This window comes from Strix uralensis, chromosome 4, assembly GCF_047716275.1.
Source record: "Strix uralensis isolate ZFMK-TIS-50842 chromosome 4, bStrUra1, whole genome shotgun sequence".
In the NCBI taxonomy this organism is placed as follows: Eukaryota; Metazoa; Chordata; class Aves; order Strigiformes; family Strigidae; genus Strix; species Strix uralensis.
In genome coordinates, this window is record NC_133975.1 from 101,716,435 (window position 1) to 101,788,523 (window position 72,089).

Below are 72,089 nucleotides of genomic sequence, written 5' to 3' on the forward strand. Positions count from 1 at the left end.
AACATTTATCATCAAAATCTATTGAAAGATGTCCACGGCAGAAATTTACTGCAGTCGTATGACTTACAGCCCTGTGCTACCTCCATCAGAGTTATCTGAGATTAGGTCCAGCCTCCACTTACAAAATCCCTGCTTTTAGTCAGTGTTCTCTCTGCGTGATGAGTACCAGAGGCTAGAAGATGTGCCCTGAGATTTCCAAAATATCAATAATCTTTATCCTGGTCACTTGACAAGTACTCTTTCGTTTTTCATTGGTTCCAGAATGCTACTACATTGACAAATATTTATTACATTTTTTAAACACACTACTTCCAAATATTTCAAAATAAAAGGTATCACAGTAAATTAGAAGAGCGGAAACTATGTCTATAACTCATTATAAATAAAGTTTGAAATATGCACTTTTGCTGTATTGTTTTTCATGACCTTCAAAGCTTGTAGTCCTCTTTTCTAAATATTCTTCAGGATTTCAGATGACTAAGGAATATTTTTTTATTTTTGTCAGTAGAGTGGAACCCTTTAGAGTTGTTTTCTTTTGTTTGTTCATTACACTAATAGAAGAACTTCCTTGGTTGTGTTATCAGTACACCTTAAGCAATTAGAATGAAAAGGTTGCAAAAGTTCAAAAAAGAGGACAGCTTCCTTGGATTTAGCACATTTATGATTATAATAGGGACTGAAAGGTTATAAAGGAACTTTTAATTAGATAGAAAATTTACCCTTCAAATCTCTGCCAACATAATTAACTGCATTTCCACAGTATTTGCTATACTGAACACATACAACATACTGATATGCTATATTTTGTACCATATATTGCACAGCTTTAAGTATTAATTTTGTTATGGTTTGAATAAACTTAAATGAAACTTGAAGCAGCAAAATTTGATTTACAGTAAAATACCCATGCAACTTGTATCACAGGGCTCCATCAGACTTCCTTGGAGAAGGGCTGAGTGTCATTGAGAATAATTTGGGCAGTAAGAAAATTGCAGACACAGAGCAAGACAGCAGAGCTTTAGATGTTAAACAAATCTTATGTTTAGCAAATTCACACTCTGTTAAAGATGTATTCTCCGGGATGCAGTTCAGAATGACTCTGATGAAAAAAACATGCATTGTGACATTCAGAAAATGATCACATTGTGCCTTTAAAATTTCCTGCTTCTTGCAGGCTTGTACAGAGGAGATTCAGGCAACTCTGGTTTATTTTTCTCAACAAGAAAATTTCTCAACAAGAAGCTTCTCCTAGATCCTTTCTACATCAAGAAACAACACTGGAGATTTTGTTGGCCCTTCAAATCACTACATTAAAGTGTCTGAACTTTACAGAATCTGATGCAAACTACCAATGTGCCTAGCTATTTTTCTGCAATACTCTTCCATTTCTTTAGAATGGTGAGCCAAATCTACATCTTTACTATGGTATTTTATTTCATCTCTCAAAGGAAAACTGAAACCCAGGGATTTATGAGAGGAAAAAATAATTAGCAGGGAGTATTCTATCTGGGACTACATAGGGGACACATAAAAAGAATGAGATTATTTTCTTCCATAAATCAAAGATTTTAGAGGAATCTATTATACACCCTGTCCTCTCCATTGTCTGCCATTTTTCATCTTTACTCCTGCCCAGATACACTGTTGCCACTCTCCAGATACAGAGCCTATATTTATGGGGATTCTGCAGTGCCAAAATAAAAATATACAAAAATAATGGAACTCATACCTCTAGGAAGAAAAGCAATCAGCCTGAAGGGTATTCCTCACAGACGTTACAGGAACAGTCCTCCCCACAGTGAGAATACAATTTCTGCTGAACATATATGAAGCATAACTCTTGATACTAAAAGCATTTTTTTCTTCAGGAAGAGAGAATTAAAAATCACTGAAACAAAATGGGGTAGTTACAGGATTCAGTTATAAAGATAATCCTCTCTCAACAGAGTCCTGGGTAGTCAGAATAGCAGTTGTAGTGTTTCAGAGCAAATAAGATTTTCAGACTTCTAAAATGGGTGCTTTATTTTTTGTTATCAAGACTTTCTTCTTGTTTTTTGCAGTAGCCTTAGTGTATATTTCAAAGATTTCACAGTTTTGTTGATCAACATCTATTCTGGAAAAACTACAATGGACTGGTTATTGATTTCAAAAATAGTTTATTGTGTAATTTGGGAGGACTCAGAGACTCAGACTCAACAGTCAGAGGCAGCTGGTTGGAACAGGTGTTGCAGAAAATTATAATCCTACTTTGATTAATCCTGTGTTGGTTTTTTTTTACAACCCCTCCAGTTATGCATGACAGGTATCCAAATAATCAAACATATAGAGTCAGTATCATCAGTCTGAGGTATTGTCAGGAGAAACATCAGGAATGATTACAAGCATGTGAGCCAAAAGCATTTGCTTTTCACGGAGAAAGGTTTTCATAAAGTCCTCCTCTACTCATATTTGCTGGAAAATGCAGGGTTGTTTCTAACAGCTCAGGTTTCACTATTCATTTTCAAAACATCTTTCACATGAAGAAAAACTGAAATACAAACTAAAAATTATATTAATCAATGGTGAACATCTTGTAACAGTTGGGTAAGGGAGATTAAAACCTAGTTTAATGCAGCCTTTAAGACTTTATTCTTTCATCAGTGATATAAGCAATAAAACCACTAGTACCAAATGTGTAGTTAAAGCTTGAATGTTCTAATCTTCAGCTATCCCCAGAATCTTAAGGTGACTAGATACACTGAGTACCTCACTTGGTGTCAGTTTGGACAAATTTAAGACATTATAAAGGAACCTGGTTTCAAGAAAACTCAGAGGTCCCACTCAGTGAAATCAGATACCTTTGAAAAACCTCAATGTATCGTCACAAAACCATGTTTGATCTGTGGGCTGCCTGACATTGATGAAGTAGGGGCAGATATTTTTATGACAACTGATAAGCATTATCTAGTGCATAGTCATAGAAACATTTTTAAAACTTGGGGTTTTTCCTCTTAGATTAAGAGGGGCAGAGAAAATTGTGACCCAAAAAACCCAGGACTTTACTTCAGTCCCCACCCTCCAACATTACAACCAAAAACAAATATGAAGATTTAACATCTGTAGACACCAACAAACAAGGTCTGCTACTAAAAACTGTACCAGCAGCACACAGTGGGTACCACAAAAAGAAACAACAAATGTTCATAGTGATTATGTGTCAGTCTTACCTCTGTGCCAGGCAAGATCATAGAGCGGACCTCCTGGAAACTGTGCTAGGGCACATAGAAAATAAGGAGATTGGTGACAACTGATATGGCTTCACTAAGGGCAAATCGTGCCTAACAAATTTGGTGGCCTTCTACGATGAGGTTACAGCATTGGTGGATAAGGGAAGAGCAACCAACAGCATCCACCTGGACTTGTGCAAAGCATTTGACACTGTCCTGCACATGACATCCTTGTCTCTAAACATGGATTTGACAGTTGGGACCACTTGGTGGATAAGGAATTGTCTGGATGGTCACACCAAAAGGGTTGCAGTCAACAGCTCAATGTCCAAGTGGAGAGCAGTGATGAGTGATATTCCTCAGGGGTTGGTATCGGGACTGGTGCTGTTTAACATCTTTGTCAGCGATATGGACAATGAGGTTGAGTGCACCTTCAGCAAGTTTGCCAATGACACCAAGCTGTGTGGTGCAGTCGACATGCTGGAGGGAAGGGATGCCATCCAGAGGGACTTTGACAAGCTTGAGAGATGGGCCCGGGCAAACCTCATGAAGTACAGCAAGACCAAGTGCAAGGTCCTGCACATGGGTCAGGGCAATCCCAAGTACAAATACAGGCTGAGCAATGAATGAATGGAGAGCAGCCCTGCGGAGAAGGACTTGGGGGTATGGATGGATGGAAAACTATGACCCAGCAATGTTCACCTGCAGCCCAGAAATCCAACTGTATCCTGGGCTGCGTCAAAAGAAACGTAACCAGCATGTCAAGGGAGGTGATTCTTCCCCTCTACTCTGCTGTCGTGAGACTTCACCTGGAGTACTGTGTCCAGCTCTGGGGTCCCCAACATAAGAAGGACATGGACCTGCTCGAGCAGGTCCAGACGAGGGCCACAAAGATGATCAGGGGGTGGACCACCTTCCTTATGAGGACAGGCTGAGAGAGTTGGGGTTGTTCACCCTAGAGAAGAGGACGCTCTGGGAAGACCTTATAGTGGCCTTCCAGTACCCAAAGAGGGTCTACAGAATACACAGGGAGGGACTCCTTATCAGGAAGTGTAGTGACTGGATGAGGGGTAATGATTTTAAACGGAAAGAGGGTAGATTTAGGTTAGATATAAGGAAGAAATTATTCACCGTGAGACACTGGAACAGGCTTCTAGAGTTGTGGATGCCCCTTCCCTGGAAGTGTTCAAGGCCAGGTTGGATGGGGCTTTGAGCAACCTGGTCTAGTGGAAGGCATCCCTGCCCATAGCAGGGGGGTTGGAACTAGATGATTTTTAAAGTCCCTTCCAATTCAAACCATTCCATGATTGTATGATGATTCTGTGACTCTCTGTTAAGGGGCACTGAGACACCCATCTGCCAGACTGACAGTGACTCACAAGAGGTATGTTGCCTTCCCAGAGCTAAGGTTTGAGGTGTTGCCAAGAGAGTGCCACAACTTGGCAAGAGCACAGACTACTATACATTGCTACTCTTTCACATGGGCATGAATGACACTGCAAGCTGGAACCTGGGCAGAATCAAGGCAGACTACAAAGTATTGATGCTCAAGTTATCTTTTCTTCCAATTTACCAGTTAGAGATAAGGGTGCAGCCAGAAATAGACATAAAATGCAAATCAACTTCTGGTTTCATGGCTGGTGCCATCATGAGAATTTTGGCTTTTATGGCAATAGGACATTCTTCTACAACTATAGCCTATTAGGAAGGGATGGGATCCACTTGTCAAGAAGAGGCAAGGGAATCTTTGGCAGCAGGCTGGCCAACTTGGTGAGGTGGGCTTTAAACTGAAGGACTTGGAGGGGGTGGGATCCAAAGTGGAAATGCTCACACCATTGCAATCAACTGGGGGATAGGCCAGGCCAACCAGAGCAGCAACAAGTGTTCCTTATCTGCCTTGCAAGATTAGAACCAGAAGACCAACCACCTCAAGTGTATGTATAAATGCACGCAGCCTGAGGAACAGGAGGAACTGTAGCTCCACACCCAGTCAGAAAGTTATGATATCATAGGAAACTGAACATGGTGGGACAACTCACATGACTGGAGAATCGCAATGGATGGCTATAGGTTGTTTTGTAAAGACAGGCAGGGAAGAAGAGGAGGACGAGCTGTGCTCTATGTTAAGGAGAATCTTGCATGTATAGTAGTCAACTACAGTGATTGTGGAAGTCCTATCAAATGCCTCTGGGTCAAGATCAGAGGCACCATCTCCCAGGGGGATTTTAAAGAAAGCATCTGCTATCGACATCCAAACCAAGACAATAAGGCCAAAGAAGCAATATTTGGGTCACTTAAGCAAGCTTCAGGTCAACAGAACCTGGTTCTTATGAGTGACTTCAACTACCCAGGTATTTGTTGGAAGAACAATGCAGCAGTTCACACGTCATCCATCAAGTTCCTGGAATGCATAGGGGACTGCTTCCTCATAAAAATGTTAGATGTGCCAACCAGGAATGAGGCACTGTTGGACTTGCTACTCAAAACCAAGAAAACCTGCATTGTAATATCCCAGTTAGTGATAGCCTTGGCTGCAGTGATCACAATATTGTGGAGTTTGGGATCCTGTTGAGCATGCTGAAGGCTAGTACTAAGATAAAAGTTTTAGATTTCAGAAGAGGAAACTTCAGCTCACTCAGAGCTGAGCTGGGAGGCATTCCATGGGAAGCTTCCATGGAGGATAAAGGAGCTAGTGAGTGCTGAGAGTTTTTCAAGAACTCTCTTCCAGAAGCACAAAAACAGTTCATCCCCTTTAAAGGTAAGGGCAACAGGCAGAGCAAGAGAACCCCTTGGCTTAACTGAGAGTTTCTAAGTCTGTTCAAAACCAAAGGAGAAGCGTACCAGAGATGGAAAAGCAGACTAATACCCATTGAGAACTACAAGGGCATTGCCAGGCCATGCAGAGATTCAGTTAGAAAAGCAAAGACTTGACAGGAATTTAAATTGGCCAGAGATATGAAAAATTACAGGAAAGGGTTCTTCAGGTATGTAAACAACAAGCAGAAACAGAAAGAATATATCGGTCCACTGTTAAACAGGAGAGGCGAATTAAGTCACCAACAATCATGAAAAGGCAGAGGTTCTCAACACTTTACCAGCACTGTCGGGCCCCAAGCCTTAGGAAAAAAAATCCAAGTTGATGCAAACACAGACCCACTGTCAGTGAAGCAAGAGTTGGTATGTAAAATATTACAGGAGCTTAACCCCTACAAATCGATGGTGCCTGACAATATCCACCCAAAGGTGTTAAGAGAGCTGGCTGACATCATTTTGAGGTCGCTCTCCATAATCTTTGAGAAGGCGTGGAGATCAGGAGACATCCCAGAAGACTGGCAGAAGGCTAATGTCACCCCCATCTACAAAATGGCTTAAAGAATCATCCAGGAAATTATAGGCCCATCAGTCTTACTTCAGTCCCTGGGAAAGTTATGGAATGAATACTCCTGGGGGATGTCACAAGTCAAATGAAGCATGTGATTGGGAAAAGACAGCATGGATTCACCAAGGGTAAATCATGCTTGACAAACCTGATCGCCTTCTATGACAAAGTAACCTGCTCAGTTGATGTGGGGTGAGAGTGGACATCATCTACCTGGATTTCTACAAGGCTTTTGTTATGGTTCCCCACAGCCTCCTCCTAGAGAAACTGATACATTATGGTCTAGACAAGTGGTCTGTGCAATGGGTGGGGAACTGGCTGACAGGGCCCACCCAGAGGATCATGGGAAATAGCTCCTTTTCAAACCAGCAGTCTGTCATAAGTGGGGAGCCCAGGGATTGACATTGGGCCCAATGTTGTTTGATATTCTCATAAGTGATTTGGATGATGGGATCAAGCACACCCTGATCAAGTTTGCCAATGACACCAAACTGAGCAGGGAAGTGGACCCTTCAGAAGGGAAAGCCACCCTGCAGGAAGACCTGGATAGGCTGGAAGAGTGGGCTAACAAGAACCTTATGAAGTGCAACAAGCACAAGTGTAAGGTCTTGCACCTGGGAAAACATAATGCAGAAGTGCAGCACAGGCTGGGATCGACCTGGCTGGAGACCAACTCTGTGGAAAGGGACCTGGGGGTCCTGGTGGACAACAAGCTCAATATGAGTGAACATTATGCTGCTGCGGCAAACAAAGCCGACAGGATGCTGGGTTGCATCAACAAGGACATCAACAAGCAGAGATAAAGAAGTCATCATCCCACTCTAATCATCACTTGTCAGGCCACACCTGGAATACTGTGCTCAGTTTTGGTCCCCGCTATACCAAAAAGATGTGGACAGGCTGGAGAGGGTCCAGAGGAGGGCCACAGAGATGATCAAGGGACTGGGAAGCCTGTCATATGAGGAAAGGCTGAGAGAACTGGGTTTGTTCAGCCTTGAGAAGAGAAGGCTTAGGGAGACCTCATCACCATGTTCCAGTATTTGAAGGCTGGCTACAAAGAAGATGGAGACTCCCTTTTTACAAGGAGTTGCATGGAAAAGACAAGGGGTATTGGGTACAAGTTACTCCTGGGGAGATTCCGATTGTACACAAGAGGAAGTTTTTCCACAATGAGAACAATCGGCCACTGGAATAATCTCCCCAGGGAAGTGGTGGATCCCCCAATGCTAGACACTTTTAAGATTGAGCTGGACAGGGTGCTGGGCCATCTTGTCTAGACCACACTTTTGCCAAGAAAGGTTTGACCAGATGATCCTTGAGGTTCCTTCCAAACAGGTATTCCATCATTTTATCATTCTATGATTATCAGATAGTAAAAGTAAAATAAAGATCAGTTTGTTTCATACATGATCTATTTTTATTTTTTAAAGAGCTGTCTATTAAAAATCAGAGAGCAACTAGATTTTTTTACTGAAAAACTGCATTTTCCAACTCGGTGCCAAAAACTGCAATAAAAACTGTGTTCAAAGAGGAAAAAAAATGCTATTTCTATTCCCAGCAAAGGGTGAACACGAAGAACTGTATACTACAAATAAAATTACTAAAGCCAGGAAGCAAAATGCACCTCAATACATTTTACAGTTTTACAGCACTTCACATAAGGTGTCCTGGAGGTTTGTAAATCTACAGCTTGTCCCTGAATTTACCCCATCTATTTTACCTTAGGGTATTCCTTCAGATAAGCAGACACGGCTCAGTGGGATTACAGCCTGGTTTTCAGTGGTTTCAGGCACCTGCAATTCCAACAGAAATCATGAGAATTAAACTGTCTTGATAAGCAAGGAGAGAACAGAAGTTGAATTCCTGTTTAAATCATCTGTCAATAACAGCAACATCAGCAGAAAAGGAACTCACACACCACACCCCCCAATCAGGCAAAAGTTAGATAAAACTATGCATTTATATGAGTGAGGAGCATCAAGCAGTGGGGGTGTTCTCCCTCCTAGTACAAGACACTTATGCAAGATAAGCTTTTTCACAATCAATACTTGACCTGTATCTGTAGATTTGACTCTGATACCTGTGAATACACACTCTTGGCAGCTTTTCATTTTAATTACATTTATTTATTTATTTTAGTGGTTAACAGTTTTTTGGCACCATGAACAGCAGTTATCCAGATGGTCATCTGTTGTAAGGTCACGGAAAATAAACAAAAAGGCTTTTATACATTCTTTTCCTGAAAGCTAAATGGTGCCACTAGTCTTGTATCTCAATATATTTTAAAAAAATACGTAGTTTTAGAATTAAAATTGTAAAATAGGACTAGAAGACTGAGTTACTCCTGGAGAAGATCCATTTATCCAGAAGCAGACAATTCTATCCCTTTTTGCTGCTTGAAAAGCTCTGATCTAATTATATATTATATTTGGGTACTGTATGATACTATAAAACAGTAAAACAAGGGCTTACACACTTTATTCTACTGAACTAATTTGCTCATATTATTAGCATTACAAAATAAATTGATGTTGTACTGATAACATAGTATTCATTCACTCTGGTAGAAAGAAGAAATTTTAAAATTATATTACCTACTTTAACTGCCCAAAATGAAAATGATTAGAATTATTTTCTTTCAATACACAGGTCATTTCTTTAATCATGAAGAAGCAGAGAGTACAGAGGAACTTTGCTAATTACTCTTTATCAAGCTATATTAAGATCTTACAATTATTATCTTCTATATTTGGCCCCATATCCAACAAACTATTGAAGTCGCTCTTTTTGAAGAAATCATTATATAATTATTTTGCATCAGAGAAGTAATTTATGAGATGTGGAGTATTCAATTTGCCAGGACTTTCAGCATTTCGCTGAAGCTAAGTCTTTTCTACTGAAAAATGTGCACTCTCATGAGAGGTAAAGGAAAATAAACAAATACCTTCTTCTCCCTATTTTTCTCAGCTAACAGATGTACTAGGCTGAAAACTGCTTCTACTGTCATAAATATTTATCTTCCTAACATGAGGAAAAAGAACTGTATAGCAGAATAACTAATGTAAAAGTCATTGTCATGTATAATCTACACTTTGCAAACGGCAGGCTGCTTTCATATGCTGGGTGTTGACCTGGAATCAGAGATGAGTTCTATCAAGTACAGGAAATTAAGCGTGTAATTCCATCTCAGCTTAATGTCATCTATATCCAACAAACTGTGATACCACTCTCCTTCACTACTCTCGGCCTATTTGGTTTCTTCCTATCCCATCTGCCAATATTCACATTTTTGAGACTAGGGGGTGAACTCCTTTAGGAAGCTGATCCAGCTCAAAACTAACTGCCAAAAATAAATGAATAGTACCAAAGTAAAGGAAGCTTATTATGTTTTAATGATGAATTACTGCAACATCACCATAAAGCAGTCAATACTTAAATTGGGCAAGTTTTCCTGAGGAATCATAAATAGCAAACCAAAATGTACATGTCCTTCATGTGACTAGAAGCAGAATGACCACTCTTAAGTTCAGCATTTGTGTAAACACACAAATATACTTTGAGTGTACACTTTGACTGTATTTAAAGATACTGCAGATTAAGCATAGAAATTGTGAAATATGTTCACAGCTGTTCTGTTAAACTATTCAAATTAAATAGATTACTGACTATATTATAGTCAAGTTTAAAGTTCTTATGCAGATTTTAAATGTGTCTTCTAAACAATGTTGCTTAGAACTCAGATTAACATTCATTGATGTGTCATGCATTTTATTGAGCAACAGTAAAATTTACTCAGACTGTCTTAATGGAACTGTTTGGCATCAAAAGTCTATTGTAAAATGATTTTCAAATTTCAGCAAAAAAATCTGTTTCACAATCATGTGAAATAACCTGTTTATCTTAAAGATAAGGATTTTATCAATCAGATTTTAGGACTACATTTACTTTAGAATATGATCTACTAATCTATTTTCCCCTGAATACACCGTCTAACTCTAATCTGGGAATCAAGGAGTAGAGCTTCTATTGCTGTTCTTCTTTGGTTTTCAGTATTTTTTTCAGTATTACACCTTTCAATCTAGCTTTCCTGTTTTCCAGAGGTAATAATTTGAACTCAGATTGAAAATATCTTTTTGAAGCATTTCCTTTCACCTATTAAAGCAAATGTAAATTTCTAGAAAATCTGCATCTATGATGGTACGTAGGTTAAATTTCAGGTAAGGGTCCTATGCAGTTTCAAGTCAGGTATGATTGTAAAATGGAAGCATGGAGTAACTAAAAAAGCTGCGCATTTCCTGTTTTAAGATGAACTGTAAATTGCTTTGAAGCTTTATCAGCATGAAAAATGTTTAATTTGTTTGCCTTTAATCTCTGTTTGAGAAATACTGTAAAGAGAAATTAGTATTGACGTTTGCCTTCCCTGAAACAATATGTACTTTTGGATTTATTTATTAAGTCCTTTTATGGAATTTTTTTCATCAATTTAGTAACTAATATTTCTTCAGGACCAAGATAAGGAGACCTCAGGAGCTCTAGTTAAATATTTATGCATGCTAAATTTTTAAACATCTTTTAATGACAGCTTCAGTAAAAAATATGTCAACCACTTTTTCAAATCAGGAACAGAGTCATATATAAATGGACTTAGATGTCTTCTGCTAACAGTACTGGTATATCCAGCAGATGTTATACACACATTTTTTTATACACTTCTCTGATATTCATATATAGTATCCTATATAATTAAAATTATGTTAGTTTCCATTGATGAATGATTAAAAAAATGTACCAAAAAGTTCTATGTGCATACTTATATGTATATGTATTTATTATATATATTTAATTAGACATGCATGACTAAACTAAATAATTCTATGCTGGTAACTCTAACAGTTCCTCAAAGCCATTCTCCCTGGAATTGAAATCAGTTTTTCAGTTAAAGATGTTATGCTATTATCCTCCATGTACAAACATAAGTCATCAAATCATTTATATATATGTTGTAAAAAGGACTGCAGCCTTATTTCAGAGCGAATTAAAAAGCCACACAGCAAGCACAGCAGATAAGTCTAGAAAAATATTAATCTCTGTTCCTTCGTGTGATGTCAGCTGAACTAACTCTTACCATCAACAAACTGGTATGTTTTCTTTTTATTCCAAGGGAGACACGTACACCTGAAGAGTCCATTCCTCCCCAAAACAATGCAGCATTTGTACCACTCATACCGGAGCCTGGACTTTGAGCCTGTGGCTGGAAAGAAACAGTCACACAAGTCACCAAATGCATCACACCAAACTCAGTAGTTTCACTCCATCTTTTGAACTATGTCTATCAAATTTCATGATGGCAAGGGTCTTTGCTTTGTTTCATTTGAAATGAAAAAAAGAGCACATTTTCTTTCAAGCTGGAGACGTTTCAAGCTCTGAAAATGTATAAGCCTTCTGCAAAACACAGTCTCCTTGCTCACTGTGCTTTCCCAGACTTCCCATTTGCTTTGAATACAATAAGAGTGTTCGATTTGCTCTACTGACATCTAGCTACCTCCCTCCCATTTTATACCATAACATGAAAATAGACAGAATCACAGAATGATAGAATCACCTAGGCTGGAAAAGACCTTGAAGATCCTCTAGTCCAAACATTAACCTAACAGACCATTCTCAACTACACCATATCCCTCAGCACTATGTCAACCCGACTTAAACACCTCCAGGGATGGGGACTCCACCACTGCCCTGGGCAGCCCATTCCAATGCCTAACAACACATTCCATAAAGAAATATTTCCTAATATCCAGTCTAAACTTTCCCTGGCACAACCATTACCTCTTGTCTTTTCGCTTGTTACTTGGTTAACAAGACTCATCCCCAGCTCTCTGCAACCTCCTTTCAGGTAGTTGTAGAGGACGATGAGGTCTCCCCTCAGCCTCTTTAGTCTTCTCCAGACTAAACAACTCCAGTTCCCTCAGCCGCTCCTCGTACAACATGTGCTCCAGACCCTTCACCAGCTTCGTTGCCCTTCTTTGGACACACTCGAGTAATTCAATGTCCTTTTTGTAGCAAAGGGCCCAAAACTGAACACAGTAATCGAGGTGCAGCCTCACCAGTGCCAAGTACAGGGGTAAGATCACTTCCCTGTCCCTGCTGGCCACGCTATTGCTGATACAAACCAGGATACCATTGACCTTCTTGGCCACCTGAGCACACTGCTGGCTCATGTTCAGCCAGCTGTCAATCAACATCCCCAGGTCCCTCTCTGACTGGCAGCTCTCCAGCCACTCCTCCCCAAGCCTGTAGTGCTGCTGGGGGTTGTTGTGGCCCAAGTGCAACACCTGGCATTTGCCCTTATTGAAACTCCTACAGTTGGCCTTAGCCCATCGCTCCAGCCTGTCCAGGTCTCTCTTCAGAGCCTCCCTACCCTCGAGCAGATCAACACTCCCACCCAACTTGGTGTCATCTGCAAACTTACTGAGGGTGCACTCGATCCCCTCGTCTAGATCATCAATGAAGATGTTAAACAGGAGTGGCCCCAAAACCGAGCCCTGGGGGACACCACTCGTGACCGGCCGCCAACTGGATTTAACTCCATTCACCACCACTTTTTGGGCCCGGCCATCCAGCCAGTTTTTTACCCAGCGAAGCGTGTGCCCATCCAAGCCACAAGCATCCAGTTTTGCCAGGAGAATGCTGTGGGAAACGGTGTCAAATGCCTTACTAAAATCAAGGTAAACAACATCCACAGCCTTTCCGTCATCCAAAAAACAGGTCACCCTGTCGTAGAAGGAGATCAGGTTTGTCAAGCAGGACCTGCCTTTCATAAATCCATGCTGACTGGGCCTGATCATCTGGTTGTCCCACATGTGTGATGGTACTCAGGATGAGCTGCTCCATCAGCTTCCCTGGCATCGAAGTCACGCTGACAGGCCTGTAGTTTCCCGGATCATCCTTCTGACCCTTCTTATATATGGGCGTCACACTGGCCTATTTCCAATCTGTTGGGACCTCCCCGGTCAGCCAGGACTGCTGGTAAATGATGGAAAGCGGCTTGGTGAGCACCCCAGCCAGCTCCTTCAGCACACTCAGGTGTATCTCATCCAGTCCCATAGACTTGTGTATGTCTATGTGATGCAGTAGGTCACTGACTATCTCCTCCTGGATTGTGGGGGGTCGTTCTCCCAGTCTCTGTCTTCTGGCTGAGGAGGCTGGATTCCCTCAGTACAGCTCGTCTTGTTATTAAAGACTGAGGCAAAGAAGACATTAAGCGCCTTAGTCTTTTCCTCATCACTCATTGCCATGTTTCCTCTTGCGTCTAGCAGGGGACGGAGGCTCTCCCTGGTCTTTCTTTTGCTGTTGACATACTGTGGTGGTTTGACCTTGGCTAAATGCCAGGTACCCACCAAGTCACTCTATCACTTCCCCCCCCCTTCCCCTTTTTTTCTCAACAGGGCAAAGAGGGGAAAGAAAATAAGATAGAAAAAAAAAACAACCCTTGTGGGTAAAACAAAAGCAGTTTTAATATAAGCAAAGCGAAGCAAAGGTCCGCGCGCGGAAGCAAAAAAAAAGAAAACAGATTTATTCTCTGCTTCCCATGAACAGGCGATGTCGGGCCTTCTCAGGAAGCAGGGCTCCAATACGCGTAGTGGTTGCCTCGGAGGATCAAGGGTGACCCCACCCCCTTCCTCCTTTCTCCCAGCTTTATACTGAGCAGACGTCATATGGTCTGGAATATCCCTTTGGTCAGTTCGGGTCAGCTGTCCTGGTTGTGTCCCCTCCCAAGATCTTGCCCACCCCGTCCCACTGTGGGGGGGAAATGTCAGAAAGAGCCTTGGTGCTGTGTAAGCACTACTCAGCAGTAGCCACAACACCAGTGTGCTATCAACACCCTGCCAGCTCCCAACATAAAACACAGCACCATGAGGGCTGCTATAGGGGAAAACCAATTCCAGCTCAGCCAGAGCCAGTACACATACTTATAGAAACATTTCTTGGTATTGTAAGGGAAAGAATGTTGTTTTCGCATAATAAGCCTGATGGGAAGGGCAGGAGCGACTCACCAAAGCAATCAACAAGAGCAATTCACAACCATTGAAATCCCTGGCCTAGGGCTAGAAGGCAAGTGGTCTTTTTGTCAACTGTGATGACCCAGTACTTGGAACTGGCTTTAGATGGATGCAGATACCGAAAGACTTGGGGAACCTGAATTTCAAACTTTTCCATCTTAGTATGCTTGCGTGATGAGCTCATGCATATTAACTTCTCCGCCCTGGAGAAAACCAAGGTTCATTTCCATGAACATGCGATGTATGAACACACACATGAAGGGGCGTATCGGTAGGCGGTTTGGGAAGTCTGTACACCGTGTAGTACTCAGCCAGTGAGGAATCAGGGGAGGGAACTCGCGGTTGGGAGAAAGGGATATAAACCATTGCATGGTGGCTGTTAGGCGCGCCCACTTGATGGGGGCGCCCGGTCTTGCAAGAACATAATAAAGAGTGCTTCACACTGCATCCTGTCTGAGCCGCTGATAATTGGCAACTGAGCATTTCTCACAGTATCTTTGACTGCTGAAGTCAGATTAATATCTAGCTGGGCTTTAGACCTGATTTCCACCCTGCATAGCCTCACATCATCTTTGTAATCATTGTGAGTGTCAAGCCCCTTCTTCCAAAGGCTGCAAACTCTCCTTTTCTCCCTGAGTTGCAGCCAAAGCTCCCTGTTCAGCCAGAGCGGCCTTCTCTGCCAGTGGCTTCTCTTACAGCATCTGGGGACAGCCTCCTCCTGTGCCATTAAGACTTTCTTCTTAAAGAGTCTCCAGCCTTCCTGGACCCCTATATCCTTCAGGACTGTCTCCCAAGGGATTCTGTCAATCAGTTTCCTAAACATGAAAAGGTTTCCAGCTGGTAGCTGAAAATTTGACCAGGAGAGTTTTGGGCGAAGGGCGTTCTTAGTAGTGGAGTTTTCCCTAGGTCTTATACACTCTCTTGCTCTTTCCAAAAGATGGGACTGTAGAATTCAATATCAGGAACAACTTTTTTGACAAGAGATCTTACCCCCTTATGACACAATGTAAACCATGAAGTTCCCTTTAAAAGATGTCATTCTCTGTTTGTAAGGGTTTCTAGTCCCTGACACAACTCTAAAGGCTGCTTGTTATCTCAGCTTTTGTGACAGATTAGGTCAGTTGTGAGACAAAGAATGTGAAGAGAATCTTGTCACTAGGGCAGAAATTTAGATGTGTGCCTCTCAGGAGCACATTGCTCTTTCTTGATTTCTTTTTTTAGATATGAGTAGTAGTAGTTAACATTTTATAGTGTTACATATAGTGCTGATGATTCCTAATACTCAGCTAAATATTTTATACTGGGATAAAAGTGAGGCTGATTTGATAATAGACTAACATATAAGAACAGAACTAGATAAAACAATGTTTTGTTTTATTGTAGCAGTGTACCTAGAGGATGTTAAAACAGATTCACAACAAATTAATTTAAAAATGCAACCACTGCTGGGCTTTTGTAAACACCAGAGGAGTTGCTAAAATTCTCTGCAGTGATACACATCTCATAGAAATGCCAGAGAATGTAGATTATCAATTAAGGGCAAATCACCACTGAAATTGCACCAGTACAGAACCCTAGTAATTCAAGGAGGTCACGCAAATATTTGTCAGGACAGGAAGTTGCTACTTTAAAATGGGCATTCCTCTCATCAGGTATGTTTAATTAGATTCATAGTTTCCCTGAGTTTAAAGCCAGAAGGAACCTTTTTGATCATCTAATCTGACTTAATATACATAGCAGAGATCTTTAAATTTCTCCACTTTAACTTGCACTTCACTAACACAGATCTTCTACAAAGACTGATAGTCTTGAAGTGAAATCCTCAAGAGGTACTGAATTCAGCATTCACTTTGGTAGTTTGTTCCAGGAATTAATCAACTCTCCTCATTTTTAGTTTCAATATGTCTGGCATGATCTATTGAAAATGGTTATGTTTTCTCCTGTTAGACAAGAGGGTCCTTTGGTATTCAGCTTTCTCCCCCACACTTACAGGGTGTAATTGTGTCAACTCCCAAAACTCTTTTCAATAAAGTACATAGACTGATCTCTTTGTATCTCTTGCTGTCAAATATTTTCTCTAATTTTCTGTATTTCTGCTGGTATCCACTTTAAAATGCAAACATCAGTGCTATATAAAGCATTTTACTATAATCTTACTCATCTACAAGGATAAATGTTCCTATCTCTACTCACTAGTCTCTACTCACACCTCCAACATGATATTATTCCTTTTTGTTACAGCTTCATTTTGCGAGCTATTGTTGAATTACCTGCCCACTATGAATCTGAACCCTTTCTGAGCTACTATTTTCCGGGATGCAGTAGATGTGGTTTATATCTCTTATGGTTAGGTATATAACTTTATGTTTGTTTTTTAAAACATCTTTTCTAGTTATTTCAGTCCATCAAATTTTTCATTTTATTTTGTATGCCATGTTTTTTTCATTTCCACATTTGCCATTGTGTCAATATTTAAGTCAGTCAAAGTTGTTATCACTGTGAGTTGTATATACAAACACATCTTTAGGTTGCATCTGGAAAGATCCCAGATGACACATTTTGAGATCAGCTAATTCTTAATCTATTTAACTTTTTTGTTGAACTGATACTGTAATAGCGCTGCTTTCCCTAAGAAAAGTGCTCTTTCTTCATAAGAATGATGAGATGGTATGCAAAATATTTAGAATTATATCTAGAAGAGGTCTTAGGTGCCCACAGCAAAGCATAGAATGAATTAAAAGAACTGCAGTGAAAAATACTTTGCTTATATGGCAACCCATGTGAGCACAGAGGTGCCTACTATTACTTGACTTCAAAGTCATCAACTCCCTATAGTTCCGCTTTGGCACGTGTCTAGTATTGTGTCAGTATGAGCAGCTGAGCATTTCTTATAGCTAAGCCTCCATGAGATCTAGAAATGAGTGTGAATTAATCTCACCGGACTTCAGATATCTGCTGTATAGATGTTTTTATCCAAGTTAGTCATCCTCTGCTTCAAGAGCAAAATAAGAAAGTTTAGAAAACAGTTTATCTAACCTACTTCAGAAGTCTACTCTAGGATGAGATACTCTTTTTTTCTATTCAGTACTGAAGAGTCTGGGATGATTCAGTCATACATAGGCATCTACATTTGGTTATGAGGAAACACCCTCTAGCTGCTACACTGCCTAAAATCCTTGAGAGCTCTGATATCATACCCATATTCTGAGTAAGTTTACCATAGGATGATGAAAATGTTTATTTAAACAAGAACATGTTCTTATATTTACATTTGATATTAGCCCATAATCTAGAGGATTACACCCACAGAAGCAGGCAAAGCTCTTTCCGTCCCATCCTCAGCACGATAGAGGGCATATCTCTCCATATCTAAGAATTTTCCCTCAAAATGTGTTAGCTGGAAAATGTGATTTCCTCCAGACTTAGATTTCTGGGACAATATTTCAGATTTTGATAAACTCGTGTACCTCCTCTCTGTTCCCCAGTCCTTGACAGCCAAGTGACTGGACATATGGATATATCCTCATGTGATACAGGATGGCAATGATACATGATGCCTAGTAAACACAAATCTCCAACTTGAAAGTAACCCGAAAAAGTAATTAGAGCTAAACAAAAGAAAAATTTTGTCAATCAAACAGATAAAAATACACACACAAATCCAATTCACCATAGTTCCAAACTTAATTGTGCAAGCTGTTAAAACACTTGCAAAATATTGGTAAACTAAACTCCATTTTACTTTTTATAGCCTCTGCTTTGCTGTGCACATGCTTGTTAGCTCATTTACATAGTAATGAGTCTCAGAGATGTAAAGCTTTTCATTTTCACTGAATACAACTTACAAGCATTATGCATGCTAAATTGGAAAGAAAAAGACTTTGTAAAAAAAAGAAAAAAGAAAGAAGTTTTATAGCTCTGTGATGTATTGAAACAGAATTTCAATTAAATCTAAAAATTTCTGGGTATTTGTAGGAAAAAGAGGATTGTGTGTTTCCGCTATAGCTAAACCAACCCTTTATTAAAATTGTAGTGTTTCCATATTGTGATTTGTAGAGTCCAAAATTTATTACATTATTGAAAATCTAGAAACACAAGCCTAGCTTCTGTTTAAGGCATGAGTTCTATGGAGAAGATATGCTCATATATGTTGTCCTAGAGAAAACATCCCAAAACATTTTAATCTTCTTTAGGAAGAATTAAGTGATTCCTCTGTGAGAATGAAGGCAGCCAGTAAAGGGTCTTCTCATGTCCTTCTCCAGTGAAACTGTCCTGACTAATGGAATCCACAAGCAAGGCAGAACAGAGTAGCGGAAGAAAATTTTCTTTTGCCTTCCTGTTGAAAGTTCCAGGGCTTTTCCCTTTTATTCTAGGTCTGCTGAGATGATTTATGGCTCAGTCTGACAAGCAATTTTGCAGATGCCAGTAAGAGAGCAATGCCAGAGGAGAAACACATGAGCAAGGGTTTCATCACCTGGTAATGCAGCTAGAAACTCAATGCTGGTTTTACACCCTTATGCAAGTAAATTAAAGGAAACACAAACAACAGTTAGGTAAAGTCAATGAAATTTGGAGTTGTTCTTATAATATTAACACTGTCATTTTTGCAATGGTTGCCTCTGAAACATTGCTTTTTGGGAAGGGTGGTAACTCTATGTGATTGATAAATTATAAAAAATAGTTTATGAGCCAATAAATATCTATGACTGAAGAAAGGAAATGTTCAGTCTTGTATATATTTGTTAGACCAAGTTTACAATTGTGTTGATTGAACATGACTTTAAAGATTTTTTAAATATTGTATATATTATATTTATATATTGCCAATTGCAATATATTTTAATGATGAATTGAATACATAAATATGTATTTTGTGTATATTTGAATATATTTTCCTTGGGGTTCAAACATATTTCTTTTCTCTTTTTTTGTAATGAATTTGTATTTCAAATCAGTGTAAAATAATTTTTTGAATTCTTAACATACTCATCCACTTTTAAAGTAGAAATGTAGAATTACAGGTTGTGTTTCTACATAGATCAAGTACCTTAAACTTATACTTGTAAACCTATTCAGTATAACTATAGGTATGAATTTACATACTTTTCATATATCAAGGCATTGAAATTTATATTTTTTCATTCCCTTATACATGTTTGAGTATTGATTTTTATCAGATTGAAGTTTCAAGCAAGGCAGTTTTAGAAACTTACCAGGTATATGTTTTTATGAATAAGTGTGGATAAAGTTAAGTAGATGCTAAAAACCCTGCCTACATAGTGACTTTTACTGAGTTAGAATCACATTGTGGTGTTGATATGTTACATTTTTATTATGGTCACAGTTCTAAAATTATTTCTAAATTCACATTTGATAAAACTTCACCATAAAAAAAGTCAAAGGGAGTTCTGCAAATGATAACATGATGGCTTTCGTAAGTGAATAAAATAATGAAGGAATATAAAATACTCTAAAAATTAATCATAATTAATTGCTTATTCTATACATGGCCATGTCTATCTTTCTTACCAATGTTGACATTTTCATCTAACTTGACATACAATTTTTCATGCTAGTATTTAATATAAAATTATGCTGTCTAGTAAACCGAAATCATAGCTTCCAAGATTGTGATGGCTTATGTCATGGTAATAAGACATATATTTTAAGTTGAGCAAGCATCTTTGCATGTATAATACATATTTGACTCTATATTATTAGCATTATCAGCATAGAAGTAAGGATACTACCATTTCAATACTCAGAGCAACCATGGTAAACTTTTACATGTTCTGCCATCAGATAGATGACTTCTATTCTCCAAATGCACTGTTGATTCCAACAATAATTTCTGTCACCAAACATCATTGAAGAAATCTGCTCATTTTAACCTTTGGGACAGGCACAACTGAGGTCCTCAGGTAGACACCAGACAGTCCATTCAAATATTTGCTCGTGTTGCCAATCTTTCTGTCAATGCGATATTGAAATGGACATTATAATTTAGCCCAAACAATAAGTATCTTGCAAATTTAATATAAGGTCTAAATTTAAGCAAAGACTTCTACAGAGAAAGTTTGTCTAGAACAAATTCTAACTGAATGAAGTAAGTGTAAAAAGAATTTTAATTGCTGATAGAAATGGTACTATTACCATTACCATGTAGGAAGATAACAATGGATCAATAGTAGTAAAAAACTCCATATGATCATAAAGAAAGTTTGAGACATCTCAGCCCAGAAACCATTTAACTTTATAATCCTATCACAAATAACAGGCATGTTGATTGTGTTATTGGAATGAGAAAGGATGTAAGTACTTAAAACACCTGTGATTTCCATACCCAAGTGAGTCATAATTTATTGTAGCTAAAGAAATGTACATACATTTCTATTAACAGTCTAAGCTCACTAGTAGCTTAGATCATGATGTTAGCCCTCATATGAGCATTTATACACTGTTCTATTAAAGCTAAAGTAATTCCTCCTTATTTCAAATTATTTCAACTCATTTCAACTCTTACACAACAAGTTTAGTCAGACAGTGGCTTGTTTTGCAGATTCCAAAATACAATAAGCATTTCTTTTTTGCCTTTCTTAGTTTCTTTTTTTTTCCCCTTTTCAGGAAAACTATTTAAGTCTTCTAATCCCTTTCAGCAGTAAATACATTGGCAGGAGTCCTCTGAAGTAAAAACAATGTTCAATTTATTCTGCTGAATGTTAAAATATTCAAAGTTAGGTATCTCCAATGGGAGTTCTTATGAGAGATGTACAGGAGAATAACAATTGTTTTAATAAATCTGGGTCATCAGGTAGGTTCAAATCTCTGGTTGAGGCCATGAGACAGCTTAAGGCTATCTCGGTTTAGTACCTATTAGTTCAACTAATGAGTTACTTGTAATGGGCACAGAGAGAGAGGTCTCACATTTTGCCCAAAAATTTATTCTTATTGAAACTAATATTTACATACAAAACTTTGGTTTCAACAAACTAACATATTCTTAATAAAAAGAGGGGTGGGGGTGGTGTGTGAAGGAAACAGACAATTGTCAAACAGAGGTGATCACAATCTGGGCTCCCAATAGAATGACACAGCTTGTTCACTGGATAGAATATTAATCTAGCAGGATTTGCAGCAGTCCTATTGGCAAAGGACCAGTTTTCATATGAAGTTTGTCCTAGGCTGACTACTTCTTTGATTCTAATCAAAAAACAGTATTTCCTCTCATTTATGGTTGGACTTAATGACCTTAAGGGCCTTTTCCAACCTAAATGATTCTATGGTTCTGTGATTTGTTAAAACCTGTGGTTATGCTAAATAATCAGAAACTTGGTAAAAGTAGAAAAATTGTTAGAATACTAGAAACACCATGCAAAAAAATGCATGCATGACAATAACAGAGAGGGAAAATTAATTTCAAAAATATAGGAATGGCAGAAACTTCAGTATTTAATAAGCTAAGTAAATAACAGTATTAACACTGCACAGACTTCCTATGCATAACATATCAGAACTAATTAAGAAGTATTACTAACACTTTATTATTAACTCCCATGCTGTAGGCTAGTAAGGATCAAATATATAGCCAGCAGTAACACTGCCATAATTGGATGGATGTAAAGTTAGTAATAAGTAGTTAGAAGGATGTTATATATGTGTGTATTTTATATGTTTGTATATGTTATACACATAGATGTGTGCACATACACACACACTTATATATGTGTTTATACTTCTTTGTTTTTATTATTGCTGTGTGTATTAGGTTTGCATGGCAAAGTTTTAGTAGTGGCGGGGCGACAGGGGTGGCCTCTGTGAGAAGCTGTTAGAAGCTTCCCCTATGTCCAATATTGCCAATGCCAGCCGGCTCCAAGACAGACCCACGTCTGGCCAAGGCTGAGCCCATCAGCAGTGGTGGTAGCACCTCTGGGATAACATATTTAAGAATGGGAAAAAAAAACTGTGCAAGCTCAGATGAAAAGAGGAGTGAGAATATGTAAGAGCAACAAGTCTGCAGACACCAAAGAGGAGGAGGAGGTGCTCCGGGCACCGGAGCAGAGATTCCCCTGCAGCCCATGGTGAAGATCACCATGAGGCAGGTTGTGCTTCCAGAGCCCATGGAGGTCCATGGTGGAGCAGATGCCCACCTGCAGCCTGGGGAGGACCCCATGCTGGAGCAGGTGGATGCCCAAAGGAAGCAGTAATCCCCTGGGAAGCCCACGCTGGAGCAGGGTCCTGGCAGGACCTGTGGCCTCGTGGAGAGGAGCCCACACTGGAGCAGGTTTGCTGGCAGGACTTGTGACCCCACAGGGGACACGCTCTGGAGCAGTCTGTTCCTGAAGGACTGCAGCCCATGGGAGGGACCCATGCTGGAGCAGTTCATGAAGAACTGCAGCCCATGGGAAGGACTCATGTGTCCCAATCCGATGTCGGGGGAGGTTTTGATATGATCCCAAGAGCGAGATTAAGACACAAATGAGGTCAAATGCCATATACCCAAAATGGGTTTTTATTATTAAAAAAATGAAGAGGGGTAGCGATAGGACAGAATAGGAGGAGAAGACAGAAATAAAGCAAGGATGTGGGATAGGGCTGCAAGAATAGTCACCACCATGGATCCAGCAGCGTCCTGTTGATCCTCAGTCTTCAGTTCTTCAGTGGTGGGTGCACACGGACCTGGTTTCGATGCACACAGGGGTCCATCCCACAGGAGACAGTCCTTCATGAACTTCTCCAACATGATGTGAGAGACTGAAATGTCATATGACTGTCTCAAAGCTTGCTTGTGTCTGTGCAAACCTCCAGGAGAAGCTGCTGTGGCCTGTGGATTGGTCTGGGGAGTGTCGCCCAAGGAAGCGGGAGTGTATTGAAGGATGCACCCCCCCACTTCTTTGCGGTTGCATTGTCCGAACTCTCTAGACAAGCCTCAAAGGGGCAGACATGTGCTGAGCTGGCCCCATCCTGTCACCATTTGTGGCTCTGTTGTGTAGGCCAGACCCCATGCATGAATTGCTCATGAACTGACAAGAGGCAAACGTTCCTGCCCTGAAGCCAGATGCAACAAAACCTGTGGGACCAGAGAAAAAAAACTAAAGGTGGGCAGATATGCTAATCAGCGGATACGATGAACTTAAAAAGGCAGCAGAAGATGTTGCTCAGTGTACATCCACCATCGAAGTCAGATCTGTGTGCACCCACCACTGAAGAACTGAAGACTGAGGATCAACAGGACGCTGCTGGATCCATGGTGGTGACTATTCTTGCAGCCCTATCCCACATCCTTGCTTTATTTCTGTCTTCTCCTATTCTGTCCTATCGCTACCCCTCTTCATTTTTTTAATAAAAAAGACCCATTTTGGGTATATGGCATTTGACCTCATTTATGTCTTAATCTCGCTCTTGGGATCATATCGAAACCTCCCCTGACATTGAATCGCAACAGTCTGTTACAAGGAAACTAAAAGGAACTGTTAAAAGGGTAAACTACTAGAAATACAGGGCCCTAGATTTTATTCATATCTCTTATACTTGTGTCAGCTTAGAAATAAAAATTCCTTCTAAAAAAAACCAGACATATTTTTTAAAAAGCAGAGACTTTTTTTTTTAAACAGGGCTCTGAAAGTTATCCATACCACAGCAGACCAATAAGCATAACACCTGTACCAGTCAAATTAGGAAAAATTGTAATACAGACTAAAGTTAGCAAATATGTGGATAGATATTGATGCAGCAAGGATGAATCCCATAACTTTTGTAGAAAAAGATTTGCTGAAGTACTAAACAAGAATGAATGCCAAATTACTAGATTCATGTTGCTTATTTATACAACCAAAAGACTTATATAAAGGACCTGTTATAAACACTAACCTGCCATGAAATTAATGAAATTCATATGGAAGGTAATTTCATGAATTCATAACTGATTGAAAAGTAGAATACAAAGGTAGAAGTAAGTGGTTAACTTTGACACAAATGAGTCATTGGCTTTGAAGTTAGTTCCACGGAAATCAGTGCTCAAACGTCTATGGCTCAAAATATGCATAAACAAAAGTTAGTAAAATCAAAACTCGGTTATGAAGAGTTGGAGAAGGATCTGACAACACTGAATAACCAGATAACAAAATGACATTAACAGAACTAGAGAATATTAACAGAGTATTTTTTGTGCTCTTATAACTTCCTCTCTTCTCCTTCATTTGTTGTTGTTTTGGAGCTGTAATTTTCTTTCAGGAAAAAGATGGGGTTTTTCAGGCAAAATGTTTTGAATTATGTTTTCAAGGAAAGTGTTGTAGTGGAAAAGGTTTTCCAACAGGCTTAATTCTTTCTCACTTATTCTCTTTATTTCAGGGTGGGTTCATTGTTTTTGTTTTTTTCTTTTTTATCTCTAAGACACTAGTTTTACTTTGCTATGATTTTTTTTTTAATTTTGTTTGTTATACAAATGGAGCCCATGTAAAGCTCCACTTCATTTCTATTTGCTGGAATAAATTGTCTTTCTAGACTGGAAAGATGGTATTTCATTTGTGGTTTTTTTCCCCACAACTGCAGGAGGGCATGCTAGGAAACTCATTTAGCCAACATGGGGAAGCTATGTCCCAGTGCCAGAAGCAAACAAGAGATATGACTCTAGAGTCTATTTACTAAGATATGGAGCTAAAGAGTTAGGGTCCTCGTCTATACTTCCAGGTATTAACTTTTTTTTTTTCATTGACAGTTTAGTTATATTCTCTCTCTCTCTGAGTTCTACATCTAATTCTGTAAAAGAGCAGAAATCCAGTGAGGTTGAAAGACCATGGCATCACCTTTGACCTGTTCATCTGCTTGTCCATCACAGCTCTCAGAAGGAGTGAAATGTATGTATGAATCTCCTTGGTTTGAGGAGGGCACATAATCCTTTTGAGTGCCTAAGGCATTACCTGAAAGCCTATGGAGATTTTTAGCAAAACACAGATACATACTTCCCACATTAGGTAAAACTCAAGGATGGTTATATCTGGACAGAAGATTGCCAGGTTCATAAACCACCTTTATGTACCACCTTAGACATCTAGTGGATCTGACTCAGCTGAATCAAGAGTTGTTATTCTTGTTGTCACCTAAAGAAGAAATTTGAAAGTATATTTGATTGCTATTTCCTCTCTAGTATTTTGTTTTGTAAACAAAACCCTCTGCTGTGTTTCAATTCCTGTCTCTGGTACAACAGCAGTTATTAGTAATTGTAGACCCAGATGTTTATTTGGTGTAAATCAGTACATGGTTTTATAGAAATATGGTGATCTACTCAACCTGAGGTTTTTACCTTCCTTGGTGTATCCCTCGGAGTTATACTAGAAATAAGGAACAGAAAACAGCAGAGAAACAAAAATCTTAGTGCAAGAAAGAAAGAGTAAAAAGGATTTGGCTGAGATGACTCACTAAGAACTTACATCAGTGCATTGATTCAGTCTTTGTAAATTCTGAAGATATAATCAGTGACTATAAAGGATTTGTCTACTTTTAATTTACACAATATATTTATTATCCTTAAGCTTAAGCCATTCAGACAGAGATGTCTTATAGGCTCATAATGGGACTGAGAAGGGAAGATACTAATGTTATTTTCACAATATTTTTTTTAATTAAGATTTTCTACAAATGGCATGTAAACCATTAACGCTTTTCAGCACACAAGACACGAACAGGGTCCTGAACCTGCTGTAACACTTGGAAAGCATTTTAGAAAAGCAGAAAATTTTAATTATTAAAAGGTTATATGGGTGGTTCTGCTCTGTTTGTCCATAACACTCTCAATATGGTGTGATTGTCTCTGCATTCTAACACCCAGCAGCAGTGGCAAACTGTGCTGCTAACACACTAAACCAGGGTGTTTTCCAGCAGTCAGCTAACTGGAAAATTTTAATAAAGTGTAAAGCATGTATTATGGCCCCATATGATTCCAGCTTATGCCAGCACCTCCCTTGCTGCTTCCTGATTTGTTATATTTCTCTTTCCACAGCCATTGGTATTCATAAACTGATCTCATGCATACTGGCATTTTCGTCAGTTTGAATGTCCTTTTACATTAAATGAACACAGTATTTCATGGCTAATCATCTTTCTTTTTATATGCTTTACTGTTAATGTATGTTCTAGTGATTATAGAATGCCCAATCATAATAATAAAGGGCTGAACTACATAGCCTATAATTTATAGAAGCTAGCTTACCATGTGGAAAAAAACATTCAATACTCTGTGCTGTATTATCTGTTACTACGACTGCCCTCACAATAGCTGCTTGGTTGCAGTTCTTTAACTCTGGAAGCTTAAAGTTAAGCATTATCATTCCAATATTCCCTGGTGAAGCAAATGAGTATCCAAATGAAGAATTCTCAAGTCACAGCTAAAGAAGTAGTTACCTTTTCAGGATAAAATACAGTAACAATTTTATGGCACTCAGCAGGAATTTATGTAGGCAAAATGCAGTATAAAGGAGCAAAATAATGGGCCAGAGATTAAATTTATCCCGAACTGAATTTAACACCTTCCTCTGACAGAGATGAGGCTGTACCTGACCACAAATTACGTACTCTTTTATTGTATGATTTTCAACTGACTCAGGGGAAGCTGTTACTTACCATGTTACCATATCTACTTCCAGCTACATCTAGTTGTTACTCAGATTTCTAACCTCAAAGTGAAGTACTGACCCAGTCATGGCCTTCCTAACTTATAAAAGCTGAAGAGGCTACAATATATGGTTGTACTGCAGCAATAGCTTGCCAACTTTACTATTCAACAACTGAGTCAATTTTTTTTCCATATCTTTCCATTTCATTTGAACTAATACATCTTTCTTAGATTAAGTAAATGGCCTGTGTTGTGTCCAACCTTTTCCACACTAGTCCAGAGATTTGTACTTTTAAATATCAGGTGAAACATTTTCAAACTGCTTATACATTGTCTTCAAGAACAGTTTCTTCACCTTTGTTCACATCCTTATATAATTAACTGACCTTGAGAGCCTGGGTATGTCGATCTGCTTAATCAAGAATTGGCAAATATTATAAATGACACAGACACCAAATGTACTAAATCTATCCCATTGACATCTTATTCACCTTCCTATACTGAAGAGCACTGGAGCTTGAAAATAGCTAGCCTTGAAGAAATTGCACAAGTGATAGGAAGCCGATGTTACTACTATTCATTTTGGCATATTGTATAGAACAATAATATTGATTTGCGTACCGTGATTATGAAAAAAGGCTGACTTTTACTCAGAATATACTTGGAATTTGTGACAAGAGAAGAAATTACTTTTCTTTACTCCTGCTGGGGATATGGCGCTGCAACTTTACAGCAAACTTAACATCTTCAAGCCATGATAATTTTGATATATGTTGCATTTCCAAATTCTGGGGAGCTTTCACAACACTTTGTTGACTAAGGCAAGCATTACCGCCATTTTTTAAGAAGTAAGCATGAAAATATATAAGGTACATGGAAACTGGGCAAGACCAAGTCTCATTCAAGTGGCCATTTCACTCGATCTTCCCTGGCCTTATAGTCCTGAAGTACTCTGGATCTACTAAAATCTAATTTAGGTTTAATTCAGTGTATAGTATCACCATATTGAGAAATTTATTTTGAGTAAGAAATTACTCATTAAATATATTGAGTAATTAAGAAATATCTAGTGTAATGTAAACCTTGTTTGTAGTCTAGAAACGTGAGTACCAAGTAACTCATGGTTTATGCTTTTCTGTGTACACACTTATTGGAAGGCAGTCTGAAGAGTCATAGTTTTCACTTACTGCTAACTTCAGTGGAAGCTGAATATGTTTATGCCAATTTTGAATTAAGTTCTCCATCTCCATTTTAAAGCAATTAACATACTTTTGTGCTATTCTGTTAGTTGCAAAATCAAATAAGACTTTCATTCTTTTCCCTTTTCTTAAGCCAGAGACATTCTCCACAAGGGAAACTAAGAGACATTCTGTCTCTTTTGTTTTGCCTTCTTTCTTTCATAGGCTGTTCATTGTCCACTCTAAAATTCTTCTGTTTTTTCTGTGGAAAATGGACATAGTTTTGCTCTGAGAAAGCTGAACTGAATTATACTTCCTCAGTGAAAGGCAGACAATAATTACTTTCTACAAAAAGGCAGAGTAATACCTCCATCACTCTTTACAGACAAAATTTAAAGTAATAGCTATGTTTTCCCTTAATTATTATGATTATGGTGATTTATTGCATATAGCCAAAAAATCTCACTAAATATGTAGAAAAAACTGTTCAACATAGACATTTCACAGTAAGCTTTATCTGGTGAATGTCAAAAACAGTACCTGAGTGGCTAGGTTGGACTGAAGTAGAAGCAGTCACCTTAAAACACAAGATTAGATTCTGACTGATGTCCCATGAGTACCTCAGATTTAATCTTACCACTCTCCATATTCCTAACAGTACATCAGCAAAAACATGTCAGTTTTTGTCAACACAAATTCTTACCTAAGCATCTACAGTCTGGAGTTTCCTCTGTTTATGGTCCTTGTGTGGCTTAACCTGGTAGCTGCTCTCAGAGAAAACCTAATCCGTAGAGTCCCATACAACATGAAGCTGGTGCTGAGGCTTTCTTTTTAAACTTGATGATCGGCATATATAATAACTTAGTGATAAGATGACACACTATGATGAAACTAAATCTCGTCCCACTTTCTATTGCCTAAAAGTATCCAAATATCTCTCCCAATTGACAGGGACTGTAGCTTTAAAGGAACTGAATAGTGGCTGTTGTCTCAGATTAAAAGACTGAAACAAAGGCCATAAATCAGACTTTTCCTGAAGTTCTCATAATCATTATACTAGAGAATCCCATGTACCTTGCCCATTGTTCTTGCATACATGCCTGAACAATTAACAGCTCCAAGTCCTTGCGAGGAATAGTGGAAAGGACCTTTTGTGACCAAGAACATAAAAGAAACCTTCTCTGGAGAAGACATTTGCCCCTGGCATGGAGTGAATTTTAAGGCACTCCCTATCATCAAATATACCCTTACGTGCATGGCTAGTGCTTGGAAAATCACTGAATAATTTGGTTATTTTGTATGCAGTCCTGAAACACCTAAATCTCCACCCCTACCGGGGTCCAGGGAACTTTACAGTAATATCTAGATTTCTACCATGGAGACTAAACCTCTAGAAGTTATAAACCATTTAGCATTGTGATAAATGCAATCCTCTATGTGTTTTAGTCCATGAGGTTTACAAATCCTAGGGACTACATGTATTCTTGAGCACCATCTAGCGGTGTTTTCATGGTTTACAGATACACAGATTTAGAATTCCACTGCCACAGATCTTCATAACACTAAGAAGGATTTAAAACAAGATCATCCCATACGTTGACTAAATTCTTTTCATTTCTGTGGATGTAAGAGCACCGTGGGATTTGATTTTTTTTTTTTTTTTGATTGTGGAAGTAAAGAAGCCCAAGCTATTAAGATATTTTGCTAGTCTGTTTCTGGAATATCTATTTAGTGAAGAGACTTTTTACCTGTTTCTTTGTTTTTAAGAAAAATTAAAAATGGTTTAAAGTTTTCTCCAAGCACAAAAAAAATCCAAAACAAACAAAAACAAGACAGTATAAATGGGTGGGAGACTTTGTACCTGAAACTGGAAGTTAAGAGAGGGAATACCTTGCCCTGAAAAAACATCACTTGAAATCCATAAAATGAGTTTACAACTGGGATACAAAAATTTCTGAACCCATGACCAAAACCAGCATTTTCAACTGATCTATAACTTAGTTTATATACATTTCTAGCTATGGTCACATTTCCAGCTACTTTTCCAGAGAAAAATAGAAGATTTTGAAGAAGTTAATACCTTAACTAAAATTTTGCTTACAGACCCAATGACATAGGATACAGCATCTGCTTTAGAATCATAGAATCTTAGAATGGTTTGGGTTGGAAGGGACCTTAAAGGTCATCTGTATCAAACTCCCCTGTCATGGGCAGGGGACCAGGCTGCTCAAAGCCCCATTCAACCTGACTTTGAACACTTCCAGGGAAGAGGCATCTACAACCTCTCTGAGGCAACCTGTTGCAGTGCCTCACCACCCTCACAGTGAAGAATTTCTTCCTCACATCTAATCTAAATCTACCCTCTCTCAGTTTAAAGCCATAATCGCTTGTCCTATTACTAAATGCACTTGTTAAAAGTCCCCCTCCAGCTTTCATGTAGGCCTCCTTTAGGTACTGGAAGGCTTCTATAATGTCACACTGAAGCCTTCTTTTCTCTAAGCTGAACAAATTATCTCAGCCTGTCCTCATATGGGATGTGCTCCAGCCCCCTGATCATCTCCATGGCCCTCCTCTGGACTCTCTCCAACAGGTCCATGTCCTTTTTATGTTGGGAACCCCAGAGCTGGTCGCAGTACTCCAGGTGGGGTCTCACAAGACAGAGTAGAGGGGGAGAATCATCTCTCTCAACCTGCTGACCATGCTTCTTTTAATGAAGCCTAGGATATGGTTGGCTTATGGTCTGGGCTGCAAGTGCACATTGCCAGGTCATGTTGATCTTCTCTTCAACCAACACTCCCAAGTCCTTCTCCACAGGGCTTCTCTCAATTCATTCTCCACCCAGCCTGTAGTTGTGCATGGGATTTCCCTGACCCATGTGCACTTGGCCTTGAACTTCATGAGGTTTGCCCAAGCCCACCTCTCAAGCTTGTCAAGTTCCCTCTGGATGTCATCTTTTCCCTCCAGCCTGTCAACCATACCATACAACTTGGTGTCATTGGCAAACTTGCTGAGGGTGCACTCAAACCCACTGTCCACATAGCCGATAAAGATGTTAAACGGTGTTGGTCCCAATACCAATCCCAGAGGAACGACACTCATCATTGGTCTTTCTCCCTGGTTTATGGTGGTTCTACAGACATGTTTGTCTACACAATTTTCTTCATTTTATCTGGGGCATGGTTCTTTCCTTGCAATGTACAGCCTGGTTGTAACTTCTCAAAATGGGTTAGATTTTTGGAAACAAAAAAATTATGTGAAAAATAGCTGTAACTCACATAACAAGGAAGGGAAATCAGAGCAAATTTCCCTTCTACACTTTTTTTTCAGGCAAATTATAAGTAGGAATATTTTAGTGGTTTGTGTATGGAGAAAAGTTTAGCCTGTTTATAAATAAGATAGAGCTTGTCTCTGTTTAAAATTGTTTGTGGTGTCCAAGATAACAAATTTGGCATATGTTCTAATAGTAAATCACTCAAAATAGCCTTTTTACAGAACAATACATTGAACAAAAGTAATATTTCTATTTTTCTTTTCCTTATCCTTTTTAATATTCAAGTAACTGTAAATTTACATTTTCTTATAATTTAAAAAAGACAAACCTGGGGAAAATGGTGACTAGGTAAACTATGTAACTACTTTCTTGAATGAAACCAAGCAATTGATTTACTTTTCTTCTTTTTATTTTCCACCAGCTTTCTCCTACCCTTGAATAGTAAATTTTGCATACAAACATAATCAAGCTATGTTTATTTTACTTTTCTTCTTGTAAAATTTATAGGAAAATTTAAAATACTGACAAAACATTAGGGGGGAAAAAACTTTCAAAAATAAAGTAGTTTATTATACAAGATACCAGTTTTCAAGAAACAACATATTCTAAACTCAACTACATAGTACATTTAGTATTTGCTATAGGGTCGCCTTAAAATGGTCTCTAAGAGAAACATCAAATAAAACCTCCAAAGCCTCTTGCCTTTTGCCTTTATTTAGGCTTTCTTTCAGAAGGGAAGCATATAGCTGGGAGTTCTTCAGAACTTGTCATCATGGTAAAATGTTAAATGATGATTTATAGCAAGGATAATAGTTTAATTTTAGTATTCTAATAGTATATCTGGATATAGTAATTTGTACGCATAAATGAATGGGAGTCCTTTCATGATCCTAAAATATACCTTTATAGCTTTATTTTCCCAAGCAGAAAAAGAAGAACCATGATTCCTCTATGGAATACCATATAAAGCTCCCTTGTAGGGGAAAACGTCTGTACAGAACAGTGACACGATGCACTATATTTTGGAGTGAAGGGAAAAAGTTGAAGGAAAAATATGTCTACTATATCTCTAAAATATTTTAAAAAATATTTTCTGCTGTAAAGTTCTTTATTGGAGAGTTATTTCCTTAGAACATACTAATGTGAAGGGAAGATAACAGAAGAGGGATGTTTCCTAGAAATCTATACTACAATGATAATATATAGTACATGAATATATATGATAATAGTACATATACAGTACAATGATAACTGATGTGTCAAAGTTCATCATTTCCCTGCATCTGTTCTGGAGAAACAGCACAAGCTCTTTGGAGTTTTTGGCATCAGTTTTTCTGCAGGTGTTTAGAGGTGTATATGTAGTGGCCACAAATATCAGAATTTTAATTAATTTTGCACATATCTGCATTATTATTACATGTACACGGAAACATCTGCTCCAACTGATGTGCTCTATTACTCGGTTTTGGGGCCACTCCTGTTTAACATCTTTATTGATGATCTAGATGAGGGGATCGAGTGCACCCTCAGTAAGTTTGCAGATGACACCAAGTTGGGTGGGAGTGTTGATCTGCTCGAGGGTAGGGAGGCTCTGCAGAGAGACCTGGACAGGCTGGAGCGATGGGCTAAGGCCAACTGTAGGAGTTTCAATAAGGCCAAATGCCGGGTTCTGCACTTCGGTCACAACAACCCCCAGCAACGCTACAGGCTTGGGGAGGAGTGGCTGGAAAGCTGCCAGTCAGAGAGGGACCTGGGGGTGTTGATTGACAGCCAGCTGAACATGAGCCAGCAGTGTGCCCAGGTGGCCAAGAAGGCCAATGGTATCCTGGCTTGTATCAGAAATAGCGTGGCCAACAGGGTCAGGGAAGTGATCAGGGAAGTGATCTTACCCCTGTACTTGGCACTGGTGAGGCTGCACCTCGATTACTGTGTTCAGTTTTGGGCCCTTCACTACAAAAAGGACATTGAATTACTCGAGTGTGTCCAAAGAAGGGCAACGAAGCTGGTGAAGGGTCTGGAGCACATGTCATACGAGGAGCGGCTGAGGGAACTGGGGTTGTTTAGTCAGGAGAAGACGAGGCTGAGGGAAGACCTCTTCACCCTCTACAGCTACCTGAAAGGAGGTTGCAGAGAGCTGGGGATGAGTCTCTTTAACCAAGTAACAAGTGATAGGACAAGAAGTAATGGCCTCAAATTGTGCCAAGGAAGGTTTAGACTAGATATTAGGAAGCATTTCTTTACAGAACGGGTTGTTAGGTATTGGAATGGGCTGCCCAGGGAGCTGATAGAGTCCCCATCCCTGGAGGTGTTCAAGAGTAGGGTCGACATAGTGCTGAGGTATATGGTGTAGTTGGGAACTGTTAATGTTGGGTTGATGGTTGGACTGATGATCTTCAAGGTCTTTTCCAACCTAGACTATTCTGTGACTATGTAATTTTGGCTCTTTTGGGGGCTAATTCAATACCTGAGAATATCTGTGTTCTCCGTGTGTCAAGGCTTTGCTGTTTGATGGAATATATGAAGCTTCACATTATCTAACATGGCCTTTCATTTTGGCATACCTGAGTTTCAAGAGATCAGATACACAGCTCTTAAGCTGCCTAAGTAGTTAGCAGCTTCTCCAGAGACTGCTATACTGAGTACTTAGCAAGTGGTCTCACTCTACCACTCTAGCTTTATCATCACCGATCTTGTTAGGTTCTCTACTACTCAACAAAAAGAGCAAGACTGTGAGGAAGACGGAGTGGTCTGTTGTTTGTCATGAAATGAGAACTAGCAGTGCACTATTAAATGCTCGGGTAACATATATAAAATGAAACAAAAAAAACTTGTGCTTAATATATGAAGCCTAGAGCTACAGAATATCGTGGAAATCAAAAGAATGTATATGTTCAAAAAGTGATTTGAAAAACTCCGGGAGGTTGTCAAGTATTGGTAGTTATTAAGCCTGATAAGATGAAGAGACCGTGTATTAGTTCGTACTTTTCTTGAAAGGATCACATATTTTAAGGGAAAGAAAAAGTCTTTTCATTTGTCTGATATTGATTCTAACAAGAACTGTTATTAGTGGAAGAAACATTTAGCCATTTGTCTGGTATATAATCCATATGGAACCATTGTTCTTCCCTATTAATGGTTTTGATATTTGAGTACAACAACATCAAAGCAACAGTGATCTGAGTAATTTCTATTGTATAGAAATAACATCTGTCATTATTCACATTCACTTTGGAAAGGAGATTATTTCAGTTAGCCACATTTTAATCCACAAAATAAATGTTAAAAGTAAGCATTAAAAAGCTTATTTAGTTACAGATTGATGCTTTATTTTCTCACTATTAGATCCAACCTTACTGCTAGATAAATTAATTATTCCTTCCTGTTTTTCATGTTTCAGAATAATCTGTTTCAAGAGTTCCTGACAATACATCTTTAGGGTAATTAGCTCTACTCAGACTCCTTGTTACTGTATTTCAACTTCAGAAAAACACAAGGACTGAAATTCTACATATTCCAGTTCTTTGAACAATTGCTACTGACAATTTTTTATACTGCTGATATTATCATTCCTCTGTGCCTGATGTTTCTTAGAAGCCTGGGGTACACTAATTAACTAACAAATAAATGGTGGCACCTTCAGTAAATACCTGTAAAAAGTATCTTTGTGGAAAAGGTGGCTGATTTCTGATTATTTCCTGCAGAAAACAGAGTTTATTAAACCCATTATATTTGTTATAAGATAACTTGTGTTTTTTTAAGGTTGTATCCTTACAGTGAAATTCTTTTTAACTGGAAGATTCCCATTTTTTATTAGAATGCAGGCTGGTTAAAACTGAACTTTCTCCCATACTAAATAACTGGTTTCAGCAACATTAAATGAGCCCTACTACATTTCAGGTTTAGGTGCTTCAAGCTCCCTGCCATACATGCAGAAGTCTAAATTCTGTGCTCTGCATCTTGAATCAGAATGCCCAGCAGGTCCAACAGAGTAACCTGGAAGTTAGAAAGTCATCTGGCTTCTTTACAAAAACAGGAATAGCAGTCTCAGGCAACCACAGCCCCAGGAAACATCATTTCAGTGCAAAAATACTTGTTTCAATGGCGGCTAAACAATGTTTCTTAGCCTGTGTTGCTGTGACATGTTTTTGTCAGTTGATTTTGATTTAGAATGAATTCAGATTTTGACATCAATGTTTTTGAAAATCAGAATTCTCAAGTTCAGGTCAACTCCATTAGCAGTTCTAAAATTACTAACTTCAGCATGTTCAGAAAGTGGAAGAGTAGAAGACAGAAAGGTCACTTCAGGAAAACCTAGGAAAAGCTGACAGACATTGCAGAAAAAAATAAGCATGAACAAGATTTTTGTTTCAGTATTTATTATATTCAGAAAATCAAATCTCTGAAAGGATAAACTACTATAACCTATACTTCTCAACAGATACAAACTGGTAAGGGGGAAAGTCAGTATTGTCTAAATTTGGGGCTAATCCAAAAACTATTACTGAAAGAATAGTTTTATACTAAGTGGACTACTCCTGTATATAATAGCATCAGTATTCTCTGTCGAGTATGTCACAGTCTAGACTGTGAATACAAAATATTTCAGTACTTTTGATCATTGATTGTCTTCTGAAGATGGAAGATCTTGTAGAATTGATGAATGGTATCTGAAGGAGTACCCACTTTGACTACCAATATGGCACTAGAACACGAATTTCTGATTCCTGCAATATGAATATAGAGGTAGACATATATGTTGACCGATATCTATTGACATGAATGTTCCTTTCCTACCATAAGCAGTTCCACTGGCTTTAGTAAGACTCATATGAGTAACCTAACTTAATGCATAAAGCTTAGAAGTCCAAAATAACTACAGACGTAAAAAATTAACCAATAAAATACCTCTGTCTGTTGCTTCTTTTATAACATCTACAAATTCTGAGCTTATTAAACTTAAATGAACCTAAAGGTTTTAGCTGCACTGTTCATTGGTTTTTCTCTGTGTGCCTTTGTGCCACAGCAGGAGAGTTGCATGCCTTTGCAATATTAATATTTCTCAACATCTGGCATCTTCTATATGAGTTCACAGAGTATTTGCAGCAACAGCCTAAGGAAAAAAAACAAAAGTGAAACTCTATTTAAACAAGTTTCCACAAATAAATCTCAACTAGCAGCATTCTCTGCAATATAACCATTTCAATAATGTATCTATTTCTATTGGAGGTGTTTCTAAAAAGTGAATTCAAGTAATTGAACAGATAAACTCCAACAGTGTGGAATGGCCCAGCAGAGAACATACATCCCTGTATAATCTTTATTTTCACTCTCACAACAAGATCACCACATTTACAAATTTTAAACCGGACTCTAAGGAGAGATTTGGAAATTACAGACACAGAGACACATATATACGTAGCCCTTCATACACAGGAAAATATATATACATGTCATTTAATAACACACTGTAAACACATCAGCTCTTACTTATTGGAAGTTACAAATCAATAAAACCAAAGTTCAGATAGTTATCACTGACAAAAAAAAAAAAAAGAAACCAATTCTTATTTCAAATAGATAAGGAATGTAATTCCCTTCTCATTAAGTGTGTGGAAAGGGAGAAAGAAGAAAGGCCTACTTCAGAAATTATTTTGTGCTTAATATTTAAAATTACATGTTTATTGTAAGATTCAAAATGGACCTTTTTACTGTTCTCTGAATATTTGATTCTGGGGCAGGAAACCTGTGCACCCTAAAAGTAATTATAGAGGTACCAAGCAGATGTTTTTCTCCATTCTGTATTTTAATTAGTTCAGTGCTTTGTTTTTACTGCTTTTCATGAAAACTGGTCAATGACACATCAACTGAAAACATTATTCAATTCCCAGTGTCCATTACTTTCAGGATGATTATATTTGGAAACCACCTTGTTTCACTCTATTGGATTATGTCTCTTGAACTAATTTAATTTCCTAATAAAATATGGAATTTTTTTATTATTATGGAAATTAAGGACCTTGGGTATTAACACATATAAACTTAGTAATTTTACTGTTCACCCTAATCGAGATAAAACTTGTTAGATATAAACATATCTTGCACATGTGGCTTTTGCAAAGACGGCAATAATTATTTTTGATGTTGTATGTTTATTGTTTTGACTTTCAGTGGTTTCTTTTGTTTTGTTCTATGCAGTTTTAGCTTGTTTATCTGCCTGGAGTATATTCTTTTATGTAAAACATTAAGCTCCTCTATACAAGGTGAAACCCTAACTTGCAAACAGCTACAAGTGTGCATGTTAGTAAAGTTAAAATGTTATGACATTTATGACAGATCTTTAAATTTCTATTTTCAATCAAAATTAAGCTGAAGACCATTTGTTTAACAAGGGAATTGGGCAGTTAATATTTCTTGCAGGGAGTGAAATGTTTTAAAAAATAAATCCCCAAATTCAGTGTTGTTAAGTAGTTCACTCTCACTTAATTAATCAGGGAAAAAAAAATTTCACTTTCTAAAAGAAGAATTCTGGATTGTAGAGTTAAGTGGGCTCTGCATCTGTCGTGCACTTCCTTCAAATAAATAATACAGTCTGCAGTTTCATTATCTCCCTCACTGTCTCCTATCCAAAGTCCCTTTGATGAGTCATGCTCAGACTACTTATCACCAGAATGCACTTTTAAAACACAGCACATTTCAGGCTTCATTTACTTGATTGTGGAGTAAAGGAGAAGACCAGAGGGAAAATAGGGAAAGTGGTAGTTCATAGTTCTCAAACTTCAGTTTTATGAAACCAAAATCTGGCACCAGAAAAGCCATATTATTCCTCCCAACAGAAGAACATTCTTTACTGCAGAAATTATGCAGTGGTTTACAGACGAAAACATAGCAGTTGTTTTCCAAGACATCACAAATACACGTTTTGTCAACCACAGACACCAAACAACACATCACAATAAATTTTTCAGATCTCCTTCAAGCAATTGAATTCTTTCTTCCATACACATTCTGAACACAATCATCAGCTATCATTATTCCTTTCCTTTTTGAATGCTCTGATTAGCAGAAAAATGGCTAATTTGTCATTTGAATAATCATAAGGCTTTAAAGTGACTTGCGGAAACAGACTCTGCAACTCGGAGAGAGTTACACAGCAGGTATGTTTACTCCAGCACTGGGGTGCAAGGGGATTTCTCCACAAAGCTTGCACCCCAACAGCACATTTTACCAAAAACTTATACAGTGTAGATATACATATTCATTGGATTACATAACACAAATATACATATGCATAAGTAAGGCTGGGTTAGTTCTAGAGGCTGGTGTCAGCAGTTTATTTTCTCTTTGCACCTGCACATTGCCTCCTGGTGGGCGTCTTCGGGGGTCTGTTGGAGGAAGGCTCACAGTCTTTCTCACCTTGTACTTCTCCTCAGAGCATGCACAAATTCTCTTAGCCAATTTCTTGAATAACAAGAGTGGTTCCCACTAGTTTACCACCTCTATCTTATCTAAAAGCACCAGTCTATTAATTTCTACTGCCCATATATGGCTATCTATCCATCAACTTGCTAGAACACATCTGCTTTCCAAGGACAAGAAACATTTGTGCCAAACATAATAATTGTTGGTAAGTTTCCACAGAAAACTGGTTTGTTTTGGTGAATACAGTAGTCCTTGGTAAGCTTCCACAGAACAGTCAGGGCAAGCAGGATTATTAAGCAATATTCAGAAATCATTATAAATTGCTATAAGTAAATAAGTTGCAAAGCAGGTGATCATTTCCTTGTATCAAAAGTTACTACCCTGAGCAGGGGAAACTTACTCCTCCCAAAGCTATTGTTGCAAGCAGTCTTTGCACTTGGCCTGCTCTGCTTCAGGTAAAATAGGTAAACCTCAGCTGCATCTCTGCTGCCTCCATTCTGCCTCTGCTGCCTCTTTATGTAACTGTCTTAGTGATTGTTACTGATTGTTACTGATTTGTTATTAATTTGAGTTGATGATTTTTGGTGATTTTGATAAGGAATGATTAGGACTAATCAATTAAATAGAATCTCACAGAAATATCAGTTTTTATAAAAGATAGTGGTGTAATGTTTTAAGTAGTCATAGGGATGTTGTATTTAGTTTAAGGTAACCATACAACCAGTTATGCTGCTAGACGAGGTACCATTGTTAGACTGTTTAGTGAGTATGATTTATTGCCCTGTAGACCAGGTGTTTTAAAAGCTGTATTGTGAAAGGGCCTAGAAGCATGGTAAAATTGCAATGTGAGCCAAAGTCCTTGAGTCAAGGACATTGCGGGGTCTTTTTTTGAGTCAGTAGTCTGTGGTGATCACAAAAGCAGCCCCCCGACTCATTTCAGGACTCAAGTGCGCATGACCGGAAAGAGGTGGGAATAAGAAAATGAGTTACAAGAATTAGCATGTTTTTGTATAAGAACTTGATTAATATGTATTACTGTATCCAATATAATCAGCATGTTACACGACTCAGGTGTGTGTTGTTGGTGAAATGACTCCCCTGTACACCCGGCCGTTAATAAAGGAGTGTCTGCTTATCTACATCAAATTGGTGTCGATAAGTTCTTTTATCCCGTTTTGGTGACAACTGCACCTGGTTGCAAAAGTCATCTATCCTTTCACAGGCAATTTCTGAAGCATACATGGGCTGGAAGAAAATTTGTCTTAAATGTAGGGCCAGATATGGAGCAATACTCCAGAAGTGAGCATAACCAGACAGATTGACCACAACTGGGATATCCTAAAGATACCTTCCTGTGCTATAGGATTTCTTCTATAGCCAGTCTGGAAGTGTTTAAAAAAACAGCAACTAGTAGAACTTGCTTTTTTAAGGAGAGGAGAAAAGCACTATAATCTATGAATCCAGTAGAGCTGCATTTTATCTTTGTCTCACATGTGCACAAGGAAAGTGAGGTGTAGGGCAGATGCATTGATTTAATAATTTTAATTCCATATTTCTCATAAATATATTGAATTTTACATTTAGCTAAAGTAGAGACATTATAAATTTATGACTTTTATCAATCAAGAAGAATTATGGACATATCTCTTGCAGTTAACTATTAGTTTTGCAGTTAAAGCACAAATTCAATAGATTCAACCTCACACAGATGTGTGTGAGAAAACCAGCAATCCTTCCCAAATTACAGCATTTATTTTTTATAGAAAAAATTGAATTTGATGAGATTTTACAAGTAAATTGGTAGCTAATTTAACATCTGAGTAATTATAAAATTGGTCTCCTTGCAGAAACTCAGTGGTTTTTTTTTTTTATTTTTGAACCTGATAACATTATTGAAGTTGTTTTGGATAAAAAATATAAACATACATATACATATTGATACATAATTGTCTCAAATATACATATCAAATGAAGGACAAGATAACCAGGAATTCATTGTTTCTTAGAACACAAAAGATAGGAGACTCATTTCAAAGGCAGAAGAATTAAAACAGCAAGGGATACTTTTTTATATAAGCTGCAACAAGACTATGGAACTCATTGCCACAGGACATTTTAGCTGCCCAAAGTAGTAAAAGTTCTCATAAAGGCTGTAAACAAATTCATGGAATAAATTTCCATCAAATATCCATGAAAGACCACCTATCAAATAGGTCTATGAAGACCTATGCAAATATTATATCTAGCATTAAAAGTCCTGGATTGCCAGAAGCTGGAGGGGCAGTTTCAGTCTGTTTGCTTCCTATATCCACGAACTTGGTAGTGTCTTTTGCTAGAGATAGAAAACTGGAATAAGATGAACCTTTGGTGTGGCCCAGGTTAGCCATTACTGTTTCCTTAACTTAGATTTAATTATTTAAATGTAGCTGAAATGTCAAGCTTCTTTTGAAGAGGTGATAAAGACTTGATTAAACAATCGGACAAAAAATTATACTACAATATTTACTTTCTGTGTTCTTTATAATAAAAATTTTGTTTTAAATAAGGCTGAAGAGTAGTGTTTTCCTCGGGCAATTCCACACTGTATGGTCTGTTACATGTGATTTCCATATTCCCTTATTTTAGTGAGTTGAAATATGTGCTGTCTTCTGTTTGATGTTCCTTTCTTCAGACTGAATTTTTTCTTCCATTACACTTAATAGGACTAAACTGCAGATTAACTTTATCTAATGTAATTGTTGTCAGTTCCTCTCAATTGTCTTAATCTCTTGAAAATACAGGAAAAAAAGGAATATCTTGTCCCTCTTACACCTGATGAGAAAATGGACAAGTTGACTGCCTTTTGGAAGAGGTTCTTTGCTAATGGTTTAACTCTTAAATCCTTTCAGATGGGAGGTCGCTTCAGAACAAAAAAAGGCAATTCTTAAAGTGTTTACTTTAAAGAAGAAAGAAAAAGAGTGGAAGACACTATCCAAAAAAAAAAAAAATTCTTTAAGCATGGGAAACAGTTACAACGTTTTTGAAGTACTAGGTTTTCAAAAAATGAGTTACAACAGAGGCATACAGAGGCATATGTGCGCAGAGTGGGATACTAGGTGATGAGTTCACAAAGCCAGGACACCACACAAAAGAACTTCAATGTATTTATACACTTCAAACTGCACAAATACACACCTACTGTAATGGCCATTGGTTAGTTTCTTATCATTTTGTCCCTCATTGGTTAACAACATGCCCCATCTCAATTTAAAGTTACAGTGTCTTTTAGTTATTCTGTGCAAACTCAAAGGGTGAGGGGCAACACGTCTTCTTGGTATTAAATTGAGTTGGTGGTCACGGTCTCCCCATGCTGCCTTTACCTTTCCCCAGTTGCTGCAGACTTTTGCTGGCTTCATGCTTCTCAGGCAATCATCCAGGCTTTGGTGCCTTCTGGGGAAGGATGTTCCTCTCTTATCAATCTTTTAGCTCCTCTTCAAGGGTAGAGTCGTTAGCAAGGCCTGCATCATTTATACAAAGTATCAGGCTTACACAATAGAGCCAGTGATTAGTGTCCTCCTTAGAAGATCAGTGCAGTACATTTGATCCTAAATTAAAGTGTCACTAAGCATTAACCAGAACATATGGTTTTACTCAGTCTACATAGGGACTCTTGCAATGGCGGAACCTGGAGGCTTGTGAATTCTGGGAGAAGAAGGTGGTTCTTTTTCCTCCTACATATATTCAGCTGAAAAACAGGTGTAGGGCAACAAGTTCTGACATTTGGGCTGGTTGTGCCAGATCCACAGGTCAGATCAACACAACAAAGAACAATGGGTGATAGTGGTCAAAGACTTGCTGATGCAGGGGACCCATGTGCCACCAAGACCTGCTGTCTCAGAGGCTTGATGCTTGCCAGGGCCTAGATGTGAGCCACTGCAGAGAGATTGTCAAGGCTCCAGTCTTCTGCTTGGTTTGCAATTAGGACAAGACCCAACATTGTGGGCATTCATCCTTTTTTCATAAAGAAAGTTTTCAGAAGAAAATAAGTTCAGGAAGTTCTAATGGTGTAAGGCCAGTAACCTCTACACTAAGTTACCTGTTATAAAGAGATGGGCAATTTGACGACATCCTCTGACAGTATTTAAGTGAAATTACCCTCCCTCCTCTTCCTGATAGTTGTTTGATGGACTTCATTTCATCAGAGGGATACATTTATAGCTCAGAAGGATGAAGACTGTTATTACCACTGTAAAAATCTAACACCACAGGATTAACCTGGATGAATAAAAGCATTTTAACTAACCAGTGTGTTTTGATTCTTCAAATTAAAACTAGTGAGATATAGTTTCACTTAAAACATCCTAAATAGCTTTAATACTTCTACAGAAAGCTTGTTACTTCTGTAAGTAGAAACTCTGCAGAAAACGTAAAAACTTAATTACAAATCAAGCCAGACTTATCAAGAGCACACAATATCATTGTGAATTACTCCTCTAGTCAAAATATTTTAAAGTTACATTCAGAAATGGAATAAACAAGGTTATACTCTTAGTTTTGAGAAAGAATCTTAAAACTTTATCAAGTAATATTTTTTACCATCTAATCACAGAACAGTGAATTAGAATTTTACAATTAATTACAATTAGCAATTGAAGTATTCATAAGGAATGTCAGGTAATCTGAAAATGAACACAAAGAAACTTAAATTGCTACACTTTTTATTAATGAATTTGATATGAGTTTATGGCTGATTCACAAGCATTATTTCTAAATATACAAAAGATAATGTTTGCAGTAATGCAAAGGTATAGATTCATTTTCCTCTGACCAGAAACAACAAAACTGTTCTCTTCTTCCCAGAACAACCCTTATAGATTAGTCTACTATAGGAGGTGATCTTTTCAACTCTGCAGGTGCAGATTCTCATTATACAAACCAGTAACTGAGAAATGATAAAAATAAGAGGCTAGAGGAAGCATGTGGTTGTGGATGCCTTGGAATATTGACAAACTAGGGTTTGCAGGTGGGTAGCCTTTCTGAAAATATTAGTACCCAAACACTCACTACTTAACTAAATTCTTAAAGGTTTGCTCCCAGCTACTTGGAGACTTTTTCTTAATAGGCTCCATATTCAACAGGGGAAGGAGGCTATTCACAAATAGTCAATGTTTGTTACATAAAATGTGTTGTGAATGTACTATCTAAATTTAAAATAACATTATTTAGACCAGACTACTTGATGAAGACTCCTCAGAGGTCACTAAAACTTTGATTTTCCAGTTAGCTTATTTTATAGCTAGTGCTTTAGAAGCCATCAAAACCATAACGAGATAAATCAATCAGATTGCTTTTATTGGTCTACTGTGTACAATTCAATATAGGCAACAAGAGTATCCACTGAATCAGATTCTGGAGGAATTTGCATTAAACCATGGAATAGTTTTAACCTTGAGACTACGAGAAAAATCAACAGTTTGATAATTGATCATGTGAAAATGCATTTTAATCTGAATTGTATATCTAATTAGAATTTACATTTTTTAACAATTTAAAAGAACATAATGCTGATAATAGATTTCTCTGTAGGTCTTCAGATCTGCTGCAGTATTTTTATCAAATCTGAAAGACTCTTATTTTCAGTTAAGACAGAACAAAAACTGGGTTTTTTTCTGGCATAATTCTTTTTTTTTAAACTTTTTGAAAAATATAAATAGCAATATATCCCCATGATTTATGGATTGATTTCATGCATTATTAAAAAGATTTCATTTTTTCTTAGAAAGTCTGTGTAGGTAAAGTCTCCAAGTGACAGATATGTCAGTTACTGAGATGAAAAACTAAGCATTTCAGAAACTCATAGCCATAGAATTATTTAAGGTTCTTTGTGAATCTGACACTTACTGCACACCACAAAGGTCATCATGATTGTTGTAGAAATCATAGATCATCAGGTGATGCAGAGCAGCAGAGACAAAAAGACACTCATGTAAGCAGTATGGAAATTGTGCATTTTTTGCTATTATGGTATCAAATTTGCCAGCTTCAAGAATAATAACCTTATGCCCCAAATATATGGTTTTCTTTAAAAAAGCAGTCTGTTCAATAATAATTTTATTCTGTGTTCTACTGCAAAACTTATCCAAGTAATGCCTCAAAACATACTCTAAGAATCAGTGTCATTAATTTTAACTACACTGTAAATGCTAACAAATGTTGATAACATGTGCCCATATCTTTTAAGTTATAGTCTCGCTTTGCTGTCATGTTTGTCTCTGGAAAAGGTATATGTGTCTGTGTGTCCTAAAGGAGGGAAAGGAAGACCAGGTTGCCTGTTTGTGTTATATTTAAAGGTGACTATTCCAATCCACGATTTGACTATTATAAATAGGAATTACAGTCAATGACAAAGGTTTCAAAAGAGCAAAAATACTTTCCACTCTCTCTAAAGAAATGCAAGTGAGACTGGACCTACTGCCCTACACAGTTTGGTACATACATGAGTTAGTGGCAGGAACGGCAACTCACACATTTTTGTTTACTAAGGATATTGTTTGTAAATTACTCACCTTAGTAATGCAAGAACAGACCTCTGACTAGTGACAGCTTATGAGTGAATTCTGTGAGATATGTTCTCCTGGAAGTGGTTTAACAAGGAAATCTTATGACCAGGTGGGGAAGGAGGATAACATACTGCATAAACCTATAGGACACAGCAATCATAGCTACAGATGGAAAAGAAGTAATCAAAGTTTCCATAAAGGTATTAGTGTTAAAGATTAATTTACAACCTCAAGGTTATTCCTTTACTCCAAATGAAATACTTCAAGAAAATGAGCTTTGTAAAGTAGCTTAAAGAAATAAATATATCTTCACCTGTCTGTGGTGCAAAGAAGCTGTCAGAGTCACATTGGCAAGATGAGTTGTGTCCTGCGCAAGCCCCATGCCAGATGTTATTCATAAACAAAGCTGAGAAAAAGCCACTAGAAGAAGAATTACCCAAGCAAGGCATCAAAGACAAATTAGGAGTGAATAATATGGTGTGGCCACCGCTAGTGGTGACATGAATGACGGATATGAAGAGTTACTAAGAGGTTTGTAATAAACTGACATGGACAGCTAGAAAATGGCTGGGGACTTGAAAGTAGTCTTTCATACTAACAAAAAGAAGTACTGAAAAAAGAAAGTAAGATTTTGTAGTGCAGGATGTAAAACTGGTGACTTGTATCTATTATTTAAGTTTGAAAATGTTAAAAATTCAACCATCACAGTATGTGGGTTTTCTGCACATGGAATTAACTTTTGTTACAGCAGCCAGTACCTCTAGGAATGCGTTCATTTGGGAGCAGCACTAAAGTACTAATTTTGCAAAGAAAGAGGCTTATTCTGCTAGGATTTTCTGCTCAATGTATATCTTCAGGGAAATTCTAGAAGACTACAATCCCTGCATATGAGTTATTTCCTATGGTAGCTTCAAACGTTATGATAGCATAGATCATCATGCAGTCACTCTTCTAAGGGTAAAGGAATGTATTATAGCATACACAACCCAGGAACAATCTATGTTTATCAGATTCTTGTTTCAGCCAGGACCAGAGATGGACAAGTAGGTAAAAGATCAATTGAAGCCACTTTCCCTGTATCATTAGTAGGAAAAGACGATGGTGGAAAAGTCATATTAGCTATGCTGAAACTGCCTCCATGTTGTCTCAGAGCCTCTGAGGAGGACAGAGGTTAAAAGCTGTGAATCACACACTCACTTGACTTAACAGAAACAGCCCTAGAGGCAAAGAGAAGTAGTATCTGCTCTTATACTATGCTAACATGCTCTCCAAGGATGAGTATTTTGACAGATATGATCAAGTGTTTAGATTGTGCTAAAACCAGGCAGTATTTCTGTGAGACAGCCCTACATCAGATTTCCCCCAGTGAGTCAGGTAGCTGTGCAAGTCATGGTGAATTTTAATGTGCTAGAGAACTGGGTTGATTAAGCAATCACCTTGGGCATCTTCAATTACAGTTGTAAAAAATGCCCAGTGGAGAGTTGTGGCTGTGAGAGCTTTAATTCGTAGAGAGCTCAGAAAACTCCCCACTTCCACACACTAGATGTCAGGCACAAATATTTTCATAGCTTGGATTTGATCTCTGGCTGTCATTTGATTAAAGTAGCATCTAAGAATCAAAGTAAAGCTTCATTTCTGATATACTATCAATTGTTTCTGGATTTTAGAATGCCCTCTTGATTCATGAATATAACAGTGTCATCTGTTAAGATAATGTTAACTAACAAAGGAACTAATTTATGTCTTTTTGTTGAAGAAAAAGAAAAAATATTTAAAAAAGAGAAAGGAAAAAAATTTTTAAAAAATAGTGGGATTTTTTTTTTTTTTAAGACTTAAAATTAAGCTTGCAGGAAGCTTTTATCACCTTTCCAGTAAATACAATAGGTGCAAGCAGATGAAGCTTCAAGTCTAAAAACTGATTATTACAAACTGCTGGAAAATCCCTGTCGAGCTGGAGAAGACATAACTTTGTAGGCATGGTGATATGAAGTATCTCTAACAGCTTACAGTTTCTGGTTGATTTGTCAGACATCAAGAGTGTTTCTTGGCTTTCAGGTTTTTAATACATATCTGTTCATCTAAGGATAATAGTCTACTATGGAAGCTTAACATACAACTGAGGAGATAAATAGTTAAATCAGATCTTGGCAAACCAGCTTAAGTAAGGTTCTTTTTAGAAAGATGTTTGGAATTTAAATAGGGGAAAGTTGACAGCAATATTACAACGTGAGAAAGAGGCTGAAAAGAGGTCTGAGGAGAGCCTGAAAGAAGTTACAACAGGGTTCCCCTGGGAAAAGTTTGAATAGACACCAAAACAGTTTGTGAAAGGATATGTTTGAGCTTCCTTCTGTAGAAGAGAGCATAATGTAGATATAAGGCCAACTGAAGTGAGTGAAGACAAGCAACACCTTGTCTATCGTCTTCAAAATGAGTGAATATCCATAATCTAAAAAATGTGAGCTAGATAGAAATGTATTGCTCTTAAAAAATATGTGGTTTTCCAATGACTGTTATCTTTTCTGTTTATCCTCGTAAGTACAAGGAATGATATGTTCCAAAACTGTGTGGAAAGGTTATCTGTATAAGCTTAAGTTACTAGCTGCCATCTGAATCATTTAAACTGTAAATCACAAGACCCATGACTTCAGGGAGTATGAGAAAAGATACACACATTACAGTGTGAATTTGGAAAGCAAGTACTAGAGACAAGCACTTGAACAATTGTATTCAGCTCTCAGGAAAAAAACACCAGACGGAGGATCAGCATCACAGAGCAGTTTTAATTCTTAAGTGTACTGTGAATAGAAACATCCTATCTATCTATAACTACTTTTTTAATACAGAACTATGTCAAAACTTTTAATAAAAGGCTAGAGATACCTCATGATATCTCTTCAAAAAGTGTACTTTTTCCTGAAGTGGGGGTTTTTTTTATACCTTCTCTGCATTTTTTTTTTTTTTTAATTTTTACTCACTAGTAATAAAAACTCCAAAGATATTAAATGTCACCAATTCACCCTCTGGCATCTCAGAACTATGATAGGGTTGGGTTTTGTGGGGTTTTTTTTGTTTTAATTGAAGTAATACAAAAAAGGAAAAGAGGATACATGGAAGCAGCTGGTAACAAGGAACTCAGGATGCTGACTGTATGTACAAGAGAGAGAATTATAGACTATGTCATGTTCTTTGCAAAGTAAACTCAGATATCAATACCCCACTGAAAGATTTCCACTACGAGTATAGCTCAAATCTTACTAAACTTACTCCAAAATAGACTTGAGTAGGCATTGTAACCACAGCTGATGACTTTCTTATTATCATTGCTAGCAAGGACATCTGAGATAGATTTTAAAATACTGAAAAAATTCAGAAATTTAGTGACTTAAACAAGCATAAACTACAAGATGTCCAGAAGTATGGCAGAAAGAAATAACCACCTACCATAACCCAGACAGAAAAAGAAAGGTAAAAACTGGTAACTGGTTGTTCAGTCCATTAATGAGTGGTCTGAACAAGGGATGAACTGTGAAGAAAAAACAACCGATGAAGTTCTTCAAGACAGATAAGACAAAGGTCAAATGTGAAGAGCTGCAGAGGACCCTACAGCTTTAGCTGACGGGGTACTAAATAGCAGATGAAATACAATACAGGTAAATTAAAAATTATAAGTATGATAAAACAATCTTAATTCTATATATAAAATAAAGAGCTATCGTCACGTAGAAATGAGATTTCAGAGTAGCAATTTAGAGCACTACTAAAGTGTCTGTTCAGTGGTCAACAGTGATCAAAAAATGCATCAGATATAAACAAAAAAAATAGGAAGGATTGCAACAAAATGAAACATGATCATGTTACTGAATCAACCCATAGCTCACCTCGACTTTAAGCATGATGTGTCAGTCTAGTCCCATCTAGTCCCAAGCAGATGTAATCAGAATAGAATCTTCTGTAAGAACAACTGCACAGACTAGGTCTCTTCAGGTACAAAAAGAGTTAACATATTTGCATATGACTGGGATATACAAAGTCATGAACAGCAACCAGCTTCTCTATCTCTTCCAGCAAGGGAATTTGGGATTATCAAATTAATTGAGAGCAATTTCAGAAGTGAAAAAAAAAAAAAAAAGGGGGGGGGGGCGGGAAAGAGAGAAGTCACATCATAGATATGTAATTAAGCTAACTCCTGGACATTTAGGGAAGCCATTAAGGTTTTGGAGTTTTTTCCAAACCTTATTAAAGGAAACTGACTTATTGAAAAGCTTAAAAGCTTTTATTTTAGCAAGTAATGTCATGAAAACATCTAAAAAGACACTTAATTTTATGTTTAGGCTTTTCAAAGTGTGAAAGGCAGATGGCATGCAAGTTTATAGTCCAGGTAGCACATACAATTTTTCTTCAACTATAAATTGCATTTCCATAATAATTGGTAAGGTCCATTAAAATTGGTATAACCTTAGCTCTACATGCTTACCTGGCAACAGAGCAGGAAATACACTTACTTACATTTATAAGAAAAAGATTGCAAATTAAGAAAAACCAGGTCTTACCTATTGAACATCCAGAAAAATGCCTTTGAAAGGTAACTCATGTCACTTGGCTTGAGCATTTACCTTAAGATGGGAAGAACAACCGGAAGAGAGCTTAGATGACAAGCCTAGACTAAATGACTGACTTCTGGACTGCTTATGGTAGATATGATGAATGCTAGCCTAAATCAAAAGTCTAAAGAAATTAAAGTATAAGACAGAGCTGTACATGAGTGTCTCATGATTTGGTATCTTGAAAAATTTTTATTTCCTGTTTATATACTTCCTGTGTGATAAATAAATTACTATGCCTACATACATGGCAGTCTTTTCTTGATACAGCAACACCACTAGTTCTTTCCAAACCGAGGTTTTCATACAGCAATTCACCTGACATTTGGGCCAACAAAGTTGCTTACATGGATGGAAAATCCACTCTACAGCAATGTTGCAAATTCAGTTGACATTTTATTTATCATCCATTTATCATCATTCATGGATCATATGCAGCTTAAGAAAAAGAACCAGAAAGATAGCAATAAGTCATTGGCATTGAGATTCATACCCTTCCGCTGACAAGCTTAACTTCTCAAAAGGCATGGAGAACAACATTAAGTGGGAAATAGAAACAGACCGTGAGCTAATTGTATCAGTCTCTGTACAAGTATCTGAGCAAATATAAAAATAAGGTAAAGAAATGTTTATGAGAAAACTCATAATATTTTAAGAACCTTGGTTATTCTATTAAAATTTGTCCCATTGGATCAAAAAAACATAATTAACCACCTGCAGTTTGGGTGTTACAAGAGCCACTGTTCATTATCATTCAAGATCTACTGTTCATTAAGGTAAGCAGGTATTATCGCTTACTCATTAACTCACTATTTTAAGACCTATTAGCTAATAGATGCTGTCATTAAAAAAATACTAAGGTTATTTAAAAAAAAAAAAAAAAAGCCAAACACAACAGAAAACAAGCTGCCTACCTATATTTCAAAGTCTGGCAATACATATGTGTTGGCAATGTATTTATTGCATGCTGAACATTCCTTTTCAACTTTTTTTAAATAGTGATGAAGGACTATTAGTTCAGTCTTTATTAATATTAAAGTGACATCAAAGTCCACATCTGTGGGGGAAAAACTCTAAAATCGATACCAAGTGACTAGAAGATTTCACATTCAGCAAGCAAAAGAGAAAGAGAAAAGAATTATTTTAGAACTGTTGTGTCTGGCACAGGTCTCTCTGACAGGCCTAGGCATATAGCATGTAAAATCTAAAAGCTGCTGGAGTATAGCTAAACGCTGTTATCCAAGCTGTCATAACTGTATTGCAGTTTAAAGATATTTCCTGACAAGAAAATTGAGAAAGCTGTCTGGCTAGTAAATCAAAACCTTCCTCCTCTTTTAGTGGCCAACCAACAGATGCAGTTTAGGTCACAGATGGTGTTTTTCACATTCTGGTCTCCACGCACATCTTCAGCACAAGTACTTGTTTTCTTTACCAGTAGGAGTGAGTTCTTTTAAAAATGTTTGCCAAAACACCAATCTAGCCACAAACCACTGTTCATTTCAGAAGATAAAAAGCTGCTGAGCAGGTAAGGTTCAGAAGTGCAGTCTCTTTCTTAATGATCTCATAATTTAAGATGATACTGTATTTTATTGTGGAATATGTTATTATGTGATTACATTCCCTTGGGTAGATTTAAGAGAAGCAGAAATACCATCAAAAACAAAAGGTATATGAGGAGTAGAAGGTCAAAAAAAAACCCTAGAATATTTAAGTATTTAACTCATTTAAGAGTCTGACTCAAAGCTCCCAAGTGGGTTCAATATTTCACTTATAGGTGCCACTTATTTCTCTAATTTCCCTTGCAACCCACAAGACTGCTTTTTCTTTTCTTCGGTGCTCCCTGCAAGGGGGCTCTGCTCAGCACAGATGGCTGTCAGGAGTGTCAGCAAGTGCTGCTCAGGCCAGCATGCTCCCCTGGATGTGTGCCTTGCTGTGCCTTTCAAGGGTCCCTTCAATCAGGGTAGCACAGAACCAGCACAGAACTCTAAAGGTAGTTTCTGATCTCTTGAATGTGCATTTTTCAAAGATTTAAAATTCTGAACTTAGTATCAAGAAGTATTCACTACTGTGATACTAATTTCAGAAAAGCATGACTCCAGAATGCTTAACTTAAAGGGAATTGCCACTTCTATTATTTTTTTCTTTTCCAAACCACTGTGTACTGGTGAAGTTGAACAAATTCATTTTGATTCTTACTGCAAAGAGTAACTGGTTGGCAGCATGTTATTTAAACCAAATGATGTTTTCAGCAAAGTCTGTATCAGCTGTCCATAAAAAAAATATATAAAGCAACCTTGAGAAAATCAGAAGCTAATAGTTATGCATGAGACCAGTGGGGTTCTGTAACAATCTGTGGAAGCAAATGTTTGTTTTTTCCAAAAGTGAGCTCAATGTCAGGGGAGATCAAGTTTATGAAAAGATCCTTCATTAACAGATGACTGAATTCAGTGACTTGAGAAGTACTTTCAGATCTTGTATTCCTGTAAGAGAGAAAAAGCTTGCTAAGGAAAATATTAATTTAAATTTTAACAAACCTAGAACAAATTTCATGAATTAAACATCTTGTTCTATACAAGGAATTCATTATAATCATTTTTGTTTAATTTCAATAAGGCAACAGATCTAATGAAGCAAAAGGAGGATGAAGATCATTGATGAGCTATCAGGTCCAGCTCACTGCTAATTCAGAATGATAAAGGGATAAAATTAGAAGAAAAACTTTAAGTATTAAGTTTACCAGACTAAAAAATATACACTGGTCAAAACACTACTGGTTCTGATTCTTCTGTATATGGTAGCTTATGTACATTCATTTTTTAACTAAACTTGCAATTCTTTGTTGTTAAGTCTTCTGTAAATTTTCATGTAAAATGGAAGTGTTCTGAACATATAGAAAATTTCTTCATTTAATGTTTCATTGATCACAGTTCAAACAGTCAATACCTTGACTGTAAGTCATTTAAGTACAAAGAGTAAATAACCTGTGACAGAAGTGGGAGACTTTTTTTCATGACACTGGAAGATGAAAGGATGAACTGTGTCAAGAATTCTTTTTAGTTTTACCACTAAATTCCTGCATGAATTCTTGAACAAACACTCCAGAAGTTTATAGTCAAGTCTTTAATTTCTACAGACCAGATCCCTAGAACCATTTAATTACAAAATTCATGTATGCAGACAGATAACTTCATTCTAATCTCTGCAGAATTATCAGTGAGTCATTTACTTCTAGATCTTCAAAGAAATTTTGACACTTAATTTCCACTGAAATCAATTAATATCACCAAGACTAAAATAAGTAGTTGCTTACTGGTGACTTTGAGATAAATCCTTCAGTGCCTACTCAGATATAAAAAGAACCTAATAGATGAAGGCATTAAAATAATTAAAAAAAAAAAAAAAAACCACACCCAAACAAAAAAAACCCAACCCAGTGAATTTAACAGGGTCCTAGAGACTGATAAAATAATTATGTTCAGTACTATGATAAATAGGGATTATTTCAAGGTTAATAAATAAATAAAACTAAATTTGTGTTATGGAGGTTCCATTAACTATTTTTCATTAGTCTTTTTTGGACGACATGTTCATTGACTTTATAAACAAATGTTTCAATAAATCTAAAGGTTCATATTCAAAACACTATATAGTTATGAGTTTCCATCCTGTGGAAACAAGTGCTCTCTAAATAACAGCTTCAAAATAAAGTGGAGGTGTATGGAGGTGCTTAAATTGAAATGAGCATATATACCTAAAGAATACTTAATTTATGACAGTCATATATAGCTCCAATTAGGGAAGTGCTGGTCCATGAATAAAGTTCCCTGTTAAAATAACGTCCTGCAAAAATCTTATATTCCCAAAAACTGTGATAGCGCCTCTGGAGAGTTCAAAGAATCATTGTTTTAAACTAAAGAACATATCAGCAACAAAGTCACAAAAGGAACCCCTCCTAAAGAAACCCTGAAAAACAAAAAGATAAAAAATTAGCTATCTTAGCTTTCATGAAAGCTGGGGAAGTTGCAGAGGACTTTATTTGACTCCATTCAACAGGCATGCAGTGTCTATTTCACTCTATCACTGCTCAGAAATCCATTCAAGGAGCAAGCAAAGCAAACAGACTATGAATAGGCCTGTAAGTATGTGGAAGAGCTTTCTTCTGGAGGGAATATAGTAAGAGGGTGTAACTAGCACTATTTTTTTTATAAAATCATCATGTTGGAAGCACATAGCAAGTGCAGCATGGGCATGATAAGAAAGGCACTTGATGCATATGACAGACATGGAAGTGTAGGGCAAAGAAAGAAACTTCCAAGATCAGCAAGGTCACATCTTGCTCAGCTGTGGTCACAGCTTAAAATTAAAAGCTATACAGAAACTAGCTTTATACACTTTCAGTCACATAGATGCAAACAGTTGTAAAGGTGCAAAAAAAGCATTTGTCAGAAGTTTGGAAGTTCTCAGTTTTTCTGACGCAAAGGATTATGGCAAAGCCTTGACACACACATGCACACTTTCTTCACAATTCTCCCAAATGAGAAATTCAATAAAAGGGTTCAGTTCTGTAAGGGGCACAGTGCAGAAAGCATATTGACCTTAAAGTGCCTTGGACAAGAGTTATCAGAAAGGAAATATATCTAACACACAGTTTTTAGGCTGCCAGTTACAAATACTTTTTACTCTGGCAATTTAGATATACCCTAGTTGTCAGGGCCCTAGAAAAATACCACCTCAGTCACTGCCAAGAACTGTTATTTCAGCTGATTGCTGACTTTAGTGGGTTGAAGTTTCAGTTAAGTTCCCCTACAGGAGAGTACATGAAGCTCACGTGAGTAATGATCTAGTACACCCTGACACACATTATTTACCAATGAGAGTCACAAATATGCAAAAGAGAGATTTCCCTTCCTTTCGAAATAAAATCCATCTTTCCTGCTAGTTTGTATCTTCCACAACATATCTGAGTATGCGTAATCTTTTGATAGGCAAAATGCAATCTTTTTTGTTCTGCTAATATATCAACCATCTAATTAAACATTTAAATATATTACTTCCAGATGGTTACAGTGGGACTCACTTTCCACTGTAACACATTCTAAAGCAGTACTTTAAGTTTCTAATATACTCCAGAAATTCACAAAACTGTAAGGGTTTCATTCAAGCATGGGTTATAATATGAAGTGTCCTAGTCATTTCATCATGAATAAACAGGTTGAGGATCCCACGGAGTATGGCTTTTCTGTGGGGGACTTCAATAAGGGTTAAGGATAAACTACATACAGTGTGCTTTGCAGTCTCACATGAGAAATTACACCCTAAAAAATCAGCTAGTAATCAGATCCCAGATCCTCAAACTCCAGAGTCCCTCTTTGTGATTCAAACATCTTCAACCACAAACAACTAGGTCAGATTTTAGAGGTTTCTCTTGTACCATGCTTTTACTCCCTTAGTTTGCATATCTTAAGTCTTGGAAAGCTTCATATATTTTACAAGACTAATTGTACAAATTGGAAACTATTTCTAAATCTGTTCATTTCAATACATGCTATTTTTAGAGTACTTTAGTTGACCTTCAGAATCTTTTACTCTGCTTTAAGTACATACAGCAGGATACCATAAATCATAAAACAGCATAAAAATTTAGCATTTGCTGTATAACTAGAACTATGATTTTCTTCATAATTCATAGTAGGAAGAAATTTTACAATTGATTTCATGATAATTGAGTTTAATGTAATTTTAATTTAAAAGAATGTAATTTAACTGGAATTCAAAATGCTGAACTTACTGGAATACTTTATTTGTCACAAGGTCTAAGGGTTTAAAATTGACTAGTAGACAGTGATGATGATAAATCGGTGTAGCAGAGTTAATTTCCTCAGAGCTACACTGGATTTAGTCACTCAGCCCTCAGAATAACGGAATTGCATGGCCAAATTCCTCTGCTACCAGGAGAATTTAGGGACAAGGGACTTCAGCTACTTTTTTTTTTTTTTTTTGAGAGAGAGAGATACTTTCTAATGGCACTGAATAAAATAAATATGTGTCACAGCAGTCTAATTCATCATCTTCCTTTCCTTTTGAAATTGTAATTAGGATCACAGTTTATGAATGTTCCAGGCACACTCAGAGTTCATTGTTTTTATTGGACAATCTAAAATAGTATGTGCCTAGTTAGTGCATGAACTTTAATGTACAGCTAGAGAGAAGTTGCAACAATAAACTAGTTGCTTCCCTAAAAAAAAAATAATAAAATCTAGCATTCCCAATGTAAAAATAGTTCAAGCACTTCAAAAACAAAGAAATATATTTTGTTTGCCACTAGTAATAAAATTTCCATTTTGGTCTCATGTGTGCAGTTTGCATTAGTGAGTCAAAAAAAGATGTAATTTTGTATCTTGCCTCACTAACAGTAGGAACTAAATTAAAATGAGCCATAACATTTCATGATGATGTTTCTTAAATTCCCTGTTTGTACAGATGTATGTACCTATTTTGTATCAGTCTGAGTTTACATTTTTCAGTCTCATTAGAACAATGAATCCTGCACTTTATCAGTCAGTAGTCAGTTGCAGTCAGAGCTACTTGCTTTATGTTATAGCTATCTCTATTTATACCAGTACAAGATTTTCATAATAGAGCTCTGACCAACCCAAAACAATCCCTTCCTTCATGCCCCTTCAGCAGTAACCCTAATCTACACTGACCTTTGGCTAGCCAGAACAGCAGGTGAACATTTGGAAAATTCTGTCCAGACTCTGATTCAGCAGTGCTCTTCTGGGGGGTTATTTATTTATTTTAAAAGTGATACATAAGTGTGTATAATGTCCTCTTCCGGTGGACAGCTAAAAGAACCATGGTAGATCACATGTGAACAGTCACTTCTTTAGCTGAAGAACAAAAATGCATGTGCGTGCTTACTCATTTAAGTTCTTTACCAAAACCCCCACCATCTGAAACGCATTTTATGCAGCCACATGTACCCAGTGGGAACCATTTTTGTGTAACAAGAACTGTACTGTCTCAGGGCTTCAAGTTGCATATATATTAAGTTACATGGGAGGTTTGTATTATATTCTTGTTTAATAAACACAAACTTAACTACAATGGATTTGTTAATGGTGGTCTAATTATACTTTTTTGTAAGCATGCATACAACCTTCATATTAAAACATCTCAGTAGTGCCCTTTAATCTGCTTTATAAATTAAATTAATGAGAAACATTTCTAAATTATAATGGGAAATGCATCTGTGCCATAATCCCAAGAGTGAATTTCACTGGTCAGTGTTCCTTTCTGTTATCTTAATTTAAAATACTAAAATAAACAAATGTAGATATCAAGCACATGTACCAAACACCCTTTTATCTTGATTGCTATAAGGCAAATTTCTGTGTCATTTGTATGGTTTTAGACTGGAAACTGCATTCCTTCACTTTTGACAGGCAGATTATAGAGACGACTCTCTCTCCAGCACTTCTTAAATGCCTCCAGTCATGATTTAATTACCTTTATTCCTCCTGTTCTCTTTTGGTTCATAGCCTAAAACAGCAGCCTTGGCAATCACTGATCAGTGCTTTAGAATAAGCCATCAGTCTCCATTATGAGAAATTCTTATAACTCCACCAAGGTTAACATGCTCTCAAGCACTAATTTGCAAGAAAATGCCCCAACAGATACAAGAAATTAATATGCCTTCAGTATCCCATTAAAAAACATGAAGCTCAAATATCATATTTCACCTGATTGTATTCAGGAAAGAAGCAGCATCAGTATATCACACCAACATGTATTTGTGCACACTGTTCATTACAACTTCCCCCACAGACAAATCTTAATAAAACACACACTATCATTCGAGAGTTGCCATGTCACCTGTCCACAACGTTTCTAGAATTCAGCTATCCTTGCCAGGTTATATTCCTGCTACCAAGAATACTTAAGTCCAGCTCAAGAGTTATTTAGGGAAAAACAAACAAACAAAACACCAAACAAAAAACACCAGTTTACAAAAAATCCCCTATTAAAAAAAAAAAAAAAAAAAAAAAGCTGGTTGAAGCTCTTTTCTTCTAACCAGCATAGAAAAACATTTCTTTTAAAAATAGACTAGATTACATATAATAAGCTTTTTGCTGTCTGTTAGCACCCATCAGCCAAAGAGGGACTGCAGTTTGTTAAAGTATGCTGGTAAACGTTCTGCTATCATTAAAAGAAACGTAACAGTATGATTGCACATTTGGAAAAAAACACAGGCATCTTTGCTATCATTTTCAAAGTAGAACCTCTGTAATTGCTAGATTCCACTATTACTACAGTTGCTAACACCAAAAATTTATTTAAGTTGTGGATGAGGATAAATTCATCCAACATCAAGTTTGAATAATTCATGTTGCAGTACCTGCTGCTAATACTGAACCACTTCAACTGCCCAAAAGAACCATTCAGATTCTAGGAAAGATCTGAAACATTTTCAAAATTTTATTCCTTTGCAAGAGTAAATTTTCATGTCAATCAGGACTGACAGCTGTCATTCTTTTTCCTCAAAGGTACGGGCAGTGCTATAGTCTTTCTGACACAAGGATGAAGTGAAATAGAAGACATTAGTACATGTATGCACTTTATAAGAAACTCTGTATGGGAAACTATGGCTTTGTCTTTTTGTGAAAGAGGATCAAATCCTGTAGGGGGTGATCATGTTTGGTGCCCTCAATAGCAAAGGCGATATCAAGCAGTAGTCTAGATGATCCAAAAGCTCAAGATAATAATCAGCTGCGGCAAACTTTGTCAGATCTGACACTTCTCTTATCAAGCATGAAACATCCACGTGTATTTGTCCTGGAATACACAGATGAGTTTATTCATACTGATGAGCTCATAAAGGTCCTCGTTTTATGCATCAGCAATAATAAACAGGCCAGCATAGTAAAATGCTTAGTACTGTCACATAACTATGATGCAATATCCAAATACATTGCAATTATACTAAAATATCCTATCTTGCATTTTTGTTACTGTTCACAGGAAAAGTTGAAGGGAAAGAAAATCCACAACAGTATATATTTTTTATTAGAAACTACATAGCAACTTTAACATTTGTTTTCTTTAATGTATAATCATGCTGTATAAAGACCAGGTATCATAGCATAATATTATGACTGACATATTCAGTAAGCTTTATTGCTTTTCTATATTTAAACCCATTTTTAGCTGTGATAATAATGCATTCTTCCTCTCATTCTTTTTTACAGTAGTTTCACAGTAGAACTTAGTCACTGATATATTCAAAGTCAAAAAAATTAGCAATATCTGCCATTTAACTTTTTTTGCTTGATTTCAGAATTGTTAAATGTTTATTTAATCTATTGAATATACTACAATATCCCATAAAACCTTGCCACTCTTCCTTAAGCAAAATAGATATTGTTAACTGTTCATTTATTGTTCTACATTTACAGAAAAGTCCAATTTCTGCAGTATATTTATTCAAAGACAAATCAATTCAATTCACAACCGAAGAACTATTAAACAGCAGGTATTTTAGTGCAAATGTATTATCAAAACTAATTTTGGCAGCTGCCATAAAAATACATTTTTTGTTAAATAATACTTTTTGGGAACAGTAGCAAACAAATTCAGATGAAGACTGAGGTGAGTTCTAAGAAGAACTTTTTCAGACTGTGAAGAAAGACTAACTAAAGCCAGATAAAAGAAACATGGTTTGACTCAGGCTCCAGAAGAGCAATTGCATTATAGTGAAGGCAACAAATGGCATTAAAATTCCCAGTTCAGCCACCACCCCTGCCACTGATGAGTTGTCTGTCTTAGTTTTTCATCTGTGTCCATTTAAGGATTAGTAACACCTTTCAGAGGGTTGGGGTTTTTTTGCTTTGTATTCAAAAATATCCAGGGTTTTTTGGTTTCCTCTATGCCTATGTGAGTTCTTCATGGACCATACCCTCATTAAAGACAAAAAAAGTTATCTGGGAGACCCTCAAGGCACTGTTATAACACAAATAATGTACCTTACCTTGTTCTATGTTTTTGTCACTTTTTTTTCTAACAATGAAAACTGGAATTTTTTACAATTATCACATGTTAATTCGGCAACACATTTTTACCACAGGAGAAAAGAGAAAAGAAAACACATCTACCTTTTTTGTTTGTCTTTCCTCACTTTTTTTTTTTTTTTTAATAATTTAGTTCTTAAATTGACAGGTACTAGTAGACAACATCTAAACTTTAAGCTGATGTTTTCTTGTTCACTGATTCTAAGTGACTGTTCTGAAGTTTTGGGTCTTGGGATATTCTTTGCCATTTCATAATTCAACCCACATATTTACACAGCAATCCAGATAAATGACTCAAATACCAAATACACAAACAAATTTAGTTATCAGCAGCCCAGTTTCAGAACTAGAGCTTTCAGTAACCATACCTCACTTGAAATTTTAAGGCATCAAGAATATTGTCAGTTATCTTCACTTTCACTCATACGTATAATTTCAATCCTCTCTCAAACACTAAGGTCAAAAAAAAATGTCACTGTTGGTTTTGGTTTGGTTTTTCCTTTTAGGCGTTTGAGGTTATTTCTAGTTGTGGCAAATATGCCATAATCCTTTAGAGAAAATGGGATTTAATGTTGTATAGTTCAAGAATTTAAGTCCAGTAAGGATATTTCATAGTTTTAAAACTGAACGCAGCTCACCACTAAAAATAACTGCCATTAAAAATGTCAACAACAGCATCATCTGACTCAATGTTCTTTGCTACACAGAAGATAACTATGACTATACTGTCAGAAAAGGTTTATTTTTCTCTGGTTTCCAAAAGAGAGACTTTTGAGATCATAATGTCTGTCTTTCCATCTTCAGCTCGAAACTTCATCCTACTCAATTTTTCATCCCATCTCACCAATTCAAAGGCAGAATATATTCTCAAAAATAATTCTGTTCCTGCATGTTTTCATGAAAATTCTATGAATAAGAAGGAAGAGTTCAAATTAATGCTTTCACAGAGAAAAAGACAGACAGAACTGTTTGATATTACATGAAACTGTTTGGCATCAGCTGGCTGGCCAAATAGTGTGAACCCAGTTGCCAGTCATTTAACATGCACATAGCTCAAGATTAACTACCATATGTGCTACGTCTTGCCCACAAATCTTAGCATTACTGCAGTGAGGATGGAAAGTATTCAGATCTATAAAAAGAGGCCATCACCAGTTGTACTGTTCTTGGAACAAACTTGTTCAGTGGTTAACTCCTATACTTTTTAAAAATAACAACTAATATTTAGCTTTGTCTGTCAGAACTGTAAATTTAATATAACATCAAAAAATTAAAAGTAATTTCTTGATACCTTGATATTTTTATGCTGCAGCCAACTGAGGGTTTGCTGATACAGCTAAAAGTGTCAATTACTCTGTAATAAATGCAATACATTATACTGGATGCAGAAGGTGGTTGATAATTACTTGCCATCATGTGTAAGTTTCTGAATCAGTGATCTTGAGCTGGATATATAAGTGATTCAGCATTCATATTCAGGTACCATGAAATCCCTGTAGCTCTCAAAGTTCAAAGAGCTTCAGGTTTATTAATAATACTGTTATTTATTTTGTTTGGAAGTTATTTTGTAGTAGCTAGGTGAAATATTTAAGTTCTACCCTTTCTAAAAACACTACGATGTACCTGCTTCCTGAGCACCTTTGAATTTCCCAGTTCATCACACTGGTTGCTGCAATTCTCACTCAAAGATAAACTCTCTCCATTTATTTGGTAGTAATCCAAGTCAATTGATTCCATTGAGGGATATATAAAGAAGAATCTGATTTTAGGCATATTATCCTAGCAAAATAATCTTAGAAAAAAGATAGAAGTAGGAAAACAACTATATAAGCGTCATTGCAGATAATGATTCCACCAACCTGTCTGTCAAGATTAATATTAGCCTCTGCTACACAAGATATTTTCTTATAGCAGTGAAGGTTGTGTTTGCAGCCATTCATGTATCTGGGGAGTTCTTGTCTTCTATTTTCTCTCAGCAAGTCCGCACTGACATAACCTGTGCAATGTGTGAAAAGAAAGCCAAAATGATGGAAAACCTGAGTTCTTCATAATGCCTCCCAGCTTTAATGGCTGTTAATAGAGATAAGGAACATTCAGTTCAACTGACTAGGAAAAGAGAGTGAATTTTTACTTTGCCTTGGTATCCAACCAAAAAAGTTATACATGTCAACTTGAGTGATGTTCCTTACATCAGATTCTTTATATGATCAGTAAGTAAATTGTGGTCTTAATTCTTTCCATGGAATCACTGAGGTTGAAAGGAACCTCTGGAGATCATCTAGTCTTAGTTTCCTGCTCAGAGCAGGGTCGACTACAGCTGGCTGCTCAGAACCCTAGCCAGTCAGTTTTCAACTATCTCCAGAGATGGAGACTTCACTACCTCTCTCATCAACTTCTTCCAGTGTTTGATCACCCTCAGAGTTAAAAAGTTGTTTCTTAGATTTAAAGGGAATTTTCCATATTCAATTTGTGCCTATTGCTTCTTGTTCTGTCTTTCAGCACCACTGAGAAGAGTCTGAGTCTGTCGTCTTTACTCCTTCCCATTATCAACACACATTGATAAGAGCCCCGCTCAACCCTTCTCTTCTCCAGGCTATATAACCTCATCTCTCTCTCAGCTTCTCTTTGTTTCACAGATGCTCCAAGCCTCTAATCATCTCAGTGACCCTTCAATAAACTTCCTTTAAGGGTTTCCATGTCTTTTGTACTGCAGAGTCTGGGACTGAACACAGCACTTCATGTTTGATCTCACCAATCCTGAGTAGAGGGGAAGAATCACCTCCATTGACCTTCTTTGTTGCCCAGAATGCTGTTGATCTTTGTTGCAAGGGTGCATTGCTGGCTTATGGTCAACTCATCAGTCAAGATGACAGCCACGTCCTTTTCTGCAAGGCTGCTTTCCAGACTGTCAGCCACCATCACCCTGTATTACTGCATGGGATTGTTCCTCCCCAGGTGCCGGACTTTGAGCCTCTCCCTTTGCTGAACTTCACGAGGTTCCTGTCAGCCCATTTCCCCAGCCTATTAAAGTCCCTCTGAATGGCAGCACAATCAACTGGTGTATCAGCCACTTCTCCCTTGGGGCTGCGTGTACTCCCCTGGGGTACCCAATTAGAGTCCAAACTGTGCCAATTCCAGCAGTTCAGCCAGTTTTCAGTCTGCCTCATTGTCCATTTATCTAGGTCATACTTCTTCAGTTGGTTAATGAGTGCTGTGGGAGACAGTGTTGAAAGCCTTGCTGAAGACATACAATATCCACTGACAGTGGATCCCCAAGACAGTGACATTGTAGGAGGCCATCAAGTTGGTGAAGCCTGATATCCCCTTTGTAAATCTAAACCAACTCTCCAAATTACCTTCTTGACTTTGTTTTTGGAAACGGTTTCCAGGATTATTTGCTCCATCATCTTCCCAGGGATCCAGGTGATGCTGCCCAGTATGCAGTTCCCCTGATGTCCAGAAAAGGTACCAAGTACCTTGGTATTTTCCATGTCTTTTGTCACCAGGAACCTTTGCACCCTTTGGTCACATATTCACTTTTTTCTAGTCTTCCTTTATCTCCTAGCTGCCTTTTGTATTCCTTCCCAGTCTCAACTCCAGCTGGGCTTTGGCTTTCCTAACCTCATCCCCACACAGAGACACATTTGTCCTGGGTCACCTAACTCTACTTCCACCACTTGTATAGTTCGTTTTTAAGACTGAATTCTGTCAGGAGCTCCTTGCTCAATGATGCAGGCTTCCTAATACTTTTGTTTGACTTCCTACATGTAAGCAAGAATTATTCTTGAGCTCAGAGAAAGTAATCCTTGAAAATCACCAGCTTTCCTGGACCACCTTCTCTCCAGGACCATATTCTATGGCTCCCAAGCAAGACCCTTAGCTATCACTTAGCAAATGTTAAGGGCTTTCTAGCCACCATTCTACCCATCTCAGAACCAGCTCATCATTTAAATGCCATTGCTCCTAAAGGGATTTGCATGTGTGTGTATATGTGTTCTGTGATAATATTAAGGAAATAAAACCAGAAAGATGATAAAGACTCTTTATCTCATTTTTGAGAGTACATAGACTCCAGGAGTGAAAGTACAGGAGAAGATATGGTCACTAATTATGTAATGTATGTTTTTAATCAAGAATTTCACCACCACCCTTCAGTTTAATAACCTATGACATTTGGCTAAGATTATATTTCAGTTAACAGATTCATATATATATATAAAGTTTATATATATTCAAGAAGATAAACTTTCTGATACTGCTTTGCAATATAATGACATTATTGCTCAAACAGTTCATCAAGTGCAGGTCTATTACCTGCTAGACCTAACATAAGAACATGTTAAGTCTGCAGCAGGAGGCAGATTCACATGCAAGCAGTCTGATATTTAGTAACTGCAGTCATTCCAAGACAATCTGTAATGTGACATAATTGATCTCCTGCCTATGTTGAATTTATACCTTATAAACCAATCACCCCAATGAATATGTGTCGAGAAGCTAAATTTCTCTTTTAGAATACTTCATTGGAGTATAAAATAGAACTAAAATTATCTTGTAATTAATGTGTAAGCAGGTTTTTTCACCTACAATAAATTTTCACTACATGGAGTGGAAGCATGGCATAAAAAATATCTGAATATTAGAAATTAATAAAATATCATCACTAGTCATTTGTATACTTATATGACATTTCATGAAAGGCTGGCTACAAGAGGCACAAACAACAGGTAGATGTCAGAAAAAAACATGCAGAAGTAACAGTTCCAGAAACCCCTGTTGTAATAAGAATTTTTAAAGGTAGATAACACATTTCCTTGATTTAATAAATCTGAATATTACTGCAGTCATTTAATATTCAGCCCTGAAACTTCAAAAGTTTACCTGTTCTGCAGAGATGGGCTGATATATTAAATTTACAACACTGAAACTGTTTAAAGTCCCCAAACTGTATAAAAAATAGCTTTCTGATTAAACCTTTATTCTTGCTTCTCCTATATTCTGTAATAGTAGGTGTACCCAATCACTGTACTTCATCTCAGCTCACACCCAGACCTCAAGGTGACTTCAGGCAGAAGCAAAATAGACAGTTGCCTAAAGCACAAACTGATGAATATTTAAAATTCAAAGCCTGAAGTAAAATAAAGTATCTCAGAAATTGAGTTGCAGTTAAAAATGCCCAGTCCAGCCTGCATTGACATAGTGACAACTTTGTTCCCTTCTTCCCTCAGTGCTTCAATGCACTGAATCCACACATCGCGATGTACTAGAGGTGCACAGCCACAGCACCATTCCTGCACTCTCTGCCCTGGTTTGTGCCTGTCTCCAACCAGGAGGCACATTCAAAAGGCCACCTCAGCAAAGGAAGAGACCTGAGGCTACAAGATCAGTGCATTTTCCTTTTCTTCCTTTTATGCCAGCATCAATGCCACATTATGTGGCTGCACGTGGGAACTTGCTGCACTATTTTGACAAGAGTGGAATAAGATATGAACAGAGATGGATATGAACAGAGATGAACAGAGATGGATATGCAGTTAAGGGGAGATCAGGATCACCCATTATTGGTGCTTCAATGTTTGTCTCAACCCCATGACCACTTAGAGAAGATATTTTTCAATTGCTTCCACAACATGGAGTTCTACCACCTCAAAGAACAAATAAAAACAAATTTTGCAGTCTTCATCTATATGACAGAAAAAAATTCCTTCTGTTTGCAACATTAGGAAGTGTAGACAGTTCTAATATGTTCCACAGGTATTTCTTTTCATGTTATTTTTCATTCTGAAAGCTTTTTTTCCTATACACATTGGAAAATAGTTATATAAAGCTATTTCGTGTTCTACATCACATCTACTTACAGCAAACCATATATAAATGTAGTGTATAAGGTGTACACAGAACACACAGGCTGGTCTCAGGCTGATGGTTCACATTTAAGTTTGTTAATTCCTGCCAAACAGATGTCACAAAATTCATGATTTCTAATTTATAAATGTGAAATAAGCATTAAAGTTGCATACAAATAGCTTTAAATACCTGGACTTCTTAGAGATACTGCATCTGTAAGACACCACACAAGGCTGGATGATTAAATGACCAAAAACAAGCCTCCATCTTCTCTCTTGCTCCTTTTTGCCTCCAAAAATTCATTAACATGTCTAGAAATGGAAACAAGAATCAAAATGATAGGACTAGAAGAAAATTCCAAAGTTTAGGCTAGCTTTTTATTCTCTGCAAGTAAGCCATGTGAGAACACTGTTCAGGAAGGACCAGTCTATTTTGTCTCAAATGGCCATCAAAAAAGGTAGGCAGTTGGTTGTTATATTTTGATGGTAATTCACTTCAGTCTTTTACCTTAATATCAAAGAGCATGAATACCAAATATGACAGAAATAGTATATTTAAAGAATAACAAGTATGATCAGTATGAAAACTCTATTCTTCTACTCTAACATTTCTGTAAATATTTCAAAGCAGACTATGAAAGCCATTTTAAAACAGGACTTCCTCTGCCAGAACAAGTAAAACAAGCCTGAAACAACCTGTAACAGATGCTTTGCCAGAGTCAAAAATCACATTTGAACTTCAGATGGTGATTTCTGTTTCAAGTCTGTAATCCCTCATATACCTGAGCAAGCTCTAAATGGGTGAAATGAAATCTTCTGCTTCCATGTGTATCAGTCCAGGTCATCTCTTATCCCTGCCAACCACAACTCGCTCTTTAAAGTTCATTAAGCTTTAATTAACTGGCATTCCACACAATGCCAAGGGTTTTCAAAGTATTCCCAGATCAGACCACATTAGGCTAACCTGCTACAGTCAAATGTAATCTTCTGTGATATATTTCCACATACTGCATCACTGTACTTCATTTTGGTTAACACTGATAAACATAAAGATAGCCAAACACAAATCCAAGCTCCTGCTGCCAGCCTTTCTGTTAATCAAGTGCCTAGACTAAGAGGGAAACATATTTGACATTTTAACCCCTTGCTATCAAGCTTTCCTTGCCTCCCCTTTCACAAAAAAGCATTAATTTTTTTTTTAAATTTAAAATTTTAATAAAAAGGGGGGAGCTATAATGTTTTGTAATTCCATTTTATATTCTGCTGACTCCAATCAGCTGATTTCTATTTTTTGATTGGGCAGATGATGGTTCCCTAGCAACAGGTTAATTGATTGCAGCTGTAAATCCACCTAGTTCAGCGTGTTTCTCCTATTCCTTGCTTATGAGTGCATGTGTGAAGTGCTAAGACTTGGACAATAAGCCTAAGCCAGAGTTGACCTATAGATGAATCCTGTATGTTTTATAACTGATAAGCATTGTACTAATAGGTATTATACTAAGTTATAGCAAACCACCTATCCTGATGTAAAAGGTGGGAATATTGAAGCCTGAGCAACAGGCCCTGAACCAAAATTGCTAACTCAGTATGTAGTCATTAGTGAAATATGTATAGAAAATGTAGCTTAAACATCATAAAACATGTATCCTTCTTTGTGTGTGTAAACAAGATAACAGGGCCACAAAGACAGTTGTCTGGCCCTGTGACCTGGTGCGTGACCTTGCTCATAAATCAACTAGATAAGCTGGGAAAACTCCCTTAGTTTTTTCCCTGAGCCCCGGCCAGGCTCTGGGAAAATCTAACGTGAGACTGACTGCAGATATTTCCGCTTAAAACAAAAGGTGCCAGCTATTCTGGCTTACTGATTTTAGGTATATAAGGCTGGGCCCGCTCACAGCGACTTTAGAAGCCTCACCTATGAGTGGACACATCGCGTAGGATTTCCCACTTGCTGGGAAAGGCTCCCCAAATCCTCGCTGTAACCGGGGCTCCCCAGCGACTGTGGATCTGGATGATGGTAAAGTATGCAAGTGGTGATGTATCTTTCTTAATCACTATTCTCTCAAGTAGTAATGATTTGATGCATTACCCTGTATTTTCCTATTTGTTTAAGCGCACTATTCTGTCTTTTCTTACTGTATGTTTTCTGTATTATTCTGTTATATTATTTAGTTATTTCTAGTAAAATACGCCTGCTCTTTTCACTCTGGTGTCTGAGTTTAATTGATATCCCTAATCAGCAAAACAATGTGCACACATCTACTAGGTAAAAGACAGCAGATAGAAATCTAAAGAACAAAGAAAAGATAGGGAGAGGGATGGGATCGTGATTTAATCAAGAATAGTTTCAAATTTCAGAAAAAAAATAAAGCAAAGTTTGGATTAAAAATTTATTTCAACATACTCTCAGTTGTGTTCTTTTAATGCAGGGATCAATAAATCTTTTCATTCACTATCATATTAACTAAAATGGATTCATTCCAATTTTATATATAAAATTTTACCTACCTGGTAGGGTTGAAAACCATACTGCAAAAAAGAAACTTGCAGATAGAAGGCTGAATGTTGTTCATAAAGTAGGTCCAAGGGCTACCTTCCACTCATATATCAGTCATTTCTGCACTATTAACCAATCATTAAGAAATGGGAATTTTTGTTCCATTTGTTTTAATAGTAGCTATATTTTATATGTAATACCAAAAGGACATATTGTCAGTACCAAAACAGGAGATAGGTGTGAAAAAAGGGCTCAGGTAGTTTTCCAGGCCCTAAATCCACTGATGCATGGCTGAAAACCCCTGCTGAACTCAAATTCATAAACTCTCTGACTTAAGCACTTGAAAGGCCTAGCAGAAACAAGCATCAATGACTGTTTTAAGCAAATTGTGAGACTTTAGGCTCTTAATAAAGAAGGATAGTGAGTGTTGTCTTGGTTTTAGCTTGGATAGAGCTAATTTTCCTTCTTGATAGCTAGAATAGTGCTGTGTTTTGGATTCAGTATGGGATTTGGTGTGAGCAGAATGTTGATAATACACTGATGCTTTCAGTCATGGATAAGAAAACAAGGACTTTTCACCTTCCCGTGTCCTGCTAGTGTGCAGGGGTACAAGAACCTGGGAGGGAGCAGAGCCAGAGCCCTGGACCCAAATTGGCCAATGAAATATTCCATATCATGTAAAGTCATGCTCAGTATATAGATGAGGGTTGGCCAGGAAGCTCATGCTCTTGCTTCTGGGATTGCAGTTTTGGGATTTTCCCTCCTCTGGGATCATTAGCTGGGAATGGGCTGGGCATTGGTTGGAGGGTGGTGAGCAATCACCTTGTGCACCACTTGTTTGTTTATTGTATTCTTACTATTATCATTATAATTATTTTTAAAATTTTATTTCATTTCAATTATTAAATTGTTTTTATGTCAACCTATGGGTCTCATCACCTTTATCCCTCCAATTCTCTCCCCCATCCCCCAGGGCAAGAGGAGGGTGATCAAGCCACTGCATGGTGTTTAGCTGCCAGCTGGGTTTAAACCACGACAGGTGTGAATTTGTGAGTAAGAAGGAGTGACTAGAATTACTAGGGAAGAAGAAAAGAGCTCTAAGAAAGGAAAGCTTTGGGGATTGCTTCTCTTATTTTGGAAATACTGAGTCTTTGCAGAAATAAGACTGGGAAATTTGTGATTTCTCCTATCTAGAGAAAAATGAGTTAATTGTTATTTTGCCAGTCTCAAATAGGTGAGATCAATACATGGCATTCTCTTCCATGGTTATTTTTAATCTGAATACAGGGCACTCCACTTCTCCTCTCTCCTACCAGTAGCAGGGTTACCTTCTTTTCTCATGTTGTAATTGGAAACATGCAAACCCACATCTTCCACAAGAATGCCGGAGCCAACATGGTATCCTGGTTTGGGTAGAATCAGGAAGTCCTCTCTTTTCTGTCGAAACTCTCCAAACTTTTCTAGTTTGCAGAAAGAGCTCACAGATTCCCTGAGCCAGCAAGAACAGGTGTGACTCTGTGCTTAAAGGGTTCTATAGAGATGAACCAAAACAGGAGAGGTGGGTTCTGTTTTCCTCCAGTTACTTCAATATTTTATTGAACAACTTTTTAATGTAAAATGTATAAACAGGCCTGGGAAGATGGCTCTTCTCACTTATATCCACAGGTACTAGGCTCCAAGTCAGGCAGTGCATACTAAATATCTGCTTACCTGATCATCTCTATCACCAGTTACTGCATTTCTTTCTGAAGCACTTGGCTATCTGTAGAAAACTTAGAAATCTTATCTGCAATGGAGAATCCATTTTGAAAATTTTGGCTTAGCAGGATCTAACATTCAAGTGCTTACTAGATCTGTCCTTAAAATATTGAGCTCTGAAATACTCTGAGCTGGAAAAAATTTTCAGCTTTGTAAAATTAATTTGTAAAATCCATACTAATGTTTTTAATTAACTGAAAGTCAACTAGTCCAGAGCATTTGTTCTGAAAGCCAATTCAGCTGTCACATGTGAAAAATATTTAACTTCAGATATTTTTCCATGTGTGCGAACCATACAGAAAATTTGAACATGACAGCTTGGTAATGCTAAGCATCTGAAGATATGAAGTAATGTTTTCATTCTACTTTCACACACATTTGTATAAATCTCTATCTCCTACTTGCAATGTCCCGTTGCATTCTTTCCCTATTGTTATTAACTAAATAGCATTTTAAATAATGTCAGTGATATTCATCAGATGTGACATAAAAGTGACTTGGATACTTGTTCTCTTCTTTTTAAAAAAGTGTATTTCCTGTGGGAAGCTGCTAGCATGATCTCTGAAGTAAACCTTGACAACATGAATCATAAAGTTATTTTCAAATATTTATTTTAGCAGCTTGGCAGAGAAGAGCATACTACAATCACATCGTAGCAAAAAAAATACATATCATAGATTAGAGATGTATGAAAACAGTAAATAAATGGTCAAGAATGTATTTGATGCACATTGCAAGTGTATAATTTGAGCGTAAAAGATAAATTTAGGATACAGACATTATAGGAGTAACTAAAAAGGAACCTATATAGGTTGCCTAACTTTATTTTAAATTAAGATATATATGAGGGAGAAAGAATAGCCAGATATTACTTTCTATTTCACTCAGCATCATGGAATATTTATCTTTCAAATGGTCCTTATTATAAAAGACACATTCATTTGGTTCTAACGCCAATGTTGCACACAAATCAACTCATTTTTATCGCTGTCAATTATGTAAATTGAAAATGAAGAATCATTATATTGAAGATATAGAAAGACTTACTGGCTGTTAGAGGTGGGTTTTCTAGAATATTTTTCTGCATTTTTTTCCCAAAAATTTGAGTCTTTGATTATTTATGTTCCATAGTTTGACATCTGGCAGTTTGAGATGTATTTTCGCAAAAGTGACCTTGGCCTTGCAAGGAAATTTGGAGCAGAATGTTTATTGATAACAACATTTCATACATGGAAAAGGGAGCTCCATGAACTTCTCTGAAGAAGGAAGAATTTCTCCTCCAATACATATAGCATTTGAAGACATTTCATCTGACCAGTCTAGCCCTAAGCACCAAGAGAGATATTGATGAGCATAGACTACTTCTAACAAAAATGGCTTCACAAGTGCCAAGAATAATAACCTCTACTGCTTTACAAGTGTCACATTTTTCACACACAGCAAAGAGAAATTTGCATCTTCACCCTCCATCCACCCACTACTGCTCCCTTAAGACCATTCACACTGTCAATCTCTGTTCAAGTTTGGGTGTCCTGATGTCCAAGAGTCTTTCAAGCTGTAGAGCTGCATATCCATCTACCTCCTATTTTGTATCAGGGAATTTAATTTCTGTCTCCTAAATATATGATTGTACTTGTCACAATCAAATTTGATCTGCTTGA